At 41.8% G+C, this 72,089-nt stretch overlaps 1 protein-coding gene across 1 annotated transcript; it reads right to left on the bottom strand.

The window, feature by feature from the left end:
• Positions 1–24,454: 24,454 nt before the first annotated feature.
• LOC138158301 (kinetochore protein Nuf2-like) lies at positions 24,455–69,488 on the bottom strand. The gene is made up of 14 exons (XM_069084492.1): positions 69,331–69,488; positions 68,664–68,788; positions 67,839–67,913; positions 65,078–65,154; positions 63,693–63,754; positions 62,316–62,413; positions 55,505–55,578; positions 51,123–51,216; positions 49,643–49,705; positions 46,681–46,818; positions 34,271–34,411; positions 28,998–29,173; positions 27,698–27,833; positions 24,455–24,815 (listed from the first exon to the last, which is right to left on the bottom strand). The coding sequence occupies exons 2-14, from the start codon at positions 68,781–68,783 to the stop codon at positions 24,690–24,692; spliced, it is 1,380 nt and encodes a 459-aa protein (XP_068940593.1). The 5' UTR covers positions 68,784–68,788; positions 69,331–69,488; the 3' UTR covers positions 24,455–24,689.
• Positions 69,489–72,089: the final 2,601 nt, after the last annotated feature.

Here is a 72,089-nt window from a genome sequence, read left to right as displayed (position 1 = left end):
AAGACGGATTGTATCAGATGGAATGAAAAACGATAAAAAGAACATAAAACCAAACAAGAAAAGGAAAAAGATCAGGTAGTTTACTTCAATCTGGATATAAACTTAGCTCTTGCTAGTTCTTTCTCTGGATGTACACATTACTCTCCATCATGAGTCTTTTGGGATTGACTTGTATCACTGCATTGCTGAGAAGAGTCCAGTCTATCAAAGCTGGTCATCACACATACATTGTGTCTGTAATTGTGTACAAATTTCTCCTGGTTCTACTCTTCTCACTCAGCATCAGTTTGTATAAGCCTCTCCAGGTAAATGTAAAGTCCATCTGCTCCTCGTTTCTTATAGCACAATAGCATTCCATAACATGCATATACCACAACTTGTTTAGCCATTACCCAATTGATGGGCACCCCCTTAATTTCCAATTCTTTGCACCACAACAAAAAGAGCTGCTATAAATATTTTTGTACGTGTGGGTCTTCTTCCCACTTCTATGATCTCTTTGGGATATAACCCTAGGAGTGGTATTGATGGGTCAAAGGGTATGAAATTATTTATAGACCTTAGGGCATAATTCCAGATTGCTCTCCAGATCAGTTGGATCAGTTCAAAACTCCACCAGCAATGCATTAATGTTCCAATTAGCCCACATCCTCTCCAGCATCTGTCATTTTCCTGTTTTGTCATCTTAGCCAATCTGACTGGTGAGATGTGGTACCTCAGGGTTGTTATGATTTGCATTTCTCTAATCAATAGGGATTTAGAGCATTTCTTCATGTGCTCATAGATATATTTAATTTCTTTCTCTGAAAACTGCCTGTTCATATCCTTTGACCATTTATCAATTGGGGAATGACTTGTATTCTTATAGATTTGACTCAATTCTCTGTATATTTTAGAAATGAATCCTTTATCAGAGACAAAGGTTGTAAAAATTCTTTCCCAATTTCCCACCTCCCTCCTAATCTTGGTTACATGGGCTTTGTTTGTACAGAAGCTTTTCAGTTTAATGTAATCAAAATTATCCATTTTGCATGTTATAATGTTCTCTAATTCTTGTTTAGTCATAAAGTCTTTCCCTCTCCACAAATCTTACAGGTAAACTATTGCTTGTTTTCTGAGACTGCTTATAGTATCAACATTTATACATAGATCATGCACCTATTTAGACTTGATTTTGGTATATGGTGTTAGATAATGGTCTATGCCCAGTTTCTGCCATACTATATTCCTGTTTTCCCAGTAGTTTTTGTCAAATAGTGAGTTCTTATCCCAAAACCTGGGGTCTTCGGGTTTATCAAAAAATAGATTACTATAGTCGTTGACTTCTGAATCTTGTGTGCCTAAACTATTCCATTGGTCCACTCCTCTATTCCTCAGCCAGTACCAAGTAGTTTTGATGACTACTGCTTTATAATACAGATTGAAATCTGGTATAGCTAGTCCACCTTCCCTAGCATTTCTTTTCATTAATTCCCTTGATATTCTGGACCTTTTATTCTTCCAAATGAATTTTGTTACTATTTTTTTCCTAGCTCTATAAAGTAGTTTTTTTTGGTAAATTAATTGGTATGGCACTAAATGTATACTTTAATTTAGGTAAAATTGTCATTTTTATTATATTAGTTCGACCCACTCATGAGCAATTGACATTTTTCCAATTAGTTAGGCCTGACTTTATTTGTGCGGAAAGTGTTTTGTAGTTGTGGTCATATAGGTCCTGGGTTTGTTTTGGCAGGTAGATTCCCAAATATTTTATAATGTCTACAGTAACTTTAAATGGGATTTCTCTTTCTATCTCTTGCTGTTGAATTTCATTGGAAATATATAGGAATGCCGAGGATTTATGTGGGTTTATTTTATATCCTGCAACTTTGCCAAATTTATTTATTGTCTCAAGTAGTTTTTTACTTGATTCTCTGGGATTCTCTAAGTATATCATCATATCATCTGCAAAGGGTGATAGCTTGGTCTCTTCTTTGCCTAATTTGATTCCTTTGATTTCTTTTTCTTCCCTAATTGCTACTGCTAACATTTCTAGTACCAAATTGAATAAGATAGGTGATAGTGGACACCCTTGTTTCACCCCTGATCTTATGGGAAATGCTTCTAGCTTATCCCCATTACATATAATATTTGCTGATGGTTTTAAATAGATACTACCTATTATTTTAAGGAAGACTCCATTTATTCCTATACTTTCTAGTGTTTTTAATAGGCATGGATGTTGTATTTTGTCAAAAGCTTTTTCTGCATCTGTTGAGATAATCATGTGGTTTCGGCTAGTTTTACTGTTGATATGATCAATTATACTGATGGTTTTCCTAATATTAAGCTATCCTTGCATTCCTGGAATAAATCCTACCTGATCAAAGTGTATTATTCTTGACATAAGTTGCTGCAGTCTTTTTGCTAATATTTTATTTAAAATTTTTGCATCGATATTCATGAGGGTGATTGGTCTATAAATTCTTTTCTCTGTTTTATGTCTTCCTGATTTAGGTATCAGTACCATATTTTTGTCATAAAAAGAATTTGGTAGGACTCCTTCTTCACTAATTTTCCCAAATAGTTTGTAGAGTATTGGAATCAATTGTTCTTTAAATGTTTGATAGAATTCACTAGTAAGTCCATCTGGCCCTGGAGATTTTTTCCAAGGGAGTTGACTGTTGGCTTGTTCAATTTCTTTTTCTGAGATGGGGTTATTTAAGTAATTTATTTCCTCTTCAGTTAATCTGGGCAACTTGTATTTTTATAAATATCCATCCATTTCCCTAAGATTGTCAAATTTATGTGCATACAATTGGGAAAAATAATTCCTAATTATTGTTTTGATTTCCTCCTCATTGGAGGTAGATTCATCACTTTCATTTTTGATACTCATAATTTGGTTTTTTTCTTTCTTTTTTTATCATATTGACTAAGGGTCTCTAATTTTATTGTTGTTTTTTTTTTCATAAAACCAGCTCAGTTTTATTTATTAATGCAATAGTTTTCTTAATTTCAATTTTATTAATCTCTCCTTTGGTTCTCACTATTTCTAATTTAGTATTTAATTGGGGGTTTTGAATTTGTTCTTTTTCTAGGTTTTTCAATTGCATGTCCAATTCATTGACCTCCCTTTTCTCTAATTTAATCATGTGTGCACTCAGGGATATAAAACTTACCCTAAGAACTGCCTTTAATGCACCCAAAAAATTTTGGTATGTTGTCTCATTATGATCATTCTCTTGAATGAAATTACTGATTGTTTCTATAATTTCTTGTTTGACCCAGTAATTCTTTAGGATTAAATTGTTTAATTTGCAATTGGTTTTTAGTCTGTCTTTCCATGGCCCTTTATTAAATACAATTTTTATTGCATCGTGATCTGAGAAGGATGCATTTAATATTTCTGCCTTACTGCATAGAATTGTGAGGTTTTTATGCCCTAGAACATGGACAGTTTTTGAGTATGTGCCATGAACCGCTGAGAAGAAAGTATATTCCTTTTTATCCCCATTCAGTTTTCTCCAGAGATCTATCAAACTTGTCCTCTCTAAAATTCTGTTCACCTCCTCCACTTCTTTCTTGTTTATTTTGAGTATGGATTTATCAAGTTCAGAAAGGGGGAGATTAAGGTCTCCCACTAGTATAGTTTTGCTATCTATTTCTTCCTCTAATTCCTTTACCTTCTCCTCTAGGAATTTGGATGCTACACCACTTGGTGCATATATGTTAAGTAATGATATTGCTTCATTCTCGATGGTGCCTTTTAACAGGATATAGTTTCCTCCCTTATCTCTTTTAATTAGATAAATTTTTGCTTTTGCTTTATCTGAGATAAGGATTGCTACCCCTGCTTTTTATTACTTTAACTGAGGCATGATGTATTTTACTGCAGCCTTTTACCTTTATCCTGTTTCAGATGTGTTTCTTGTAAACAGCATATTGTAGGATTATGATTTCTAATCCATTCTGCTATCCGTCTCCATTTTATGGGAGAGTTCATTCCATTCACATTTACACTTATGATTGCTATCTGTTTCTTTCCCTCCATCCTATTCCCTCCCCTGTTAATGCTCATATTTTCCCCCTTCTCCCTTTCCTCCTTAATAGTTTTCCTTTTGACCACCACCTCCCTCAGTATTCCCATATCAGCCCCCCTCCCTTTTCCTCCCCTTCCCCCTTACTTCTTCCTTCCCTACTAAGCACCCCCCCTTTGTAGCCCTTTCCCCCTCCTACTGCCTGTAGGATATTTTTATACTTAACGAAGTATGTTATTTCTTCTTCGCACCAAGAGTGACAGGAACAGATCTCATGCAAAGCTCCTCTCCCTCCTCTCTTTCCCTCTAAAATGATACTTTTTGCATTTCTTCTCCATAGAGTCCTATGCTTAACTAGTTGTCATTCCCTCCTTGCACCAGAACCAATGAGAGGAAAGCTCATATGATTCTAATCTCCCTCCCTTCTTTTCCTCTGCTATATTGTTTTTATGCATCTTTGTGTGGCCTAATTTACCCTTTTCCACTTCATTCATTCCTCTTCTTCCATTGCAGTCCCTTTGTAGCCCTTAATAAGATTTTTTAAAAATCATTTTGTGTATTGTATACTTATACCCTCTACTTGTCTATAAACAGTTTGCTCTCATTAAATAACAGGGTGTGTGTGTGTGTGTGTGTGTGTGTTTACCTTGTTTACCTTTCTATGTCACTCTTGCATCTCGTAATTGGATGTTGAATTTTCCATTGAGCTCTGGTTTTTTCATCAGGAAGGTCTTGAACTCTGTTATCGTTGAATGACCATCTCTTTGCCTGGAAGAATATGCTCAGTCTCACTGGGTATGTGATCCTTGGTTGTAACCCGAGCTCTTTTGCCTTCCAGAAAATTGTATTCCACTGCCTTTGATCTATCAGTGTAGAGGCTGCCAAATCCTGTGCGATCCTCACTGTGGACCCTCGATATTTGAATTGTTTCTTTCTTGCACAGCTCTGCCTCACTTCCAAGGCAAGACATCACACACCCCCCCTAGCCATGTCATTGGTCCTCTTTGATAAGAAAGGACCAGCAACAACAATGTGTGGCTGAAGAAGCTCATGAACTCACAAATTCAGTGTTCCTCTCTCTCTGTTAAATGCAAAAGTTCTGATGGGGTGTTTAGGATCTATGTTTGTAACATCAATTTGTAATAAACATCAGTCTGTAAAACCAGTTTGTAAAATCACAACCCCCTCCCCCGGCTTCAGAGCATTGACTCTGCCCAGCAACAACTCATGGATTGTTTATCTCAGCTTGTAACAATGACAGGCTGCACCTGTGAATCGTTCACTAAAGTATCTATAAACATTCCAGCTAAGGCAGCTATTAGCTCCCCCTTATATAGCATCCTGCTGCCCCCATGAATCCAGAGTCCTACTATGGCAAAAAGCCCAGGGGTCAAGTGACTGAGGGGTGACATGACCAGGCAAAGGAAACAAAGCAGACAGAAGATCCCAACATTAGACTCCTATTTTGGGGACAAAAAGGAGCAAAGCATGGAACAGGAGAAAGACAGTGAAGTCAGAACTCCCGCACCAAAAGCTTCAAAGGAAAATAGGAGCTGGTTACAGGCCATAGAGGACCATAAGAAGCAGATAAGAGAAGTGGAGGAAAAACTGGGAAGACAAATGAGAAAATTGCAAGAAAATTGCCAAATTAGAGTCAACAGCCTGACTGAGGAAAATAACACCTTAAAAAATAGACTAACTCAAATGGCAAAAGAGGCTCAAAAAGTCAATAAGGAGAAGAACTCCTTAAAAAGCTGAATTTGCCAGATGGAAAAAGAATCTCAAAAGCTCACTGAGGGGAATCATTGCTTCAGATTTAGATTGGAGCAAATGGAAGCTAATGACTTTATGAGAAATCAAGATGCTGTTAAACAGATCCAAACAAATGAAAGAATAGAAGGCAATGTGAAATATCTCATGGGAAACACCACTGACCTGGAAAATAGGTCCAGGCGAGAAAATTTAAAAATTATTGGACTGCCTGAAAGCCATGACCAAAGTAAGAACCTAGAAATCATCCTCCAGGAAGTTCTCAAAGAAAACTGCCCTGATGTTTTAGTACCAGAGGGCAAAATAGAGGTTGAAAGAATCCATTGATCACCTCCTGAAAAAGATCCCAAAAAGAAAACTCCTAGGAATATTATAGCCAGGTTATGGAATTCCCAGATTAAGGAGAGAATATTACAAGCAGCCAGGAAGAGACAATTTGAATATTGTGGAAACACAATCAGGATAACCTAGGATCTGGCAGCTTCTACACTGAGGGATCGAAGGGTTTGGAATATGATATTCCGGAGGTCAAGGGAGCTGGGATTAAAACCAAGAGTCACCTACCCAGCAAAACTGAGTATCATGTTTCAGGGGAAAATATGGTCATTCAGTGGAATAGAGGACTTTCAAGCATTCTTGCTGAAAAAACCAGAGTTGAATAGAAAATTTGACATTCAGATATAAGAAGCAGGAGAAGCATGAGAAGGTAAACAGGGAAAAGGAATCATAAGGAACTTATCAAAGTTGAACTATTAACATTCCTACATGGAAAAACAATAATTGTAAATTATGAAACTCTTCTCAGTAGTTGAAGGGAATATATATATATATATATATGTATATATATGAGGGTATATGGGCATATGAATACATATGTGAATGTGTGTATATATGTTTACAGGTATACATAGATAGAGGGCAAGGACCAATTTAACAGGAAGGGATGATAGTTAAAAGGTGAAATTAAGAGGTGAGAGAGGAATATAATGAGAGGAGGTGGGGAGAGATAGAACGGGGTAAACTATCTCATATAGAAGAGGCAAGGGAAAACGGTTACAATGGAGGGGAAGAATAGGAAGACAAAAGGGAATGGGTCAACCTTATTCCCATTGAATTTGGCTTGGGGAAGGAATGAAATACACACTAAATAGGGTATCTCACCCTCCAGGAGAGTAGGGAGAGGGAAGGGGATGAGAGGGGGGATGATGGAAGGGAAGGCAGGCTGGGGTGGGGAGTTGGAAGCACCCACTTTTGAAAAGGGACGGGATCACAGTAGAGAATCGAACAAGAGGGAGGTGGGATAGGAGGGAGGGAAATATAGTCAGTCTTTTACAATATATCTACTATGTTATTGTTTTGCATTAGCCACACATGTACAACCTATACTGAACTGCTTATCTTCCCAGTAAGGGTGGGTGACAAGGGAGGAAGGGAATGTATCTGGAATTCAAAGTTTTAAAATCAAATATTCAAATATATATATACTATTATTAATACTATTTTACATGTAATTGGGAAATAAGATATACAGGCATAGAGATCCACTGGAAAAGTCTAAAGGGGTATGGGAGAAAGCAGATGGGAAGAGGGGGTATCCTGTATTTTGGGGTGGTGGGTAGGGGAAAAATGGGGAGAAAATTTGTAACTCAAAATCTAGCGGAAATGAATGACGTAAATCAGAAGTTAATAAAGCATTTGAAAAAAAAATCTCACACCTGCTAAATTACATGGCCATTTCTTAACCCTCACCATTCTTGACTTCTCTGCAGACTCTGACACTGCCAATCACCCCTTTCTCTTGTTACTCTCCTCTCTAGGCTTTAGTGACATTACTCTCCCCTGGTTCTCCTTCCACCATTTCCAAAACAAAACTCATTCATTCTCTTTCCTCTAACCCTCTCATCTTCTATTTTCCTGATGCTATTCATGGCATCCTCCCAACAGTCCAGGCTCACAAAAGAGGTGCAACACTCCCTGGCTCCCATATTTACACTTCCCACACCATGTTCAATCTGTCCCGAAGTGCTACAGTTGCACGTGCGTGACCTCTCTTGCATAAATACCCTTCTCTCCCAACACCGTTACTGTCTTGGTTTGGGCCCCAGTCACCTCATACCTGAGATATTTAAGAGCCTGCTGGTTGGTCCAGATGCCTCATCTCCCCCCAGTCCAGTCAATCCTCCACCCCATTACCAAGTGCATCTTCCTTAAGCTCTCACCTGACCATGTCACGACCTACTGAACAACCTCCAGTAGCTCCCCAGCCAAAGGATCCAATATAAAATCCTCCCTAGGGCTGCTAAAGCACTTCATCACCTCGCCTTCTTCTACCCTTCACCCCATCCCCTCCCATATGTGCTATAAGTCAGGGGCATGGGCCTCCCTTCTGTTCTATGCACAGGATGTTCCACCTCCTGACTCCACGGGCTTGTCTAGCTTTCCCTTTTGCCTAGGATTCTCCTCCTGGCTTCCCAGAAGCCCCAGCTAGAGCCCCCCTTCCACAATAAGCCTCCCCAGTCTTCCCCACTTTATGGCCTTCCCTTTCTTGATCAGTTCCCATTCCTCCTGTCCGTAGTGTCTCTGCACACCAGACTGAGCTCTGTGACAGCCAGAGATGTCTCTTGGTCCCCAGTGCTTAGCACAGGGCCTGGCATGTAGCAGCAGGTACTTAAGGTTGATTGACTTGAAGGTCTAAGAAAGGGCTTATATTGGGTATCCCCACCCCCTTTTTCACACTTTCTGGAGAATTCCATGCCCCAAAATTCCAAACAATGACTTCTTAGAGGATCACAGATTGATCACTGGAAAGGAGCTAAAAGTCCATGGGGTCCAACTCCCTCATTTTATAGATGGGGAAACTGAGGCTCCATAGTTCAGTGACTGGCCCAGAAAGCCACTGCTAAAAACATCTAGAACAGAATTCCAAGGCAGGTCTTCCTGCCCCCAAAGCTAGCACTTGTTTCATCACAACATGCAGCAGCCTCTTGTAACCACTGCCCTAATGTTCCTCGCTTACCTGAGCTCCTCAGGCCTTCTTGTGTCAGCATCCATGGTTCTTCCCTTTGCTCAAAATAAGAGATCACATCTTCTCCAGGAACCAGGAGTCCTGGACATGGGGAATCAGGGAGGAGGATGGAGAGAAAGTCGGAATTAGTTCTCTTTAGGGAAAAGGCTGTTCTATGTTGAGAATCACTCCATTATGTTCACACATTAATGCCTATAATGCAAGTGACCCAAAATAGTTTGTGCATCCTATCATACAACCTATTTTGAGAAGGGACTAGGCTCTCTGCTCCCCTGCCTCCTAATCCTGTCCTGTTCTATTCTGGCAGAAATTCCCAACCCCAGAACTGGGTAAAAAGGGTTATGATGTCAAATCAGCCTCAAGCCCAGGCAACGTGGATCTTGACGAATCCTCTTTCTCCCTGTCCCCCTGTTGGCTACTCACTCTCTATGAGTACTTTGAGAGTGCTTACCTTTTTGGGTGACAGTCTCCTGATGGCAAACTCAAGAAACCCTAGATGGTTCAAATTCTGATTCTTTGCCAGTTTGTTATTCCTGATAATGGCAGGGGCATGTAAGCAAGGAATATGGGGTTGTTAATTGCCATAGTATTTATTTTGGGAAGAGGTGGGGGAGAAGACCATGGAACCAATTTGGAATCAGAAAATTTGGTCTTGGTGTCCCTTCTCTATAGAAGGATGGACTCATTCCATAGTTTCCATTACCTAGAAATTAGAGGCATCTGGTAGTTTCGGTAAAGAGAGCCCAGGGCCTAGAGTCAGGATTGCCTGAATTTAAATTCAGCTTCCAACAGTCTGGGTGCCCCTGGACAACACATTTAACCTCTGTTTGCCTCAGTTTCCTCAACTTTCAAATGGGAATAATAATATCACCCAACTTGGAAGGTTATGGTGAGAATAAAGTGCCTTCATATTCTAAATTTCTTTTCTTGGCACTCGGCCTAGCACCTGGCAAACAGCGGATGAATATAAATGCTTCTTCCCTTCCCTTCCTTTCCCATGATCTGTGCTGGAAGGAAGACCAAGGACAAACCTGCTACACTGGGCACCACGAGGGGCTCTAACTTACAAACTGATGCTTGTGAAAAAGCTGACTATCCCAAATACTCGGCCCATGCTTGGGAGGAAGGGGCTGCCAGGAAAAGTCATATGAGCAGCTTCAGAGACTTGGCAGCAGAATCCACGTGCATCTGAGATGAGTGCCACAGCTGAGGAGCTTCCACACTAACTGGACCTCTAGCCTGAAACTGCCTAGAAGGGGTAAGAGAAAGCTTCAGGAGCAACAAAGGAAAGCCTCAGCTTCCTATCACACAATGCAAAGACTTTCTGCAGGAAAACCAGGCAGCAGGAGGAGTCTGTCTCTTGGACACAGGAAACCAGCACTTTTCTCTCTCTCATAACTGATAAGTGCTTCAGACCCTGCACACCAGGGAATGAAGACATTCCCTTTGGCTGCAGACTCAGAGTTACCAAGGGAAGTGTCCTTACCCAGGGAGAGCAGGTTCCGGGCATTCTCCAGCATGACCTCTTTGTACAACTCCTTCTGAGGATGGTCCAAGAGTCCCCACTCCTCCTGGGGGAAGTCCACAGCCACGTCCTTGAATGCCACCAACCCCTAAATCATTAGAGGTCATAGGATATAGAATTGAAGGACACTTCAGAGTTAAACAGTCCATCCTTCATCAATTTACAGGAAGAAAATGAAGCCCAGAGAAGGTATCTGTCAAAGGTCATACCCTTTATGAGTGTCAGTCAGCTCTTGTAATCATAGTCATTAAGAGCCCAACTGAATTTTGAGAAATGCACTTTATATGATTAGCTGGAATAAAGTTGAGAAATGTTTTATTATGGAATGTGTATTTCTATGGAATCAGAGAGAAAGTATGTATTCTGTCCCTGAGGTAGGTGGATCTGTGGAGAAGAAAGAGGGAAATCGGGGTGGCCAGGTAGCACAGTGAGTAAGAGCACCAGCCCCAGAGTTGGGATGACCTGGGATCGAATCTGGGCTCAGACACTTAGCACCCACCCAGAAACACCTGGCCGTGTAACCTTGAGCAAGTTACTTAACACCAATTGCTTTAAAAAAAAAAAGAGGGAAATGAAATTTCTTCCTTATCATAATTGACATGTCATATATTCTAAAAGAAATTCTGTGAAGAGTGTGTGAGTATTGGGGGGAAGGAAAAAGAGTTTTATGTGATCCCTTAAAAGAGAACAAAGTTAAATATCTAGTTTACTTCCTGAGAGTCTGAAATAGTCTTATCTAGATGAATCCATGAAGAGGGCTCTAAAGAGATATTCAAATATCTGGACTGCACCGAGTGGTATGAGATGGTTTTCAACCAATTGAAGAAGAGTTGTCTGTTGTTACACTGAGGGCTTGAGGTCACTCTGGGGATAGTGTGTCATAGCCAAAATAGAGAAAAAGTGGTCAGACAGGAAGGAGGAAAACCAGGAGAGAGTGGTGTCCTAAAAACCTCGAGAGAAGAGAGTGATCAACACTGTCAAAGGCAGGAGAGAAGTCAAGTACAATGAGGATGGAGAAGGTGACCTCTATGGTCTCAGAAAAAGAAGGGAATATTAGGGGTAGGTAAGGAAGAGGGGGGAGAGACTGAAAAGGTGGAGAAAGGAAGGAGGCCTTACTATGGGGTGGGAGGGAGTACCACTGGTGAAGATTCTCATGGGTGAAGGGAGATGAGGACTTCACACTGAGCCCTGGGTGGGGGGAAGGGGAAGGAGGAAGGTTAGTGCCTGAAAAGTCTGCTTATGCTGGGGTGGGAAGGAACTGACACCCTTGGGGGCAGCTAACACTGGGAGAGCTAGGAGAGCATGGACACAGGGGCAAGATTTCCAGGAAAATGTGGAAGAAAAATGCAAGCTCAGCAAGAGAGGGCAGAGATCAGGAGATGTTCCCTACCCTGGAGCAGTGTTCCTTCTGCTACCTGTAGGGATACACATTATTCTGAAAGTTAGGCACAGTGGAAAAAGTGAATCCATGGGTAAAGCCATAGGTTCCCAAAGTGGGTGAGGCCACCCCTGGGGGTGCTGGAATGGTCCATGGGGGTGATAGTAGTCTCAGGTGCAATTGGGAGGCATTGAATAAAAATAAGGGGGCAGTAGAAGCATAAAGAAAGAAGAGAATTTTGAAAAACTGTTCATATAGGATTCATCTTTTGTGTAACAAGAGTTAAAGTCATAGTGATTACATTATTTTCCAAATAAACACAAAATGCATGTTTATATCTGATCAGTGGTCAAGTCTGCTGATAGGTCTTAACAAGCAAGTGCTGGCAGGCGAATGTATCCTGCATTGTGGGGAAGTCCAGCATGCATAAGCAGGAATACTAGTGTGTAATGACTTGTTTACAATATGATACCACATGGTTACATGACTTGTAATCAAAATTTCAATGTGGGAAAAACCCAAAAATTTACAATGAACTATTAAATTTAAGATGTCATTTAAAAAATTATAATTTTTTGAAAAGATGCCAATTAAAAAAAAGAAAGTTAAAGGGTTCAAGAAAGTAGATTTCGGAGGGCGGCACTGAGTAATTTTTTTTAAAGGAAGAAGTAGGCCAATTAATTTTGGGAACCTCTGCAAGCCCTACAAGGCAGTGGCAGAAAGCACTCAGAGGACAGAACTTAGAATGGATACCTTGGCTCACCCAACATAGGGGCTTCAGCTGAAAAGAAGACTATGAACAGGAAGACCCTCACTTGACAGACTTCCTGGCTGAGGATGGTGGCACCCGAGGTGGAGGAAGCACCTTTGTGCCCAAACTAGTCAGCCGGGCTGATGACACGGTTGACCTGGAATGTTTCCAACACTTGGCATAGTCATGACAACAACACATACAGGGCTCTTCCAGTTGCCACTCCATCCTGCCCACTGCTCCACGAGCTGCTTGGGAGCTCAATATTGACTGGAGTTGTCTTCCTGAGTCGCCACCCTACCCTGCTTTTCTAGGGAACCTGCACTATGATGTGACAGAAGATTCCATCAAGGAGTTCTTTAGAGGGTTGAGTGTCAGTGCAGTACATTTGCCTTGGTAACCCAGCAATCCAGAAGGGGTGAAAGGTTGGGTTATGCTGAGTTTGCGGACTTGGACTCACTGCTCAGTGCTGTGAGCCTGAATGAAGCATCTATAGGCAACAGGAGAATGCGAGTGGATATTGCTGATCAAGCTCAGAATGAAGACCGTGACGATTGTTCCTTTGGTCATGATCAGGATTGAATTTGGGATTCTGACAAAACCAACAGACTGGAGGGCTCGCCCTGCCAGAGACAGCTTGGATGACTGCCCTCCTTGAAGGGGAAATGACAGCTTTGGAGACAAGTATCATGACTGTTATGATTCAGACAGGTACCCGTGATGGTCCCTGGTGGAACATGAACTGACACAGAGGCCAGGATCAGTATGATGACAGGGGCAGAATGGATAATTTGGAGGCTTTGACAGCATGAAGTATACAGAGAAAAGAGAGACCAGATGATTCTAGGGACCACAACTCAGAGAATAAGGGTCTATGTAAAACAGAAAGAGAAGATAGACAATGAAGTGAGTGAGAGAAATCCTTGTTGGAAAAGGGCAGACAAATTGATGACATTAAAAAACTAATGAACAGGACTATCTGAAGGAGAAGAGAAGGAGGAGAATCTCTATGAAATAATGAGAGGAAAAGGGGGAAGGGGATGTAGAATGAGATGAAAGCAGTAGAGATGAGCAAATTGCAGAGAAACAAGACTTAAAAGACATGCATCGTCTAAATGGGACAACAAAGGAAAATGCATATTTCTTTGAACCCCATAGAACTTCCACAAAAATTAACCACTGGGGCACAGAGATACTGCAAACAAATGTAAAAAGGCAGAAATAATCAATACATCCTTTCATTCTATAATGAAATAAGAATGGAAACTGGTTCAGGGAACACAAACAAAAAGACACAAACCTGAATGGAGATTAACAATGACATTAAATAATGACTGAGTCAAAGAACAAATCACAGAAATGGTAACTTTCAAAAGAAAATTAAGGATGAGTCAACAGACCAACATACCAATTACCAAACACACCAACATACCAAAATTTCTGGGATTCAGCTAAAGCAGTCCTCAGGGGAAAATATATCCTTACAATCATACATTAAGAATATAGAAAGGGGCAGCTAGATGGTGTAGTGAATAGAGCATTGGCCCTGGAGTCGTGAGGACCTGAGTTCAAATCTGGCCTCAGACACTTGGCACACTTACTGGCTGTGTGGCCTTGGGCAAGTCACTTAACCCCAATTGCCCTGCCTTCCCCCCTCCAAAAAGACAAAAAAAAGAATATAGAAAAAAGATTTATAAACTGAATGTGTACTTTAAAAATAAAAAAAACTAAAATAAGCGCAAAAAAGAAAATATTAAAAATTAGAGGGGAAAAACTGGAAACAAAAAACGCATAGAAATGACAGATACAATTAAAAATTGGTTCTCTGAAAGGACTAATAAAATTGATAAAAACCCTTAGCTAATCTGAATAAAAGAGAGCAGAAAATTAAATCAATAAAATAGTAAATGAAAAAGGTAAAACAACAGCAAAACCAGAAGAAAAAAAGGATAATCAGAATATAGCATGCAGCTCTATGCAATGAAAGTAAAAACACAACAGAACTAAAGGCATTCCTCCAAATATATGAAATACTCAAAACTATTACAAGATAGGAGAATTCCAAAAAATTTGTAAAAGATAATCAGTAGCCATACTTTTGTATGGGTCAGAAGACCACTCACCCAAAACGACTCAGAGACTTCTCAAAACAGAAGAAAAACTTTATTACTATCTTTCTTGAGAAAGGGCACCCCCAAATCCAACAAGAAAGTCAGAAGGGAGGAGAGCGCTACAGAAGGCAAAAGCAAGATTATAAAGCCCTGACATGGGAATTCCACACCTTCTCCACTGTCCTACCTTACCATTGGTTGGTAAGGCAAGCTCACAGTCTTCTTATTAATGCCAACCAATCGGCACAAAGCCCTCTCCATTCATTAACCTAATTATTACTAATGAGGCTCTAATTTTGTTAGATAACATACATGACCACAGTAATAACCTCAGAATACTGAACCCCCTTCAGTCCAACCCAGATGTGTCCTTATCTGGGCCTGAGTGTCCCAAGGCTTCTATTTGCTTTCAGATTGGTCAAATCCAACCTGCTCCTGCCGGCTCCTTTATTCTACATTATTTCATTTTTAGTGTTATCTAGGAGTTCTGTGGGAACTGGGAACCCAACTTCTTCCCAAGGCTACTGTCTTGTGTGTATACACACACACACACACACACACACACACACACATATGGGGAAACGATACTGAACTTAGTTACAAAATATAAGGAATATAAGGAAGTACTAAAAATGTACATAGGATGTTCAGAATGGGGAAACGTCACTGCAAGTTATCCCTCCCACTTTGGACAGGACAATGTGAGTTCCAGGAGCCTCTTGTCTCACAGGAAATCGGGAACTGCCTCGGGCTCAGTGCCCGTGGGAGATGAGGAGGTGCTGAGGGCCACAGTCCTGTTGCTGGCTCACAAGGATGTCTCTCACGATATCACTCGCTTAATGAGCAGCAGCTGACATGGCTGGTTCGGCGCCCCCTCCATTGGTTCACCTTCCCCAGGCATGAGGAATTTATGCCTGAATTGTGCTCTCTTTAAAAGTGTATGAAGAGCCAGCTTTCTTCCTCCTGAATGCCTCCTGTGCGCCCCGCCATCTTAGAATAAACTGTAAGTCATTTCTCTCCCTTGCCTCTGGTCTCTTCCGTCTCTCCTGAGAACACAACCTAGGACTGGGCCCTAGGTTAGCAGAGTTAGCAGCCGTTTACAATACTTCACAAATAACTCCCCAAATAAGAAAGTATTTTACCAGAATACTTTTAGGAATGAGAAAAATATAGATCTAATACCAAAACCAGGGAAAGTCAAAACATAGAAAGTAAACTATTATAAGTCAATATAATTAATGACATTGCTTCAAAAATTTTAAATGAAATCCTATCAAACCGACTTCGATGAATTATCCAAGATATCATTTATCATGATCAAGTAGGATGTATACCGAGGTGCTGGTTGATTTGCTGAGTGGTTGTTATAATTTGCTCTTGAAGAGGACCAAAATCACATCACTGTGCTACGATAGAAGTTCAGAATGCTCTACCGCAGGTCAGGCACAAGTAGCCCATGGGAACACTTGGGGTGGATTCTCCAAATTGGCACATCTTGCCTTTCTTTTGAGTTGTTTCAATCATGCTTTGCTCATGGAGTACAGCACCTTCTCTGGTGAGGACACATCAAGCTGGGTCATCCTGTGCCAGTGTCTCCCATGTCACACAGTCAATTTCAAAGTTCTTAAGAGAGACCTTGAGAATGTCCTTGTATTACTTCTTCTGACCTCCATGTGAACACATCCCTTGTACAAGTTCTTCATAACAGTCTTTTAGGCAAACCATACATTTGGCATTTGAACAATTCTAGATGCACCCTGATATAGCTGATGAGGACCCAGGTGTGGGACACTTACTGTGGGGCCTGGGGTGGTAAGACAAGACCATCTTAATTGTTAAAGATAGGATAAGGTCATTTCAGCAATCCAAATCTTGCAGGAAATGCTGAGGTAATTTATTATGAGAGTATTGTATTATATGTATTATATATATGTATATAATGTATTATGAGAGTATTGAGAACAGAGTTTTTCTTTAACTAATGAGCTTAAGCAGAAAGAAAAATAGGGAGAGATGGAGGGAAGGAGGGAGGGAGGGAGGGAGGGAGGGAAGGAGCTTTTTCCCATATGAGCTTTTTCTTTCAGAAACAGATTTTTTGGTTTATCACATAGAAACAGAATATAGATCATGAATAAAATCAATGAGTAAAATCTGATCTAAAATACAGGATCAAGAATTCTCTTGAATTCTCTTCAAATTACAAAGAGGATATTTTACAGGGCTGAATAAAATCAGAACACAATTCATTTGGAAAAACCAAAGCTCTACAATATCAAGAAAAAATGATTAAAGAAGTAAGGACAGAGGTGGAACAGCACCTACAGACAGAGAGAGGGGCAGCTAGGCAGTGCAGTGAATAGAACACCGGCCCTGGAGTCAGGAGGACCTGAGTTCAAATGTGGCCTCAGACACAACACAAAAACTAGCCGTGTGACCTTGGGCAAGTCACTTAACCCCAAATGCCCTCCAAAAAAAGGCAAAAAAAAATAATATAGAGATAAATCAATAGGAAGGGAAATGGATAAATTAGAAACCAAAAAATCACAGAAATGACAAAACTAAAAGGTGGTTCTTTGACAAGACTAATAAAAATAATAAACCCTTAGCTAATTTGATTAAAAGGAGAGCAGAAAAAGTCAATGAGAAAGGAAAAATCATGGTAAAACCAGAAGAAATAAAAACAATAATCAGAATACATTATGTACAGTTTTATGTTAACAAAACTGAGAAGACAAAGAAAATAGAAGAATTCCTACAAAATTCAAAATGCTCAAACTGTCAGAGGATCAGAAAGAGATCTTGAATAACCTGATCTCTGAAAAGAAAACAGACTTTAGGTGTAAAAGTATCAAAGAAAAAAACCCTCCAGGTTCTCACAGTTTCACAGAAGAATTCTATCAAATCTGGAAAGAACGACAGGTCCCCATATTTCACAAATAATTCCCAAATTGAGAAAGTATCCTATGAACACCAGTATAAACCAGGAAAAGGCAAACACAGAAAGCCAACTCCAAGCCAAGATCCCAAGTGAACATGCCCCCAACTTTTAAACCAAATACTTCGGGAGACATCTGTGGAATGGCAGGACCCTGTCCTTCTGTCCATCCACCACTCATGGTGAGTGCTGCCCTCTGAGGGCATTGTAAACCTCTGGCAGAAGCCTGTGCTGCCTTATTCAAAGAGTTACTACTAAGGACTCTGACACTTCTTGCAAGAGGAACAAATGAGATCAAAGGTCTAAGGTGCATGAGACTGCACACAGTAGGTTCATGTAACCAGCCCCAAACCCCTTCCCAGTCTCCCCCTCCTTCTCTCTGACCCAGGGACACTGGCCTCCTGGCTGATCCTTGGCCAAGACCCCCATCTCCTGGCTCTGTCTCTTTCCAGTAGCCATCTCTCATGCTTGGAATGTCTCCATCCTCCCCTAAGCCTCCTGGCTTCTTTCAAGGCTTAGCTGGTGTCCCACCTTCTGAAAACATTATTCTCTTGATCCCCCAAACATTTAGAACTTCCCTCTTGGAGGACCCTTCTATACCCTATACAGCCTATCTGGGCACAGCTACCTACATTTGTGTCTCCCCCATTAGGCTGGAAGCTCCTTGAGGGCAGGCCCTGGTTCTTCCTTCCTTTGTATCCAGGGAAGTTTTGAACGATGCTTGGCACAGAGTAGGGCCTTTCTAAATGCTTATTGCCTGGACCTAAGAACTGGCAAAGGAAAAGGGTTCAGAGAGACCTGGGAAGGTTTGTGTGCACTGAGGCAGGAGGGCATGAACACAATTTCTGCTCCTGATGACCACACAGAAAAGCCTGGGGCTCTGCTCCAGGTCTGTCCAGACAAGAATCAGGGTGAAGGGTTTACTGGACCTTGAGCTGCTACAAGGGAGGGTTTGGACACAAGAAACAGAGGAGGGTGAGAGCTGCATGTAAGGTGTGGAGGGGAGGGTAGGCAGGCACAAAGAGAGCAGAGACATGGTCCCTATGGAATGGAGACCAAGGAGTGAAGGGGACGTCCTGGTCAGTCAGATGTAATGAGGGGACCTTAAAGCCAAACAAGGAAGGGCAGCAATTGGGGGAGGGGGTCAGTCCTCCAGAGCCCAGGGTGCCAATGAATCAGTTTGAAACACAGAAGCAGAGAGCAGGGCAAGGTGTTTCCTTCTGTGTTCCTTTCATAAAGGAATGACCTCCAAGGAAGGCATTGCCAGCTTCACAGAGGGTCCTATGGAAATGGCCTCGATGGCTGAGGTTGGTCAAGTCTGTGGAGGGAGGCACTCACCTGAGGTGGGGGACTGTGGCTCCCAGGGGCCATTCCCTTTGACTCCAGGCTCCCTGCTTGGGCCAGGCCTTGGTCCTCTGCAGACTGAGCTGGGGAGGGAGAAGGACCAAGGGGGTAAATGTCCTTCCCTCCTCTTCCTAGGCAGGAGTCTGGCCTACAGGGATTTACAGGTCAGGTCAGAAAGGCCCTGGTCCTGTCCTCAGGTCAGACACTCCAACATACAGAGGGAGAAGACAGCAGGGAGGGTCAGGCTTGAAAATGAGGATGCTCTGAACAGAGAGACCCTTTCCCTCCCTCTCTTCTGCTCCCTCCCCTCCTATCCCCCCACAGAGCCCCAGGGGGCAGAGGGAGCTTGGGATCCCAGAGGGGATGAGACAAGTCTGAGCCTCGGCGACCCCCGAGCCAGAGCCCCTCCTCCACCTCGACTTCTGCCATCCCAGCACCCCCCTCCCCGACTCACACACTCATTACCCAGACAACAGACTGCTTGATCCAAGAGGGAGGGAAGGCGGGAAGGGTTAGGATGGGGAGCGATACGGGAATGACCAGGGGAAGCCCGGGACGGGGAGACAAAATTCAGCCCACTATGGGAAATCAGAGGGGGCAGAGCTGAGCCTCGAAAAGCCTGGACTGGGTCCTGGGGTCTAAATAGGAGCCCGGGGGACTCCTGGGACCTCCCCACGGGGGGGGGGGGGGGGTCGCCTAGGCTTGGACGCCCTAAAGGCAAACGAGTAGGGGATCCAACACTGATGCCGAAGCTGCCCGAGTCGGTCTGGATAAGGGGAGCGGGCAGGAGCATCCCAGCGGGTCCTCAGGGTGGGGGCTGGGTCTGCAGGTGGGGGAGGAATTCTTGGGGGAAGGGGCAAGGGCAAAGTCAGAAGTTTAGGGAGGTGTGAAGCAATGGTAAACTGGGTGGAGGGGGCGGACATTTGGCAAGTGACTGCGGGTCCTGAGAGGAGTTGGGGGCAGGGGGCTCATCCAGTGGCCAGGTCCGGGGGGCAGGAGTGCTCCTGACCTACCAGACACTCATCAGGAGGTCAGAAGAGGACAAGACTCACGGACTCCGGCAGAGGCCGGGACGAGGGTTGGGGGACGGGGGCGTGGGGGGAGTGCCTGGACCTGCCGGGACCCGCACCCAAGGAGCAGGCTTCTGGGAGTCAGTGACGTAAAGTCCCCCGACTTCCAGCTAGCCCACTCTGGGAGGGGCCTCCTAGCTCCGAGAGCCCCGCCCCTGAGGCCTCCAGGAAGGCCTTGGTGGCCCTTCCAAGACCACTCCCAGGCCTCCAAATCCCACACTATGCCACACCCCCTCGCCTCCCCCCTCAGAGCAAAGTGCCGAGATTCCGCTAGCTAGATGAACCGAAAGGGGCGGGAATGTGGGGGTTCTCAAGGCCATTGATCACGGTCAGTGCAGGCTGATGGGAGGGAGATTGTCATCTACGTTCAAGTGTGTTCTCCCATTGGATCACTGGGCTACTGGGCCCTCGGATAAGACCTTAATGCGAAATAGTCTCGGAATTCGGCAGGAAGGTGATTGGGTCAGAACGGCCCGTTCTACTCTGAATGCAGTCTAGGGTCAGATGGACGAAGTGACTTTCCTGGAGAGAATGCAGGAACTCACTCGGCCAGATTGCTGTCATTTGACTGGCGATTTTGTTCCATGTTTTAAATCTGCAACTTTCTGTTAGGCTTCTCCAAGGCAATTTCCAGACAGAGAAAGTAAAGCTATCTATCGTCCTTTGAAGGCTCTAAATCATGATTGGAGAAACACAAATTAGCCCAAATTTGAACAGCTCTGAGCTATCACGATGACCCCAGCTCCACAATCGCCTTTCTCCCTCTCTCCAGCCCAGGGGCAGCATGCCCGAGCAGAACACCTCTCCTTCTGACACAGTAGCCAGCTGCAGTTTGAAGCAGCTGTGCGGGTCATAAAGATGTTCACGACTCACTGACCTATCCCACGCGTCCTAGACCTAAGTCATATGTATCCCCCCTTATACCTTGTCTAGCAAGACATTGATGAGGGCAGCCTGGGTATTTCTTATCCCTGACCATTAGTCAACTTCGGGGGTTTCAGACCTAAACCCACGCCTCCCTGTAGCCCCCCCCCCCACCTTGGGATATTTCCCAGTGAACTATGGGTAAAATACTTGCATTGTAGATATTAAAAGTGCGTGTTCCTTTAAGAACTGACCCCTCCGTAACCACTCCCTAATCCCACCCTGACTCACCTAGTTAACAGATTTGGCACCTGTTTTACTATAGCTTATCCCACATAAACTTGAACCATAGCCCTCTAAGGTTGCAGGTTCCCTAAGAACTCTCACCTGCTGTATAGCATAACAATTAACTTTTGTAGCCTTGACTTAGAGAATGCTCGAGTCTGCAGATTCATTCCGGGGAAACTTGCCCTGGGTCTTGGGATCCCTGTATCCCTGGGGGTTTCTCCCTCAACATTTCTGGCCCCTCATCCACCTCACACTTATCAGATTGGCTAACATGACAAACCAGGAAATTGATAAATGTTGGAGATGAGGGAAAACTGGAACACATTGTTGGTGGAGTTGTGAACTGATCCAAAAAGAGGAAAGAACAAAAATATTTATAGCACCCCTATTTGTGGTGGCCAAGAACTGGGAATTGAGGGGATGCCCATCCATTGGGGAATGGCTGAACAAGTTGTGGTATATGCATGTAATGGAATACTAATGTGCTATAAGAAACAAGGAGCAGGCAGACTTCAGAAAAGCCTGGAAAGATTTATATGAACTGATGCTGAGTGAAGCAAGCAGAACCTGGGGAACACTGTACACAGTAACAGCAACATCGTTCAGTGACTGACTCTGATAGGCTTAGGTCTGTCTTCTCAGCAGTGCAATAATCTAAGACAACTCCAAGACTCATGAAGAAAAATGCTATACACTATATATAGGAAAAAACTATGGAGTCTGAATGCAGATCAAAGCAGACTATTTTCTTCTTTTTTTCTTTCTCATGGTTTTTCCCTTTTGTTCTGATTCATCTTTCAGAACATGACTAATGTGGAAAGGATTAATGTGATTATACATGTATAGCCTATAGCAGATTGCAAGCTGTCTTGGGAAGTGGGGAGTGGAGGGAGAAATTTATTAGAACTTAAAATCTTATAAAATAATATATTAAAAACTAAAAATAAATTTAAAATGAAAAAAATGATCATGCTTCTAATTTTTCTCATTGGGATTTTGGGGAAAGCACTGTGTATTGATCTGAAAAGTAATCTCCAGTGTTCTGCTGTTTTCAGTCATATCTGACTCTGTGTGACCCGATTTGGGCTTTCTGTGCCAGAGATGCTGGAGTGGATTGACATTTCCTTCTTCAGCCCATTTTACAGATGGGGAAACTGAGGCAAACAGGGTTCAGTGACTTGCCCAGAGTCACACAACTAGGAAGTGTCTGAAGCCAGATTTGAACTCAGATGAGTTCCTGACTTCAGGTCCCTCTCGTCACCTACTTGATTTCTAAAGGGTGATGCAATTGTATCCTTAAAAAATTAACTCCTCTTCTGGATGCTGTATTATGAATTAAGCTGTAAGAGTATGGCTACAATGTTTAAAAAATTGTTACATCTTTAATTGGGTATATTTTACCTTAAAATGAAAAATAAGAATGTACTCTTTGAGAACAGTACAAAGGACCCTGTAAATTCTCTTTTTTCTATAAAATTCTTTGAGGACTTAGCAAGTATGAGTCTTGGGACTTTCTCTTTGGGCAAGGTCATTAAATCTTATCAGCCCGGGAAAGAAGCTGCTGAAAGATGGGGGTCCAGTTCTAAAGTGATGAAGTGGTTTAGTGAGTAACTGAGACCTCTCAATTAAAGTGGGGAGGCCAGAAGCCCAGGTGAAAGGGAATGAGTAAGCCTGGAACCATGGGGTGGGAGGCTGTAGGGTTAGAGTTGGACTACAGGGCCCCCAACCCCTCTACCCAGCAGTAGAGCAGAGCGTCTGGGGGTCGAGAGATCCAGCCGAACCCACTTCTCTCAAGGATTACCAGCCCTCCTTCTCCCCTTCCCCTGCCCAAGAGGCTTCCCTGAGTGGGGCTCAGGAAGCAGGAGGTACCTCTAACCAATGCTAGTGCTTCCGTAATGCACCCAGTGCCAGTAAAAGGTCCCTTGAGGTCTCCTTGTGACCAGGCTGGCTGCTGGCCACTCCCACCAGACACATCTTTCCTGCTAACCCTCTAAGTTGTTTTGGGCTGGAAGATCTTTTCACCTCAACCCTGTCTATAGAATTTGTTATAAGGCAATATTTTAAACTTGTTCATAGGGAAATTTGGGAGAACTCAGGTGAGTCCCTGCCTTTACTCCACCATCTTGGTTCTGCACCTCAAAAAGTATATTGCAATAAAAGTAACAGAGTTGACTTAATTGGAATCCATGGCAGGCCTTTTATCTGTAAATGGAATTTAGCATAAAATTTCCCTCAGTGCTACGAAAATTTGGGAGTACACAAACATCCTATTAAGCTTTAATCAGATGCACAAACTCTACTCTGCTAGGTACAAATTTCAATTTTCCTTGCTTTGTCATAAAAAAGATTAGCTACTTGAAATGTCAGTTGGACGTGAAATTAAATATTGGCTCTACCCAAAGCAGTCAACTGACTAGAAACCAAAAAAATCACTGGAAGCTGTTTTCTATATCTTCACTGTGGTATTTCCCTCCTCAAAATTCCACTTAAGTCTGGATTAAATAAACTTGGAATAGACATAAAGCCAAAAGAGTAGTTTTCAAATCAATTCCAACATCATGTACCATATAACATCTAGATATCCCATCAGTTGCTAGGTTAAGACCATAAATCAAGGAGCATTTCCCTTATTCTCGTGGGTCAAAGTTCCAAATACGAAACTTGGCTATTTCCTGCATGTTTCACAAGCATGGAGTGAAGAGCTGATACCCACTGGTATCTTTGGCAACAAAGGAAAACTAAATTGATGGTCAGATTTGGGGATACTCTATCCTTTAGGGAGAACAGAGCTCATCTGCCCAGCAGGCATGTAGGGGCACATGCTACAGAAGATCTTTATGGGACCCAGCAGAAGAATGTCAGGCATGAGCACATGGACTGGAAGCCAGCCTTCTGCAAGTCAGTAAAACCTCTCTGAATATCCATTTTCTCAACTGTAAAATAGTGATGATAACAGCACTAACCTCCCAGAGTTCATGTGAGGATCAAATGACATCATGGATGGAAGGGGGCTGATCCATAACCTTGAAGCCCAATATTGATAAATGCAGTTAGAAAAGCATCAAACCGGGGCATCTAGGTGGTGCAGTGAGTAAAGCGACCGCCCCGGAGTCAGGAGGAACCGAGTTCGGTTCTGGCCTTAGACACTTAACACCCCCACAAAAAAACTAGCCGTGTAACCTTGGGCAAGTTACTTAACCCCAAATGCCCCCCAAAAGGCAAAAAAAAAAAATCATCAAACCACAAAGCAGCTTTCCAAAAGTGTTTGTAAAAGCAACTAATCCAAAGCAAATAAAATCGCCTCTAAAGCCCTCTGCTTTTCTGGATCTCCTCACTCCTCCTGACAAGAGACCAGAGCCCAGACACATGACTCCAGAGGAAAATTACTTTATTGACAAGAGATTTCTTTAAAAGGAGTTTTAAAGCATGTTATCATTTTAGAAGATCATTCTGTGTCAAAGCACATTTTAATTTCCATCCAAAGAGCCCTCGTCTACTATCCTAACACTCAGATGGTCTCACTGGGTTATTCTGTCTCTCAAAACTATAAGCCTTCACCTGCTTGTTTAAGTTCTAAAGCGATAAAATGAAGTGATTTGGCACAGTCTAAATGACAAACTCCCTCTTTAGCTCGGCAGCTTTGTTAGTAATTCTAGCTTTGCCCTCCTCTGCTGCCTTTTCCATGGCTTCATGGTATTTCTCCACAGCACTTTTCAAGGTGAGGAAGATTTCCTAGAAGGAAAAATGAAAGCCCATGAGTTTTATTTTGAATAAACTACAGCTTACCTCAATATTTCATAAAATCAATGGTCTCAGTATATATAGGCTCTATTGACCCAGATCACAATGTTGTCTCTTGGTGAGTTGTTCTGGCGCCTGGGGAGCCAGATCCCCCCAGTTTAGCTCTGTTCCACCTCCATCTGGAGTTTGGAAAGCAAAGATCATATCAGCAATCTTCCATCACTCCAGGGCAAAGAGCCCGAGCTCTAGAGCACAGCCTGGGGGTCTAACCTCCCACATGACACTTACAGCCTGTATAATGGGTACTTCCCATTTCTGGGTCTCAGTTTCCTCATCCGTCAAACAAGGGGCTTTAGGCTATGTGATTGGTGAGGCTGCTTCTACTCTACACATATGATTTTACAATCTCTAGTAAATCCTTGAATTTCAGAGTTGCCATTGGCAAACTCCCTTTGCTGGTGACCTTATCCCAATTCAGTCCATGCAGTCCCTTCTCTTTCCATCCTGTTGTTAAGCTGTTCTCCATTCTCAATCTCTTCTTCTTATAATCCACATTCTTGCTTCATGGAAACTGGGATATCTCTGGAAGTCTGGCCGCCACTGGCTGCTCCTCCTCTGATGCCAGGAGGAAGACGTCCTCACATATGCTGTGATAATGATCCTATGCTGTCCACTGGTGACACCCAAAATCCCTGTGCTGGCCTCTGCTTTCTTTCCCTGACCACCATGTGGTCATCTCAAACATCTCAACTTCTCTTATCTCCCATCTTTATGTCCCTTTTCCCATCCAGATCCAACCAGCTCCCTTATCCTGCTAAGCTGATGGCCAGAACATCTTTCTTTCCACTCCCACAACCATCTGCCCAGTGTCCATGTTCATCCCCATCATCCAGACAACCTTAACAGCCTGGTGCCTGATTTCAGGCTCTTCTCTTTCCCATTTGTCTTCTACACACAAAAAATAAATATTCCTAAAGGAAAGTTCTGCCCATGTCAATCTTCTGCTGAAAAACCTTTAAGTCAATCCCTTTGGCTACAGAACAAAGCTCAAAGGCCTTCCACAATCAAGAATTCCTGTATGCTACCCCAGACAATTTAGAAGGTTACTAATCTCATCAATCTAACGAATTTTGCCCCAGCGTAGCTCTGCACCTTCAGTCAGCCTCACATCTCTTCTGGTGTCCTATGGTGAATGAATCAATGAAAACCTTTATGAAATGCTTAATATGCCAAGCTTGGTGCTAAGGGTTGAAAATACACGCATAAAAAAAGTTAGCTCTTGGTCCAAAGGAGTTTATGGTCCGACGGTGGAGACATTGTATCTGGTGAAGTGATGGCCAGGAAACTGAGTTCTATCTGGGAAGTCATGAAGATGGTAAGGTCCCAGGTGGAGCTCACATCAGGATGATTTGAGTTAAAATTCAGCCACAGAAAAAGTGACTCTGGGCAAACCAAGTAACTTCTGTCTGCCTCAGGTTCTCCCGCTGCACGACAACAGTGCCTACCTCCCAGGGCTGCTGTGAGGAGTGCCTGGCACACAGCAGGGGCTCAGTAAGCATGGATATCCTTTCCACTTCCCCCCCATTAACACATCTCCAGGTATATTAATGGATTCCATTATAGTTCAAAGAGCAGGCATTTACATTCACACTTGCCTTCTTCTCCCCATGCCTGGTGTGCATTCCCTCTTTACCTGGGCCAAAGAGAATCTCTCAGCTCAAGTTTCAGGATGCCTGACTGCTCCTGCCTCCTAGGTATATTGTGTACTTGTGAGCTTGTATGTAATTTCCCAGGAAGAATTTAATCTCCTTGAGGGCAGGAACTGTTTCAGTATGAGGGTAAGCACTGAAGTCTTGTGCTTTTTGTCTGTCTCTTGCACCTGGCCCGATTCCGAGTACGTAGCTATAAGGGTTATGGGATTTAAAGATCTTCCATGCCCCGTTGGACTTACTGATGTAACAGGAAGGGGCAGAGCAAGAGGAAGCAGAAGCCAAGCTATTGTTCCTGAGGTGGCTAGCAGTGGCGGCTAGCAGTGGCGGCAAGGGCAGCAGCAGCAGCAGAGGCAACGGAAGAGTGAAACCCTTTTTGAGTTTGCCTCTGCTGCTGCTGTTGCCGCCACAGCAGAGGCAGCGGAAGCGTGAAACCCTTTTTGAATCAGCCAGAATTTCTGCTAAGGACTCCTGCTGAGGACTGCCAGGGGCCGGAGCTGCTGGGAGCGCGCTTCCCGGACGCTGGGTGGTTGCTGTGAGTGGGGAGAGGAGGACCTTTGCCTGAGGTAGCCTGTTCTGTTTTAAAGGCTTGAGAATGTGGGTGCTTTCTACTTTATCTACCTGTGCCAATGTCATAACTACTCTGATGGCTTTGACTTTCTGGTTCTGGGACTCAGTCTTTTGGTATTTTAACAAATGTTCCAGCTTATTCCCCCATATAGAAAACCTGATATATTTTGTGACTGATAACTTCATCAGCATATCTGTAATTTTCATAGGCATTATGAATATTGCATAGCTGATACAGTAGCAGATGCTTAAAAAATGCTTGTGGACTGACTGCCTATCGCTACAACACATTTTAACACTAATATCACCTAGCACCTCTCAGATCCTTTTTTATTAGAACATTAATTTGGAGTATTTTTTAAAAGACAACAGCCTCAATCAAGCCTTAATTTCTTAGAAATGAAAGTGGTTTTAATAACAGTTAAAAGCAACTGTGAGAACCAAGTGTTTTAAAGAGATTCTGTCTGCTGGTCATGTTTATGATGTGATGAATGGACATTTGCAGAGGATACTGCCATGAACACACCGAGGTTCTCTGAGCAGTCACTCCCTTTACTTGGCAATTACAGTGCAAAAGGGCAAAGCTCTCCTCACCTGAAACTTCAGCTGCTCACTTTCCGAGACATCTTTGAGCTGCTGTATTTCACGTCTGATTTTTTGGGCATCACAATTAATTGCTGTCACCTGTTCACATATGGCTCCTCTCTTCTCTTGAAGTTTATTACACTCCCTAGAAGAAAAACCAAGACGGTGGAATCTGATGGCTGCTCTTTGAACAAATGTCCAAACAGAAAAAGACAAACTTTAAATGGAAATGCAAGATACTTGAAAGTGAGCACTTCTCCTTATTCCTATCAAGTAAAAAACTTGCTTGACAAAACTTACAATTGTACTCAATATAAAAACAAATTGTTAAAAAGTTCAAAGCTGAGTGTTAGAATAATTTCATATCAGTAAATGTTAATGTCTAAAAGCAAATACTTAAAACTCCGGATATACTTCATATAGTCAAAACTCCAGTACAATTAAAGTCACTATCCTAAAACATTTCTAAATCTGGTCAATGGGCCTTTACAACAGGACTTTTTTTTTTTCCAAAAAAAAAAAAAAAAAAACTAATTTTGTTCGCAAAAGACTAAGATTTTTTTAATTTCTAAAACAACTGTTTGCATCAGCTCAGGGGAATCTTTTATCTCTTCATTTGTATGTTAGAATGTAAAGGGTGACTTTTGGAGATCCCAAGTTATCTCCTCGACAGTTATACTATAAGTATTTCTTCAAAATATTACAAATCACCTGCTCTTACTTGCCAGGGCCAAAAACATGTTATTAGAATTAATAGGAAAAGATTTCTTTCGATGAAATGTTAATTTTAATATTAAAATAGTAAATAAACGATTGATTCTCAGCAGAACAAAAGTGTAGAATTTTTCATATTATAAATACAAATACTATAATCTGGCAGAGAAGTTAGAACATACTTTGTGCAACACTAATACAACTAACTGCACAGGATGTTTTCATTACTATGACCAAGACAAAGACAGTCAAGGCTCTCGCCCCTAGAATATGTCAACATTGAGTTAACAGCCTTCTAGAAATTTGAGAGTATTAAGGGTCTAGTTTGTCCAATATAAGAAATAATTTGGATAGCTCATAAAATTAATAGGATTGAAATAAACCACAAACAAAAGGCCCTCTTTTTAAAAATTACATAAAAGAAATGGAGTGGCCTTTTTTCCTAAAGTTGAGGGGTATTAATAACTCCATAATTACTTAAGTTTATGTTCTCGACTAATTATGAAAGCAATGATTTTTTCAAAAGATCCCAAATGATAGAATACTGATCAATTTCCATTCTCAGAAAGCAGCTGAGAATAATTTAAATCCATACTCGAATACTAAGCGTTTATACTGCTTGACATCCTCATGCTTCTTATTTATCTTCAGCTGGGTCTTGGCAAGCTTCTCTTTCTCAACAATGACTAGTCTTTTCAATGAGGTTTCCTCCGTCTTCAGTTTCTTTAATTCTGTCTGAGCACTTTCAATCTGGTCCTCCAGGGACTGGTTCTGTGTAAGAGAAAGTATTAAGGATCAGCCAAACCAACGAGTGCTTAACAAAGTCAAGTTTTCTGTTTCTTTGTGTACCCTGGAACAACTGAATGCAGTTTAACACAAGATTAAATTAACCTTGAGAGGTGAGACTTGAGAGCTACAGGGTTTTCAAAAGGCAAGGAACATGACAAAAGTAGTATCTGAAGGAACATTCATCCAGGAGATACATGGAGTAGACCTGAGCAGGTGAGAGAACCAGCGAGGAAGTTGGTGGAATAACAGATGAAATGAACTGGGTTAGGGTTGGAGATTGAAATGTTAGCATCAGCAATTTTACATCCAGATTTGATTTGGTCTAAAATCTGTCCTAAAGGAAATCAGAATGCAGTGTGAGTATGTTCTCCTAACAGGATAACTATAGTAAATCAGAATCTAATATAAAAGACACCTGCTATTTGGCATTTACAACTGTATTAGCCGTGTGACATATTTACCACAATTTACTACTCTGTAAGGGGATAATCTAGCCCCCACCTCCAGAGCAGTTGGGAGGGTCACAGGGTTGTCAAATGCTTAACCCCGAGCCTGGCAGAGGGCAAAAACTGAATTGTAAACTGTTTTTGTGATTTCTTTAATTAGACGTGATTGCTTCATGCTTGATAATTTTGTATGGCTTTTTAGATTCGATCAGTATATATAGCCAATGGTGATGAGACAAACGATTTCCTGTGTAAGGTAATAGGGAAATGCATTTAACTGAATTGAGAACACCTGACTGATAATGGGTTTGTTTCAAGTTTCAAATATATAATATTGTTTATGGTATTGTTATGTTTCTAAATTTTCTTATATTGTGAAATCTGGTAAACTGTTGTGTCTGATACTGTTAGATCACATGAATTATACTGTACAGAAGAAAAAATAAAAATGGGTCATTTTTATCAGCCTTGCTGACCATGTGCTGTGATATTCGGAAGGAAGTACTACGATGTGAGAAATTATAAAGTTTTAGGTTTACTTATATTTAAGTGAAAGTTTCATCTAAAATTATTTGACTATCACTTAAAACACTTCTTGATGGGGGGGCAACTAGGAATCTATTTGTAGTGATTAGGAATTAATCTTATTTATAACAATTTGGGATTTATGATACTTAAAGGTATTTTATACCAACTTAGTTTTGATCAATTCCAATTTTAAAGATTTACTTTAAAGCGTTAAATAAGAGGTTTCCAACTAATTTACTTCACGAAAGTCTAGTGATGGGGCAGCTAGGTGGTGAAGTGAATAGAGCACTGGCCCTGGAGTCAGGAGGACCTGAGTTCAAATACAGCCTCAGACACCTGACACACTTATTAATGTGACCTTGGGCAAGTCACTTAACCCCAATTGCCCTGCCTTTCCCCCTCCAAAAAAGCAAAAAAAAAAAAGTCTAGTGATTATCTTTTTACATCAGGATAAATTTTAAACTGTTTCTGAGAAAGAGAAATAATTTTACAAATAAAAATTTTTTTGTGTGGTTTTTAAAAGGACTTCTAAATTTTATTTGTCAGCTAATTTGTTGCAATTAAGATGGTACTGATAACAACTGTGTCCAAGCCTACTGTGATTAGTCAGACTTTACCATTTGAAGGTAAACTTTTTTTGGACCCTGAATATTCTTTTTGAATTCTGTGTTAATGAAAAGAACAGTAGCACAATTAATTATCTGAAACAAAAAATAGCTCATGATCAACCTTGTAAATGCCTGAAAGAGACATCTCCTTAAAGAGATACCCACTTACACTAGGGATTATTCATTTTAAAGTGTCTAGAAATTGAAAATGTTTTCATATAAATAACTTATTTACAGTTGTAGTTAATATGGCAACTTCTGAGATAATTCATTAGAGTCTACCTTATAAAAAGTCTTCTGTCATCAGTTCCTTAGCACAATCTCATGCTCCTAAAAATTGGTTCCTAATTTTTGGATTGTATCTGAGTTTCTTAGATATAACAAAATGACAATGGGCTAACTTAAAAATGTATATTCTCTAGTCTAAAAGGTTCCCAATTTGATTTTCTAATATTAAGGTTTGAGCTAACTCTCATTAATCAATCCGGCTATTGGAAAAGCAAATTTAAAATTGTGTTAAGACCAATTCTGTAAAAAAAATTCTGGCAGAGAAAAAGCTCTACAACTCTCTGAACTGGAGAAGCCAGTCAGCTGGAAACTGCTCAGACGCCATGCTCAGATAGGAGGGTTGCATCGGATGGTATCCAGATAGCTGTAGGAGACTTCTGAGCCTTAAATGGACAATTTTGTTATTTTTTTGCCATTTGGTTTTTCCCTGTGTGCCTTTTTTCCTACCCTCTTTGATTATATCAATGCAATCATCTCTTTTCCTTCCCCCTCCCCTCACATTGTTTCCCCTCAGCTCCACTGTGAGAAATAATTCACTGGGACCCCTACTCTATTCCAATCAGTTTCATATACTACATAACCCACCCAGGGATAGCTAGGTTCTTAATGTAACATCCACTACTTGTTTACCAAGTCATAAAGCTCACTTGCACAACCATGAGAATGAGGACAAGGCCATATCCATCCTCTTCAAGCCCAGCATGGGTGAGAGATAGGCTTTTGATGCTTCTCTTGCCCAACATAAGCAAGTGACCATCTTATGACGGCTCAGTCAGTGGAGAAACTCCTGCTTCACCCCATCTGTGACCACCCCCCAAAGATGTTATTTTTGGCCCTCAAGGGCTGGATTTTGCCAGGCCCCTTTTGCATATGTGGGTATCAAATGAGGCACTAGAAGAAGGGGACATCTCAGATTATGAGGAAGGTCTGGGGTCCACTTCATTAGAGCTGTCCATGGACCCTTTAATAAAGTGCCATTGGCTCAGGGCTCTGCCTCAGTCTCTTTTCTGGTAGGTTGGACAGTTTTGATTCCCACAGTTAGAAACCCCTGATGAAGTGTTTGTCATATTATCAGAGACTGTGTCTCTCAAGAGAATCAAAAGGGGGAATGCGAGAAATGGTTATTTCTCTCTAATATTACTAACCATTTACTATCAGGGAGATCCAAGATTTTTTCCTTTCTTATTTCCTCATTCTCTACCAGGTCAAGAAGGGCTGATAACGAGAATGGATTAAATAGACTCCTCAACCTTGTTCGGACCCCACTCAGGCTTGGGGGGAGAGGGTGTAGATCCTCAGTCTAGATTGCCCTGGGCTACAGGTGGTCTGGGAGTAAAAGTGACATAATTAAAGTCACATCCCCCTCACTAGGTTCACCTCATTATAATATTCACTCATCTCATTAACTGTTAACCAATCAGAGTTGATTCCCGAACGCCTAGAGCTAACACCCACTCTTCCAAGGGCATATAAGTGTCAATAGGCTGTCATGATCTGACTTTGGTCCATGAGATGACCAGATGATTAATGCTTTCCATTAATTACTTGCCAGCCATAATTAATAAAATGACCAATTACCGGGGTGGCCAGGTAGCACAGCGAGTAAGAGCACCGGCTCCAGCGTTGAGAAGACCTGGAGATTGAATGCCGGGTTCAGACACTTAGCACCCACCCAGAAACACCTGGCCGTGTAACCTTGAGCAAGTTACTTAACCCCAATTGCTTAGGGGTGGCCAGGTGGCTCAGCAAGTAAGAACACCGGCTCCAGTGTCGGGATGACCTGGATCAAATCCCGGGCTCAGATACTCAGCACCACACCCAGAAATAACTGGCCGTGTAACCTTGAGTAAGTTACTTAACCCCAATTGCTTTAAAAAAAAAAAATGACCAATTACCCAAGAATTGTCTCACAGACTTTTTATATGTCACAATAGGAGTCATTTCTAACTAGCTTCCTGGAAATGACTGGCTACCAATGCACCCTATGGCTGTACATCTCTTCTCTTCAACGCTCATGACATGGTTGGCCCAATATCTTCTCCAGGCATTTAACTTGGTGCTATTTTATGGTTCGTTCAAACATTAATCATTACAAATATACTTGAGGATGTTTCTCATACACTACATAGCTCTCTTCATTACTCTTTGTTGTTGTTGGTGAGTCGTTACAACTGAAATGGGAAGATTTTAACAAACGGGACTTTTTGCTGCTGTTCAGTCATGTCATGTCCAATTCTTGCTTTCCTGGCAAAGATACTGGAGTGGTTTGCTATTGTCTTCTCCAGATAATTTTACAGATGAGGAAACTGAAACAAACAGGGTAAACTGCCTTGCCCAAGATCACACAGGCAGTGAGTCCAGACTGACTTTGCCACCTAGCAAGGGGACTCCAGGACTGTGGTATTCCATGAGTCATAATCACATAGCAATTTCTCAAGAATCGTTAAAATGATGGGATTTTGTTTCACAGAGATGATGGCAATGGAGGGGGAGATATGGGGCAGTATGTGTCACTGATCTCACTGTACAGATGTGATCCAGTCTATTTTCTTCTTCCCTTTCAATTCTGATCCTCACAGGAACTCAGTAGTACTTGTACAAGAAAGACACCTTGGCACGCAAATTCTGTGGACTGTCCCTCCAACTGAATAACAATCGTTTAAACAGTAGGCTCTTAAACATGACTCTTAAAAAAAAGTTCTGAACTTGAAACAAGCATTTTCATTTACATAGCAAAATACAGAAACAGGATCTTTGAGGAAATCACGGCTCTCCATTTCATATCATTCATTTGCTGCCACATTTGGTCCCTGCTTTCCCAGGCTCTGATGTTCTAGGTCCATTTTGGAAGTAACACAATTTTGAGAGTTTCGAGGGAGGATATCTCAGGGTATTCAGTATCTGGGGTAGATGCTGAACAAATGGGGAAAAAAAACATAGACGTCTCTACTACCATGGAGATTATTAAGAAAATCTTAATAACTATCAACTTAAATGCCTCCTGTCTCACCTTTATGAGAACAACATCCATATGTAGCGCATTTAGAATGAAAGCAGAAGATGATTTGGGGGATCCTACTTAAAAGCCTGGCAGAAAATGCGAGAGCTTGAATGCAGCTGGCAGAGTCTTTGTGCACTAGGGCTTACCTCCAGGCAGGAAGCAGGGAAGGATGGCTGAGGTGCAGTTGTTAGCACCAGACAATACAAACCTCTTTCAAGATGCTTGTTACTTTGTCTGAGCTCTCTGCCAGTTCTTGCATTTTCTTCTGATATAACTGTAGCTCCATCTGGAACGAAGGCATACCCTCAATGGCATCTCGATAGGCTTCATATTTCTCCATCACTTCAAGCTAAAAAGAAAAAATACTTGCTAGAAATCAGAGCTCAATCATCTTCTTTAGATAAACCGTTTGTTTGCTCTTCACTAATCTCTGCACTTAACAGAACTGTGTGTGGAACAATTCTGTTATACTTAACGGCCAAAATGTCCTTGGACCTCTTGAATACAAATGCACTCATGATATTTCCAAGTAAATCAATGCTAGTGATGACACAAATGTTTTATTTCTGGAATTAATGCTGAGACTATTCTTTTAATCGGAGAACTGCAACACCCATGTTAAATCTCTCTATTGATTTCCACCGCATGGCTCTTTTTAAAAATATATATATATGGCAATGGAGAGTAAAAACAGCCTTAATAAGTGAATTCCCAGATAACCTTCCACCCTGATTTTGGCAATAGATTTAATCTTTATGCCAATAAAATTTAACTAGAGAAGTTAAAATGCAGAACAATTGACTGACTTGGTTTCCTCTGCTTCTTCCAATGGGGCAAACCGGTAAGAAAGAGGGAATGATTACATGGTGGGCCTGGATAATCACCCCTGAATGAGTCAGCAGGTGGGACTGCATGGCTTCCATGATTTTTTCCAGTACTCAATCTATGATTCGGTGAAAGATGCCCATAAGCTATTTTTGAGACCAAGACAACAGAAAATATTCAAAAAGATATAAGTCAGAGAGAGACTTCTGGGAGTGAGAAAAAACGGCAGAACAAGCAGTAAATCACAACTCTCTCATTTTCTGCCTCCAAACAACCATAAAACAGCCCAGAACAGCAGAACGAGCAAAAAGACAGGGTGGAACAATCGTGGAAGACTGGCAGGAAAAGTCTGTCACGTTCAGGTAAAAGGGCAGAGCAGTCCAGGACAGGAAGCTCCCAGCCAGCCAGCCAGCCCATCCTGAGCCCCCTGTTACAGGGGGTGTAACAGGCCAATGCCAACACCAGAAACCCCATGTTCGTGCTTCAGGGCAGCCCTGGGAAAACAGGTGAATGTTGACCCTACCAATGCCTAAGCAAATGGGCAGCTGCCAATGGTCAGGCCCCCAACACGTGCTTCACTGTATCTCTGAGGAAAAACCCCACTGGCCTTAGCACACAACCCAACACCAGCCCTAGGACAGTGGATCAACATCAGGCACGCTGCCAGACCCCTATGGCCTCTGGCAGTGACAGTCACCCACCATCCCACTGCCTCAGCACAGCACCAGACACAAGGGTCTGTCATAGGCCTCAGGGCAATATCACTGCAGCACCAGGTAAACAAACAGCCAGGGCCTACAGCCCCTAGCACAAGAAGCCTGAGATGGTGCCCTTCCACCCTGGGAGCAGAGCTCAAATTTAAAAGAAAGTGAAAGAGATGAGCAAAAAACAACAAAGAAGAATCTGACCACAGAAAGTTGTTATGGTGACAGGGAAGATGTCAAAATACTTATGGGCAAAACCCAAAAGAAAAACAGGAAGTGATCTCAAGCCTAGAAAGAAAAGAGCTTAAAAATCACATAAGAGGGGGTGGCCAAGTGGCACAATGAGTAAAAGCACTGGCTGTCGGGATGACCTGGGTATTGAATCCGGGCTCAGATACTCAGCACCACACCCAGAAATAACTGGCCGTGTAACCTTGAGCAAGTTACTTAACCCTGATTGCTTTAAAAAAAAAAGTCAACAGCTTGGAAAAAGAAAAATGCTTAAAAAGTAGAATTGGCCAAATGGAAAAGAAAATACAAAAGGTAATAAACAACTACTTAAAAGTTAGAACTGGGCAAGTGGAAGCTAATGACTCTATGAGATACCAAGAAATCAAACAATTTGAAAGAATGAAAAAACAGAAGAAAATGTAAAATACCTCATGGGAAAAACAACTGACCTGGAAAATAGATCCAGCAGAGACAATGTCAGAAGCACTGGACTACCTGAAAGCCATAATCAGAAGGAGGACCTGAACGGCATCTTTCAAGAAATTATCAAGGAAAACTACCCTGATGTCCTGGAACCAGAGGGCATAGAAAGAAATCCCAAAATAAAAACTCCAAGGAACACATTAACCAAATTCCAGAACCATCAGGTCAAGGAAAAAATACTGCCAGTAGCAAGAAAGAAACAATTCAAATATCACGGAGCCACAATCAGAATCACATAGGACAATCAGAATCACATAGGACTTAGCTGCTACACCATTAAAAGATGAGAGGTCATGGAACATGATATTCCTGAAGGCAAAGGAGCTGGGACTACAACCAAGAAATGACTGACCTGGTGAAATTAAGCATGATACTGTAATGTGAATGCAAATTTGGAAGATCTTCCCTGCCCCTAGGCTGAGGTGCACCTGAAGCCTGGGGTGGGAGGCTTGTTTTTCAGTAGATACTTTTTGATTGGCCAGTGGGTCAATGGGGTTGTTACATTCTCTGAGCCAGGAGAGGGCTATATAAGCTGATGTGAGGGGGCTCACTTTGAGAAGTGTTCTGTGACTTGATCTGGATTCTGGGAAGCCGTTGTCCAGAGTCCCCCCGGCTTTGAAAAACCCAGATGTTGAAACCCAGATGTTGACTGGGTATGGATGTAATGGCTGGACAGTTTGGAAAGCTGTCTACTTGATCTGTTTTTGTCTTGATAATTCTGTCTGTGTACTTTGAAGTTCGGGGTGCTGACCTTTTCCCCTGAACAAGGTAAACGATATATGTCTGACTGATTAAAGTAAGCTTGTTAACCCATTTTGAGTTGCTTTCCTTTAACAAAGCAGATCCAAGAACCTGTGGTGGCAGCAAACCCTGAGGACGCTTGGGGTGCTTGCTGCTACAGATACATCAAGGGAAAAAATGGTTATTCAGTGAAATAGAAGGGTTTCAAGATTTCTTAAGAAGACCACCATAAAACCAAAAATTTGATCTCTGATATCAAGTCCCAAGAGAAGCATAAATAGGTAAAAAAGGAAAAGAAAACATAAGGGATTCAATAGAGCTAAATTTTACCTACATGGGAAGATGATACTTGGAATTCTTAAAAATTATATCACTGATGGTGCAGCTAGGAGGAATATACCTAGAGGATACAGGTATAAGGTAAATTTGAGGGAATGACAAAAAATAAATGAAAATAATTTTTCATTAATTACCTTTGTGAGGAATAACTTGCAGTGAAGTTTCCCCATTCTGAACATCATATATACATTCTTCCTTATATTTTGTAACTAAGTTCAGTATTGTCTTCCTATATAAATATATATATGTAAGTCATTGTGTGTTTCAAGGTAGTGTAAGAGCTACTGAGTATTAATACAACTGATTGGATTAACTATTGAGACCAAATTAGAAGTGTTTTTAGTTTGGGGAAAGGCACGGTAGTGTGAGAGGTAGCAAAGGGTTAAGTTTCTATAGAACTGCAAGAATTGCTGAAACAAGACTACTGATAAAAAGTACCAGACAGTAGCCTTGGTTAAAAGTTTGAGTAACCAGAGAACTCCTAGATAATACTAAAAATGAAATAATGTTGGCAGCAGCAGGTGGATTTGACCAATCAGAAAGCAGACAGCTGCCTTGGGACACTCAGGCCCAGATAAGGACACATCTAGGTTGGACTGAAGGGGGTTCAGTATTCTGAGGTTGGACCTCATGTATTATGTATGTTATCTAACAAGATTAGATCCTCATTAGTAATGATTAGGTTAATGTTTGGGAGAGGCAGGTAACCCTTGCTCATTTAACCCGGCTTCTTCTCCTGTAAGGCAGCCTCCTCTCTCTGGGCATAGTTCCAGCGATTGGACCACCCGCTTCTTGCGAGATTCTAATAAACCTTTCTACTTCATTTTGAGAGGTCTCTAAGTGATCAGTTTTGGGGATTAGGGTCTCTGTATCCCACACACCTTGATATTCTTCCAGATGAATTTTGTTGTTATTTTTTCTAGTTCTTATCAAATGAATTTTTGGCAGTTTGATTGGTATGCCACCAAAGAAGTGAATCAGTTTAGGCAGAATTGCCATTTATTTAGTTTCCAATTAACTCTGTAATCTATCTTTCCACTGCCCTTTGCTGAATGTAGTTTTTATTGCTCTCTATCTCTTGTTTGGTCATGAGTTCTTTCATTCCCCATAGATCTGATAGGTAAACTCTTCTCATTTGCTGATGGTGTCACCTTTTATATCTAAATCAGGGACTCGTTTTGACTTTATCTTGCTATATGGTGTGAGATATTGTTCTATACCTAGTTTCCATCCCATTATTTTCCAGTTTTCCCAACAGTTTTTGTCAGATAGAGTTCTTATCCCAAAGATTTTTGGGGTTTATCGAACACTGATGGTCACTGACTACTGTGTCTCATGTACCTAGTCTATTCCACTGATCCACCACTCTATTTCTTAGCCAGTATCAGATAATTCTGATGATTACTACTTTATAATATAGTTTGAGATCTGGTATTGCTCAGCCACTTTCCTTTGTAACTTTCTTTTTCATTAAAATAATTAAGGGATGAGAAAGAGGAATACACTGAGAGAGTTAGAATGGAGTAAATTATTTCACATGAAAAGATGCAAAAGACTTATTAGTACAGCAGAGGATAGGTGACGGGCATCACTTGACTCTTACTCCCATCAATATTGGCTCAAAGAGGGAATCATAGACACAATCAGTTGAATATAGAACCCAACGGGGGAATACTGGGGGGAACTGATAGAAGGGAGGGCACAGTATTATAAAATGTAAATAGATAATTTTGATTATATTAAAATAAAAAGCTTTTGGTACAAACAAAACCATTGCAACCAAGATTAGAAGGAAAGTGGGAAACTGGAAAACAATCTTTACAAGTGCTTCTGATAAAGACCTCATTTGTCAAATATATAGAGAATTAATTATAAGAATACAAACCATTTCCCAACTGATAAATGGTCAAAGGGTATAAACAGGCAATTTTCAGATGAAAAAATCAAAGCTATCTATGCCCATTTGAAGAAGTACTCTAAATCACTTTTGATTAGAGAAATGCAAATTAAAACAATTCTGAGGTACCATCTCACACTTATATTGGCTAATATGAGAAAAAAAGGAAAATAATAAAGGTTGGAGAAAATATGGGAAAATTGGGACACTAATACACTGTTGGTGGAGTTGTGATCTGATCCAACCAGCAATTTGGAACTATGCCCAAAGGGCTACCAAATTGTGGATACACTTTGATCCAACAATACCACTGCTAGGTCAATATCCCAAAGGTCACAAAAAAGGAAAAAAGACCTACATGTGCAAAAATATTTATAGCAACCCTTTTCATGGTGACAAATTGTTGGAAATTGAAGAGATGACCAGCAATTGGGGAATGGCTGAACAAGCTGTGGTATATGATTGTAATGGAATACTCTTGTGCAATAATAAATAATGAACAGGCAAATTTCAGAAAAACCTGGAATGACTTGTACAAACGGATACAAAATGAAATGAGAACCAGGAAAATAGTATCAGCAACACTATGTGATGATCAACTAAGAATGACTCAGTTCTTCTCAGTAACACAATGATCTAAGTACAAAGGACTCACAAAGGAAAATGTTCTCCACATTCACATAAAGAACTGATGGACTCTTGAATGCAGATCAAAGCATATTTTTTCACTTTATTCATTTTTGTGCTTTTTTTCCTTTTGATCTGTTTTTTCTTTTACAACTGTGCCTATGTAAAAATGTTTTACATGACAGCACATGCATAGCCTATATCAAATTGCCTACCACTGTTGGAAAAGGGAAAGGAAGTAGGAAGGGAGAAAAATTTGGAACTCAAAATCCTGTAAAAATAAATGCTAAAGGATTCTGGGAAAATGGCAGGGTAAGTCAGAAAATCCCAAGCTCTACAGATTTTCCCATACAAGCAAGACAAAATAGCACCTCGGGGTGAACCTAGAGGGATAAAAATAAACAAGAGTTGGGACAGAACTGTGATCCTTCTGGGACAACTGGGAGAAGATCCAAAGAAAAATCCCAGGAGTGAGGTTGGTTCCCAGTGAAATGTAGCTCCACTGAAACATCAAGCAGTGAACCCTGGGGCTAACTGGGTTGGGAGGGTCCCAGCCCCAGGAATTTTTATCTCCAGGGCAGTGAGGGGAGTCAGGCATCTGAGCAGAGGAAGACTGTGAGAACCTTTAATGATATGGGACCCCACACCCAGCTGTGCTGCTAAGACTCGGCCCTGGCCAAGAAGGAACCAACACACACCTGATGAGTACAGAAGCAGTGGGGCACGGACATCACTAACTACGGGTACTTATAGGGGGACAGACTTCTTGGTGTCAGTTCCAGGAAATAGGTGAGAACAGAGGATCTAAGGTCAGAGGTACCACCCACACATCCCAGGACTAGAGATGATTACAATAAGCTCCTACAAATTAAAAAATAAAAATGAGCAGGCAAAGGAGGAAGAACGCAACTACACAAAGTTACTATGAGAATAGAAAAAATGGGGGTTCATCACAGAGGAAGATACTCTCTTACCTGCCCAAAAAGAATTCATAGAACTTTAAAAAGACTTTAAAAATCAAATGAGAGAGAATGAAGAAAAACTAAGAAAAAAAATAAGAACAATCCAAAAAGAACAAGATTAGGAAAAGAAAGTCAAAAGGAGATTCAGAATCTTAAAGAAGAAAATGACTCCCTGGGGAAGCCAGTGAAGTTACAAGAGACAAAGAAATAATAAAACAAAATATAAAGCATGAAAAAATAGAAGAGTGGAGTCAAGATGGCAGGACAGAAGCAGGAAAACTCCGTGTGCTATACCCATAACTACCTCAAATACTATAAAAAATGACTCTAAACAAACTTTAGGGCTACAGAACCCACAAAGTGACAGAGAGAAACAAATCTCCTCCTGAAGGCAGCCCGGCAGACAGACAGGAAGGGTCCATCACAGCGCACTGGGAGCACAGCCCAGCCCGGCATGAGTCTGTGGTTTTAGCCCAAGGACACCCCAACTAGCTGAGGCTAGAGGGACTGGAGAGAGTGCAGCACTAGCAGCTGTGGTGGTTTCCAGAATTATTAAACCATAAATGCCAAAGACAAAGTGAAAAGTCAGTGTGGCCTTTGGAACCAGGGGATCCAGAACTGCGGTCCAACCTCTGCCCCCAGAGGGAGAAGCAGCTGAAGCATGGTAGCCGCCGCTGCCACATGGCTACTTCACAGCTCCTGGCCTGCAGATTATAGGGGGACCAAGTGACCATTCTAAGGGGTAATCACTCTTGCTTTAACCTACTGGTATCCAGATCGCTGTCTAGGGTGGCGGTCCGAGGGTGTGTGACCAGGTGTCAGAGCTGGTGGAGGCTTCAGAGAGGGCAGCCACTCCGGTGGCTGCTAAAACCCAGCGATTTAGGACAAAGCTCTCCTCTCTGGAAGCAGAGTTCTACTGTGCCAAAAAGCTCAAAAGTCAAGTAATTGAGTGGCAACATGAGCAAGCACAGGAAGCAAAGAAACAAAACAACTTTAGATTCCTATTTTGGGGACAAAAAAGGATCAAAGCATGGAACAGGAGGAAAACAATGAAGTCAGAACTCCTGTACCAAAAGCTTCCAAGAAAAATATAAACTGGTTACAGGCCACAGAGGAGCTTAAGAAGGATTTTGAAAACCATAAGAGAAGTGGAGGAAAAACTGGGAAGAGAAATGAGAACAATGCAAGAAAATCACGAAAAGAGAATCAACAACCTGAGTGAAGAAAATAACACCTTTAAAAATAGACTAACTCAAATGGCAAAAGAGGCTCAAAAAGCCAATGAGGAGAAAAATACCTTAAAAAGTCGAATTTGCCAGATGGAAAAAGAATCTCAAAAGCTCACTGAGGAGAATCATTCTTCAGAATTAGATGCCCTTCAGAATTAGATTGGGGCAAATGAAAACTAGTGACTGTATGAGAAATCAAGATACTATTAAACAGATTCAAACAAATGAAAAAACAGAAGGCAATGTGAAATATCTCATTGGAAAACCCACTGACCTGGAAAACAGATCCAGGAGAGATCATCTAAAAATTATTGGACTACTTGAAAGCCGTGATAAAAAATAGAACCTAGAAATCATCCTTCAAGAAATTCTCAAGGAAAATTACCCTAATGTTTTAGAACCAGAGGGCAAAATAGAGGTTGAAAGAATCCACCAATCATCTCCTGAAAAAGATCCCCAAAAGAAAACTCCTAGGAATATTATAGCCAGGTTCTGGAGTGCCGTGATCAAGGAGAGAATATTACAAGCACCCAGGAAGTAACAATTTAAATATTGTGGAAACACAATCAGGATAACACAGGATCTGGCAGCTTCTACACTGAGGGATCAAAGGGCTTGGAATATGATATTCCAGAGGTCAAAGGAACTGGGATTAAAACCAAGAGTCACCTACCCAGCAAAACAGAGCATCATGTTTCAGGGGAAAATACAGTCATTCAATGGAATAGAGGACTTTCAAGTATTCTTGATGAAAAAGCCAGAGTTGAATAGAAAATCTGACCTTCAGATACAAGAAGCAAGAGAAGCATGAGAAGGTTGGCCCTTCGACACTAGAAGCGGAATTTGAGATCCACCTCTCAAACGGCAGACCCAAAGCTCAGAAAAATGAAATGACTTCTCAAAGTCACACTAAAAAGCAACAGAGCCTATGGTGAGATCAAGGGTCAGTACAAGGCAGAGAATAGAAGAAAAATAAGAAAAGTGAAAGAAAGGAGAGGTGTGACAGGCCTCAGTTTTCCCAGTGGCATTGTATTCTAATTCTGATGTTTTAAGAAAAATTGTTTGTGATAACTCCTCCTTTCCCCTCCGTCTTTGGGGTGGAGAATGGAAGAAATTCGATTAAGGGAAATGATTAGGTTACAATGTGGGAGAAATACCAAAAACCTGACCAGCAATTCAATTGTATTTTCATTGCCTTGAGTGATACACAAGATTACAATGAACAAAAGCCCTCAACTGGGCAAATCTCAAATCAATGTAGGGGTGTCCTAAGGCACATGCCTTTCTCTTTAGTGGCCAGGAGGGCATATAGATAACTATGGTTAGGTAAGAAAATTATAGATAACTAAATTCAATCAATCAATAAACATTATTAAGCACCAAAAAAAAAAAAAAAGAAATCACAAGGAACTTAATCAAAGTTGAACTATTTACATTCCTACATGGAAAAATGATAATTGTAACTGATGAAGCTTTTCTCAGTATGAGAATAGTTGAAGGGAATAGAAATGAGTACATATATATATATATATATATATATATAGACATATATGTCTATATAGAAGGGTTATATGGGCGTATGAATACATATGCGAGTATGTGTATATATGTATACAGGTATACATAGACAGAGGGCACAGGACCAATTTAATAAGAAGCGATGATACTTAAAAGGTGAAATTAAGAGGTGAGAGAGGAATATAATGAGAGGAGATGGGGAGAGACAAAATGGGGTAAATTATCTCATATAGAAGGGGCAAGGGATTACAATGGAGGGGAAGAATAGGAAGGCAAAAGGGAATGAGTCAACCTTATTCTCATTGAATTTGGCTTAGAGAGGGAATGACATACACACTAAATAGGGTATCTTACTCTACAGGAGAATAGATGAGAAGGGGGATGATGGAAGGGAGGGCAGGCTGAGTGGGGGAGGGAAATTGGAAGCACCCCCTTTTGAAAAGGGACAGGATCAAAGTAGAGAATAGAACAAGTGGGGGGTGGGATAGAATGGAAGGAAATATAGTCAGTCTTTCACAATATGTCCACTATGGAAATGTTTTGCATTAGCTACACATGTACAACCTATACTGAATTGCTTATCTTCCCAGTGAGGGTGGGTGACAAGGGATGAAGGGAAAGAATCTGGAATTCAAAGTTTTAAAATCAAATGTTTAAATAAATAGATATTATTATCATTATTACTATTATTTTACATGTAACTGGGAAATGAGATATACAGGCACTGAGGCACAGAGATCCACCATGCCCTACTGGAAAGTTGGATGGGGGAAGACATGGGAGAGAGCAGATTGGGGGAGGGAATATTCAGTGGGATTGCTGTTTGGGGGTAGTGGGTAGGAAAAATGGAGAGAAAATTTGCAACTCAAAATCTTGTGGAAATGAATCATGTAAAATAAAAAATAAAAAAGAGAGAAAAAAAGAAAAAAAAACAAAAACTGTTTTCACATGCAACTGGGAAATAAGATACACAGGCAATGGGGTATAGAAATCTATCTTGCCCTACAAGAAAATAAGGGGGAAAAGGATGGGGAGGGGTGATAGAAGAGAGGGCAGCCCGGGGGAAGGGGTAGTCAGAATGCGTGCCCCATCTCAGGGTGGGGGGGAGGGGAGAGATGGGGAGAAAATTTGGAACTCAAAATCTTGTGGAAATGAATGTTGACAACTAAAAATTAATTAATTAATTAAAAATTAAGGTAAAAAAAGAGTGCAGGTCTTATAACACTATATTTCAAAGAGCAAAAGAACTGCGGTTGTGACTGAAAATATTATACTCAGCAAAATTAATTTTTTATTTATAAAATAAGTATAAAGTATATATAATATTAATATATATGTAATTATTATATATATAACATATATATAAGTATAAAACTGAATGAAAAAAGGCAGATATTCAATGAATTGCCAGACTTTCAGGATTTTCTTGCAAAAAAAACCCAAACTTAATAGAAAACCTGACATACAAGAGCCAAGAGAAATATAAGGCACATATCAAAGACTAGACTTTTACTTTTTATGTGAGGAAGTACAAAACGTATGTCTATGACTGTTATTAGTAATTAGGTAGTTCAAAAGAAAGATGTGATTCTACAAAGTAAAGCCATTTAGGAAAAAGGAAAAAAAAGTAATTTTCTTATACAAAATGAGGTGCAAGAAGGACTGACAGAGGAATTAGACGGGGGAGGAGAGCTGGTAGTTCTGGAACCCTACCCTCATCAGGAATGGGTTAAAGGGGGAACCATACATATAGACACACATGCAAGTGGTGTAAAAGTCTTCTAAATTCGGAAAGAAATAAAAGGCTAAGGGGATAAGGAGGGGAGAGAAGATAAAGGAGGGATTATTAGAAGGAAGCCTATTCACATAAGATCTGGGTTAAACAAGAGAATATATACATTTAGAAGGGAATAAAAGTCTTATAAGAGGGTGAGGGAGGTGGTTGTATAGAAGGGTGTCTAGAGTAACAGGAATGGGATAAAGAGGAAATAACACGTATATCTGGGGGGCTTATAAAAGTCTTGTAAATTCAGACAGAAACAAGAGGATAAAGGAGGAATGTTTGGAGGGGAATAGGTTAAATAATAGGAGGGCAAGGTGGCGGGCACAAGTAAAATCAGGAGGGATAGGAAATAAGAAATACACACAAACATAAAATAAAGATCAGGAGTAAAATTTATTAGGAACAAAAAGCAGGGGTAGTAATCATGATCTCAGACAAAATTAAGCTAAAATACCTCTAATCAAAAGAGAAAAATAGGGAAACTATACTATACTATATGTCAGCCATATTGATATTGTTTTAGACTACTTAAAATAATATTGCTGTGGGGTAGGAAATGATGAGTTGGTGGACATAGAAAAATATGGAAAGAACTGGACTTATTAGGAAAGGTGTTATCCACCCTCAGAGAAACAGAGAACAAACAATGAAGAGTGTGGTCTTATATATGAATGTATGTGTCCATATATGAGTATGATTATAGATATCTAAATGAATGTATGTATGAGCATACGTACATATATAAATACATATTTGTGTATATGTGATCTATCTGTATATATATATGTACATATATAGAGAGAAAGTGCATGTGTGTGTGTTTAATTGCAGCCTTCTGGAGGGAGGGGGAATAGGGAGGGAAAAAGAACAAAGTAAAAAGTGCACAGCACAGAACAAAAGAAAACTCAAGAAAAAATAAGATGGGCAGCTCTGAACACAATGTACAATATTTATTATATAGGCTTTCTTGAAATGGAAATTAATTGCTATATATTTTGATTCCTCTCTTACATTCTGCTGTGAAAATAGCAATGCATCTTTCTTCTTTTCTTATTTTGTATTTAAGTTTGTTTCTTTTCCTTTTCATATTGTATATTTAAATATTTTAAGTTTAAATTAATTTTAAAATGATTTGGAAAAAAAGTATTGCACGAAAAACCAAGTAGCATAAAAAGAATTAATGCTAAAAGTTGTCTTGATATATAATTAGGAGAAAAATACTATTAAAAATAAGAAAACTTTCTCTAAATCATAAAAACAACCCTCCAGAATTACTCACCTTTGAACTTCTGAGTTTCTGCACTGTCTCTTTCATTTTCTCTTTATCATTCTTTAATTTCTCGGGAGAGTCCACGATTTTCGTTTTTAAACTCTCCTGTTCTTCTTTCAAAGTAACTAGTGACAATTTTAATTCATTCTGTTGAGAAAGAATATTAAATCTTCATGTTAGACAATCTATTTGGGAGAGCAGGGGTCTTTCCCTCCAATAATATAGCTCAAGATGGATAAATGAAATCAATGGATAGTCATTGTGGTTACCCAAAACCCAAACTGCTTTTAGCCATGAAGCATAAAAACCAGTGGATTGGGTCTGAGGCTGCAAATCAGAGTTCTGGTCACAATCTGCCATGTACTCAATGTGGACCCTTGGGCACTTCCCGTAAGAGTTAATCACAATGTATAAAGTAGTAATTATCAAAACAATCTTGTACTGGTCAAAGAATAGATTAGGTACACATTATATTAAATGACCACAGTAATCTCATATATGATAAATCCAAAGATCCAGATTTTGGGAACAGAAACTACTTATTTGACAAAATAAAGTTTTGAAAAACTGGACACAACAGCATGACAGACACCCAGTATAGACCAACATGTCACACTGTATACCAAAATAAGGTCAAAATGGATACATGATTCACACATGAAGGGTGATAGCATAAGCAAATTAGGGGACCATAAAATAGTTTACCTGTCACATCTATGGATAAGGGAAGGATTTAGGACGAACGAAAATATAGAAGGCATTACAAAATGTAAAGCAAGATAATTTTTATTATATAAAAATAGAAAGTTTTTGCAGAAAACCAATGCAACCACAATTATAGGAAGTAGAAAACTGGAGAAAGACTTTACAATATCTCTGAAAAAGGACTAATTTCTCAAATATATAGAGAACTGAGACAAATTTATAAAAATAAAAACCATTCCCCAACTGATAAATGGACAATATAAACAAGCAGTTTTCAGACAAAAAAAATCAATGCCATGTAATCATATAAAAAATGTTCCAAATCATTGATTAGAGAACTACAAATTGAAACTACTCTGAGGTGCCACCTCACACCTATCAGATTTATTAATATGCCAAAAAAGGAGAGGAGGTGGTAAAAACTGAGCATTAATGCATTGTTGATGAAGTTGTGAACTGACCAACCATTCTGTAGAAGAATTTGGAACTATGCCCAAAGGGCCATAAAGCTGTGCATACTCTGATGCAGCAACACGACTTCTAGGTCTTTATCCCAAAAAATAAAGAGGGGGGAGAAGGGGGAAGAAAGGGCTTATTTGTACAAAAATACTTATAGCAGCTTTTTTTGTGTGGCTAAGAATTGGAAATTGAAGAGATGCCTATCAATTAGGGAATGTCTGAACAAGTTGTGGTATATGATTGTGATGAAATACTACTGAGCTGTAAGAAATAATGAGCTGGCTGATTTTAGAAAAACATGGAAAGACTTATGTGAAATAAAAGCAAAGTGAGCAGAACCAAGAGAACGCTGTATATGTAACAGTAACATTGTACAATGAAGAACTGTGAATGACTTAGCTCTTCTCAGCAATACAGTGATCCAAGACAATCCCAAAGGACTCATGATAAAGCAGACTATCTGCCTCCAGAGAAAGAGCTGACATTGTCTGAATACAGCCTGAAGCTTGAGTCTTCTTGGACAAAATGACTAATGTGGAAGTGTTTTACACGACTGCACATGCATAATCTGTATCAGACTGCTTATCATCTCAGAGAAATAGGAGGGGAGGGAAGTGGGGGGGATAGAATTTGGAACTCAAAATTAAAAAAAAATAAATTTTAAAAAACACACACAATGACCACAGCAATGTAAATGGAAAGAGCAATCACCACAAAACAAAAGGAGAATGTTGCAGAATTACAATATATTTAAGTGTGGCCCCAAAAAGAAAATATGACAAGATGATATCTTCCTCAATCCCACTGCAGGGGTGGGAGCTCCGCAGGTACGGACCACTGAATATATTTTTAGACTGTTTGATGTAGTGATTGGTTTTCCTGATTTTTTTCCTTTTTCCTCCTCTTTTTATTTTTATTTTTTTTTAAATTAAGTTCTGTGGAATGCACTCTGGGAAACAGAAGGGAGTGGTATACTAGGAGAATTTTAGGTGATATAAAAGCACAAAGTTATCCATAACAATTCAGTTTAAATCTTTTCCCTCGTTATCCTAGGTGGCCTGGTTTTATTTGGGTAAAAGCTCTGATTTAATGTGGCCAGAATTTTGACTTCTGTGCTCTCCTCTGCTGCTCTCAGTTTCTCACTAGGCTCTACCTGTGTGGACTTGCCCATCACACCCCAAAGAGCTCTTCATCTTGGACTCCTGCCCCAGAGCTGCTTCCTCCCACTGCAGGACTCGGTCCAGAATTTCCATTCAAGGACAGAATCCAGAGCAGGTGGCTCTTCTCCATTACATCCCTGGCTGGTACTTTCTTAGTCAATCCCTCTCCCCACTTCAGAACACCCTTTCATGCATTGTAATCTCCTGGAGGGCAGGGACTGTTTGTCTTTTTGCTTGTATTTGTATGCCCAGGGCTTAGCAGTGTCTGGCACACAGGAAGAACTTAATATATGCTTGCAGAGTGACTTTCATCTTATAGATGAATAGGCTGAGGCCCAGAGACAAATGATTTACCCAAGGCCCCACAGAGGCAGCATAAAGAGTAGAACTCAGAACTCCTAAGTTCTAGTCCAATACTCTTCACAATACCATGACTCTTGTCACTTTATGGACAAGAGATTTTGTTTTAATGTTTCAACTAGGACAAGAAATCCTTTTGGACATGACTGTATTCCTCAGATAAGGAAATGTTTGCTGTCCAATGAAAGCTCCATTGTACCCTGACTGTTTAGGCCATCTTCCTCCATCTGACTTCCCAGGCTCACAGTTGTAAGTCTAATTAAATGGAAATTAATAAAGATGTTTACCAGATGTTTAGTGGTCTTAGAAAGGTCTAACTTCTTCTGGGAAATTCCGTCTTGTACTGTTACCTAGGTCAGAAAACAGTAATTAAGAATTCTTTAATAACCCAGAAAATATTTTTAAACAAAATCTGTCATTGGTTTAAACAGAACTTAAGTGTGCTTTTTTCACACTCCTACTTATAACCAGCACAAATATTCATTCTTATAAAGACAGGACATAGCTTTAATAACACTCAAATAGCACCAGCATATGAATGGTGAAATCATTGTAAACACAGTGACTATGCATTTATCAACTGACCCAAGGATGATCAGACTGTGTGATACGGGCTCATTTTAACTAAATTCCTATGCCATACCAATGTACCAGAACCCTAATACACAAATTTAGGATGGGAAGCAGACCTGGCATTAGAACCTTTACTGGTCACGTGAACAGGGCATTCCCTATCTCCTATCAGGTAAATCATTTTAGGAAATCAGATGATAGAAGAAATGAAAAGTTGCTTGGTGAGCATAGCATCAGAACAAAGGAAGGTACATATTTCTGAAAATGTTCCATAAAGTCACAAAAGAATATTATAATAAAAATATTGCATATTTTATGATGTTTTTATATCTAAAAATAAACACTATACATAATAAAATGCCCTTTTACTTCATGAATATTTTTGGTTAAAGAATCACTAGCAGCTTCTAGAATCAGAATACCCTCAATCCTAAGAGGGCTAAGGAAAAACTGGTAAATTCTTCCTCTTTGGCTCCTGGTCTAAACTCCATCTGTGAAGGTCACCACTGCTCTGTTAGGACAGCAGAGCACAGCCACAGAATGCTGAACTTGAAGGAGACCTTACAGACCATCCCAGGGTTCTTAACTTCAAGTCTATTAACTTGTTTTCTAAAAACATTTTGCTATTCATTCAATTTGATTCCCTCTGTAATTCTATATTTTTATTTAACACATTAAAAAAAATTCTTCTGACAGCTTTTTAGGCTTCCACAGAATGCCAAAGGGGCCCACAACACAAAAAAAAAAAATGTTAAGAATTTTAACCTACTCACTTGGCAGGAATTACATTTTCTACCCATTTTACATTATGAGGAAACTGAGGTTCAGAATGTGGAAGTCATGTGCCCCAAATCACTAACTCCATGCCAAGATACTATATTTCAACATCATACTTGATGTCATCTGCCTAAGGTTGTCTGAGAAATGCCCCTGATGATCTGGGAGGTGCCCTGAACTGCATTTTGGAGATAGCCTTCTTCTTCTTCCTAATCCCCAGGGTAGAGTATTTCTGTCTGGCTAATCTCCTCTTTTAAGTGCAGGGGTCCCAGAGTCAGAGCCCCCAGCCACATGTCCCAGGACCGTGATGTCTAAGCTCGATGTGAGCAGGTGAAAGTGAACCCAACACATCCCATGAGCTCCATCAGCCCAAAGCTTAGAAACTCCCAAAGGGTCTGAAGATCAAAGGGCTCATACTGTTTTCTGATGAAACCCATTCAGTGTTTGCTGAAGTTCGTGGATATCTTCTAACAGCTGCTTGAACTCAGCCTGCTCTTCAGCTGGGATGGAGCTAGGAAGAAGGAAAGAGAAGTCAGACCATGAGAGCACCCACTTCTGCCTTTCAGTGCCTGAGGAATGACCATCCCTCCACATAACGATCATTTTAAGTCTATAAAAAAATTGAAGAAAACTCGATCTGTGACTTCCCTGGGAAGGAGGAGGCGAGATGAGAAGCTTCCTCTATCCAGGCAGATCAGGCCTTTACAAACAATGGTTTAGAGATACGCACTGCCTGGGCACTAGACCAGGGTCCCCAGAGCATCAGAGATGAGAATCAGGAAGGTAGGGCTCATCAATCGATGAAGCCATGGGGCATCTCACTGTGGAACAATCATATTCCCTGATATCTAGCATCAACAATTTCTTTAGCCATTCCTTAATCAACAGGTTATTGTTTCTTTGCCTTCACAAAAGGTATTATATATAAATATATATCATATACAAAGTGTGTATAGGACCTACTTTGTGTCTCTGACTTCCCTGGGGTACAAGCCAGCAGTGGGATTTCTGGGCCAGAGCAGGGACTCCCTACATCAACCTCCAGAATTAAACATAAAAGCCTCCTTTATAACCTGGTTCACTCCCACCTTTCCAGTCTTCTCACATTTTCTTGGCCATCTTCTGTCCTCTGTGATCCAGGGACACAGGCCTCTGGGCTGTTCTTGCACAAGCCCCTTGGTCTCCCAACTGTGTATTTCCCTGGCTCTCCCCGGCCTGGCCTCCTCTCTCAAGCGGCTTTCCTTCTCCTTCATGCTCTGGTCTTCTGTTGACTGCCTCCACCTTATCCTTCATCTGCCTTATGTGTGTCTCTTCCATTCGACTATGAGCTCCTAGAGAGCGGGAACCATTCTATTTCTTATTTTTTGCCTTTCTCTGGATCCCCAATGCCTAGCGGTGCTTAGCACACCGCAGGAACTTAATAAATGCTTGCTGATTCACAACAGTCCTGTGACCTCTAAAATTTCATTTTTTTAATTATGAATTTAAGTTAAATGACTTTTGGGGCATTGTTCCAAATGGCTTCCCAGAACGCCAAGACCAATTCATAGCCCCATCAACAATGAATGTTTCCATTTCCCTCTAGCTTTTCCAACATTTGTCATTTCCCCCTTTTTGTTCTTGCCATCCTTGTCAATCTGACGGTTGAAATAAAACCCTCAGAACTGATTTCATTTTCATTTCCCTATTTAATGATTAGTGATCTGGAGCATTATTCCCCTTTATGGTGGTTGATAGATTGGATTTCTTCCTTTGAAAACTGTCTCTTCGTGTCCCTTGACCATTTATCAATAAGAGAAAGGACATTATTCTTATAAATTCCTTAGAGATCTTGGAAATGAGTCTCAGTTAACTCTTCTTAATAGCACTTGTTTACAGATCTTTTTACATTTTTGGAATCAAAGTTGCTCATCTTAGCTTCTCTGAGCCTTTTCCTATCAATGACCACATTTGCTTTCATGTTTCAAACATCTGAAACACCATTTTTTTCTTACCTGGAATGTATTTCCCAAACATTAATTCATTTGGAGCTCTTTTCCCAGTTCTCTTACAATTTATAATAAATCACTTTGGGGGTATTTAGAACAAGACAGTCAACAGAGTCATAAAAAAGGCACAAAAATCCACCAAATAATGCCTTAAAAAGTAAAATTGGCCAAATGGAAAAGGAGATACAAAGTTCCAAGAAAATCATTCCTCAAAAATTAGAACTGGGCAAGTGGAAGCTAAAAACTATGAGCTGTCAAACTTATAAGAATACAGGTTATTCCCCAACTGGTAAATGGTCAAAGGATATGAACAGGCAATTTTCAAATGAAGAAATCAAAGCTATTTTTAGTTATATGAAAAAATGCTCCAAATCATTATTGATTAGAGAAATGAAAATTAAAACAGCTCTGAGGTGCCATCTCACACCTGTCAAATACAACAGAAAAGGAGAATGATAAATGTTGGAGAGAAAGTGGAAAATGGGAACACTAATCTACTGTTTGTAGGGTTCTGAATTGATCCAACCATTCTGGAGAGCAATTTGGAACTATGCCCAAAGGGCTATAAAACCATGTATACCCTTTGACCCAGCAATACTACTACTAGGTCTGTATACCTAAGATATATTTCAAAAAAGAAAAAAAAAAAGGGAAAGGTCCTACCTGTAAAAAAGTATTCATAGGAGCTATTTTTTTTTTTTGTGGCAAAGAACTGGAAGTTGAAGAAATGAGTAACAACTGGGGAATGGCTGGCTCTAAGAAATGATGAGCAAGGAAATATCAAAAAAACCTAGGAAGACTTATATGAATAGATGCTGAATGAAATGAAAACTAGGTGAACATCGTACACAGTAACAGTAATACTGTGGGATGATCAAATGTAAATGACCTAGCTATGCTCAGCAATACAAAGATCCAAGACAACACTGAAGGACTTATTTTGAAAAATGCTATCCATCTCCAGAGAAAGAACTAACGGAGTCTGAGCGCAGATTGAAGTAAACTTTTATTTACTTTATTATTTTTGGGGGTTTCTTAGTCTCTGTTTTCTTTTGCAATGTGGCTAATATGGAAATGTTTTACATGACACACATGCATACTCTCTATCAACTGATTGCTTTCTCAAGAAAAGGTGAGAGAGAGAGAGAGAGAGCAAATATGGAACTCAACATCTTAAAAATCAAATGCTAAAATGCTTTGTTTATAGGTAGGAAAAAACTTTAATAATAATAAAAAAGAGGGGATGGGAAAAGCTTACTGCAGAGGGTGAGATTTTAGTTGGGACTTAAAAGAAGCCAGGAGGCAGAGGAGGAAGGACAGCATTTCAGGTACGGAGGATGACCAGAGAAAATGCCCAAAGCCTAGAAATGGAGTGCCGTCTAGGTGGAATAACAAGGAAGCCAGCGACAGAAGGATTAAGAGTATTAAGACAGAAGGATTCAAGAACAGTGGAGAGCCCTGCATAAGGAGACTGTAAGGGGAAATGGTGGAATTGACACTAGGTTTTACAGGGCTTCGAATGCCAAAGAAGATTTTGTACTTGATGCTGGAGGTAACAGGGAGGCACCAGAGTTTACTGAGTCAGTGAGGTGGGAAAGAGAGAGAAGTGATATGGTCGGATCTGCACTTTAGTGTCCAGATGGAGGGTGGATTAGAGGAGAGACCTAACACTGGCAGACCCACCAGCAGGTCACTGCCAACAGTCCAGCTCCAAGGTGATAAGGGCCTACACAGGTAGGATGGGGGTCACGATGCCAGAGAAGGGAAGGACACACATTCGAGAAATGTTGCAAAGGTAAAATCTCTAGGCCTTGACAACAGCTTGGATATAGGCAGGGTGAGAGAGTGAGAAGTTGAAAACGCCATCTAGATTGTGAAGACTCCCTCTCAACCCCACCGAATGGTTGAAGGGGTTGTGGGGAAAACAGACAAACTGTCAGTGGAGTTAACAAATTCATGTGGTAATTCTGGAAAGCTGTTAGAAACTGCCCCAAAAGTCAATAAGCTACAGCCCAAAGAGATCAAAGAAAAGGGAAAAGGACCTGTGTCCAAAAATACTGACAGGAGTAGCGATGAACTGGAAGTAAGGGACTATGACAAGATATTAGTATGTGGCAAGAAAAAATGAAAGGAACAGTTTTAGAAAAACCTGGAAAGGCCTTTTATTTAACTGATGAAGGAAGAGAGCAGACCCAGGAAAACAATTTACATAGTAACAACTACCTTGAAAGACTCAAGAACTCTAATGTAACGACTTAACAATGATTCCAAAGGACCTACCTACCTCCTAACAAGTGAAGAACTCAAGGCACAGAACGTAACATGTTCTGAGACGCAGCAAATGTGTGGATTTGTTTTAATTGACCACTTTTACTTCTTACGAAGTCTATGTTTTTATTTGTGTGTGTGTGTGTATTTGAGGTTGGGTACAGGACATTTGAGGGGGAAAAGGCAACATGGTCATAGTATTGCCAAAGAAAGGATTACTAAAGTGATAGATTAAGAAAAAAACATAATTGGGATCAACTGGTCAGAAGAAAAGAGTCTAGACTTAAGAGAAATCCTTCCAGAAATACTTCAGGAAGGCAAGGTGACAGCTCTTGGACTAAGTAACGTGACACACAGTAACACCTAGAAAAGTCGTCAAAGGAGGGATTATAGTAAAAGTCAAAAGAAAAGCTTTTTCTAAAAACAACAACCCAGCTGAGTTGCTCTAGTCAACAGTAAGCAGCAGCTTGAGAATGCAATGCTGGACACCAAACATTGCCAGTTCAGAACTGGGATAACCTTACAATGCAAGCTCCTACTCACTCAAGCTTCTCCAGCTTCATCAATGCTTCCTGTTGCGCCATGTGCAGCTGCTGCATCTTGTCCATGGAGGATTTCTGCAAAAGCAATTCCCTGCGTTTCTATTAACCCATTTCCATATAATCTGTTACATAAAAATCCCCAAATGTGTCATTTGATCCATTCTCTAGCACCCATCAGAAATTGTATCTAAGACAAGATTGGGATCTAGCAATAAGAGATTCTTGGTCACATATAGGTCATCTCAGGAGAGAAACAAATACTGGATAGAAGACTATAAAGGTGAGTGAGTCCTTCCCTCTTAGATCTGAACCTACATTTACAAAGCTATTGGGGGATATAAAGGATTTGTGCTTGCTTTTTCAGATTGCATGCATCATTCACTTTGGCATTAATTTATTCAACGGATATTCAATAAGCATTAAGAACAACCAAGACCAATGCACGATATAATACATAAGGAAAATAAAAGTTCAGAGTTCCTGATTTCTCTGCTTATAAACCAATAAGTGAATATTTCTGTTTAAAGAGATAGGAACATGACTTCCAGAGCTCATTTCTGGCCTCCTTTGTGACAAAACTTTTTTAATCTGAAAAAAATTAAATGAAAGACTAAGAATAACAAATGGGGTTTGCTTTGCCCAATAACCACAGTTCTGGGGTTTGGCTGCTTCTATTAAAAAAAAAAAGTTTCGTTTCTGCATTATCTAGATTTCCCTCTGTACCTCCTCACTCTGGCCCTTATAATGAGAATGTTTAAAAAAAAAAAAGGTGAAAGAAAAAATTCAAGAAAACTAACCAATGCACTGAAGAAGTCTAACATCCTATCCAACAATCTCTACCTGTGGACCCTGACTTCTGCCAAGGGAATTCACTTGAGAGGAACCAACTCTTGGGGGGGAAGGGAGGGGCCAAGAGTCTTCTTCATACTTGCACAATACTTGAACTGTTTCTTTCTGGCTGCTTATAGTTTCTCCTTGACCTGGGAACTCTGAAATTTGGCTATGATATTCCTAGAAGTTTTCTTTTGGGGATCTTTTTCATAAGGCAATTGGTGAATTCCTTCAATTTCTATTTTACCCTCTGGTTCTAGAATATCAGGGCAATTTTCCTTGAGAATTTTTTTTTTTTTGCCTTTTGGAGGGCACTTGGGGTTAAGTAACTTGCCCAAGGTTACACAGCTAGTTTTTTTGTGTGGGTGTTAAGTGTCTGAGGCCGGAACCGAACTCAGGTCCTCCTGACTCCAGGGCCGGCACTTTACTCACTGTGCCACCTGGCTGCCCGAGAATTTCTTGAAAGATGATGTCTAGGTTCTTTTTTTGATCATGGCTTTCAGGTAGTCCAATAATTTTTAAATTATCTCTCCTGGATCTATTTTCCAGGTCAGTGGTTTTTTCAATGAGATATTTCACACTACCTTCTATTTTTTCATTTGTTTAAATCTGTTTTATAGTATCTTGATTTTTCATAAAGTCATTAGCTTCCATTTGCTCCAATCTAATTTTACTTTTTCGAGGGAAGTTGGGATTAAGTGACCTGCCCAAAGTCACATGGCTAGTAAGTGTGTCAAGTGTCTGAAACTGAATTTGAACTCAGGTCCTCCTGACTCCAAGGCCAGTGCTCTATTCACTGTGCCACCTAGCCACCCCTCCAATCTAGTTTTGAAAGAATTATCCTCTTCAGTGAGTTTTTTAAATTCCTTTTCCATCTGGCCAATGTGAGATTTTAAGGCATTCTTCTCCTCATTGGCCTTTTGGGCCTCTTTGGCCATTTGCGTTAGTCTATTTTTTAAGGTGCTATTTTCTTCAGTATTTTGGGGGGTCTCCTTTAGCAAGATGTTGACTCATTTTTCAAGATTTACTGGCATCATTCTCATTTTTCTTCCCAATTTTTCCTCTATTTCTCTTACTTAATTTTCAAAGTCCTTCTTGAGCTCCTCCATGGCCTGTGATCAGCTCAGTTTTCTTGGAGGCTTTGGACACAGGTGTTTTGACTGTTGTCTTCTTCTGCTTGTTTTGATCATCTTTATCACCAAAAAACGACTCTACAGTTTTGTCTTCCTCTGTTTGCTCATCTTGCCAGCCCATTACTTGACTTTGAGCTCTTTGCCACAGTGACTCTGCTTCCAGAGTGGAGTGGTGTGTGCTAAATTTCTGGGGTTTTGTGCAGCTGTTGTCAGAGCTTCTAGGAACCTGCTTCAGAACTGTGAGGAGGACTGCCTCTCTACAGCCTCAACAAGTTCTGCCATGCTAGCACTCCTCACCCCAGGACCACCACCCAAGACTGCAACCCAGATCCAAGCAGGGCAAAGCAAGAGAATCCTGCCTCAGTGCCAGCAAAGAGATTCCTGCATTTGCCTTCTGGACAGTCACTTGGTCCCTCCACAATCTGTGGGTCTGGAGGTCAGGGGGCAGTTGCCCAGGCAGCAGCTGCAGACACTGCCATCTCCTCCACCCCAGGGACAGAGTCTGGACAGGGCTCTTCTCTCACCCAGGATCAACAGAGCTCCCCAACAGACCTCTGACTTTCTCTTTGGCATTTATGGGTTTATGTAATGGGAATGGGAATTTGAAGATTTTCCCCGCATGTTAATAGACTTAGGGGGGAGTTTGAAGCTTCCCTGCTTTAAAAGTAAACTCTGCCCCCTGTTATAGGAATGTAAATTTTTAAGATCTTCCCTGCCCCTGGGTTTAAGTGCACCTGGAGCCTGTGGTCTGAGGCTTGTTTCTCAGGAGATACTTTGTGATTGGGCAGTGGGTCAAGAGGGTTGTTATATTCTCTGAGCCCTGAGAAGGCTATGGGAGGCTTTGCTTTGGGGCTCACTTTGAGAAGTGTTGTGTGATTTGACCAGATGAGACTCTGGGCAGCCGTTGAGAGCCCCCCAGCTTTGAAAAACCCAGATGTTGATGCTTCCCTCTCTGGTGACTGTGATTTGGTATGGATGTAATGGTTAGACAGCTTGGAGGCCTGTCTGCTTGATATGTTTTTCTGTTTTCTTGTAACTTCTGTTTGTATACTCTGAAGTTCAGGGTGCTGACTTCACCCTGAACAAGGTAAATGATATGTTTGATTGATTAAAGCAAGATTGTTAACCCATTTTGAGTTGCTTTCCTTTAGAAAAGCAGATCTAAGAACCTGTGTTGGCAGACACCCTGGAGATGTGGGGGTGCTTGCTGCTATACCCCCTAGAGCCCACAGGAAGCTCCCCTGCTGTGAAGATAATCTCTGCCCTCTTACAGGCTGAATGTGGTCACATGGAGCCTGTGGTGGAAGGAGTTTGCTGAGGAGAAGCAGAGCCCATAAAGAAGCTGGTAGAGAGCGAGTCTGACAGTTGGCAACAGCTGCAGGCAGCTGGGGACAAAGAAGCTTTGGCAAGGAGTCAGATAGGCTCGTGAGTAAATATTGATCATGTACTGGTTTGTGGGAAGGGTGAAGGATGCTGTGGCTCTCAGAGTTATTATGGCCTCTGAATATCTTTGGTACTTCGGCTCACTGGTTTTGGGATTTGGTTTTCTGGGTGTCTAAACAAATCCTTCAGCTTTATCCTGTGACTGGAGAGTCTGGCATATTTTGCAATTGAATGTCATATGACAGTTACAGTCACAGTCTCTATCATGACCATAGGCACTGTAAATATAGCATTGGCGCTACAGTTTAGGAGCCTGGAAAATGCCACAGCTGCCAGTGACTGACTCCCCTGATGTCTGCTCTGGCTATTTGTGCCAGCACACGGAATCGCTCTCCACTCTGAGCTCCGTTCAACAGACCCTTCCTAGTGGGACTGCCTTCAGTGGGAGATTTGTTTCACTTTGTGGGTTCTATAGCACTAAAATTTGTTTGGAGTCATTTTGTACAGGTATCGCAGGTGGCTGGAGCAGAGACTTAAGACTCTGCTTTCACTCTGGCATCTTCGCTCAGTCCCCATAGTCCCTACTTTGTTATCCTTCTTTTTGGAGCGGGGAGGGCAGGGCAGTTGGGGTTAAATGACTTGCCCAAGGTCCCATGGCTAGTAAGTGTTAAGTGTCTGAGGCTGGATTTGAACTCAGGTCCTCCTGACTCCAGGGCCGGTGCTATCGTCACTGGGCCACTTAGTCACCCCTACTCTGTTATTCTTAAAGGAACAACAGACACATGTCTTAGGTCCTCTGCAGCAGGCGGGGTCTACAAGTGTAGAACACGAGGCGTGATGCTACACTTAGTTGACTACTTTCCTGAATTTTTCTAAGCAGGATTTTTTTTTTTAAAGCAATTGGGGTTAAGTAACTTGCTCAAGGTTACACGGCCAGTTATTATTTCTGGGTGTGGTGCTGAGTATCTGAGCCCAGATTTGATCCAGGTCATCCCGACACTGAAGCCGGTGCTCTTACTCGCTGAGCCACCTGGCTGCCCCTAAGCAGGATTTCTTTTTTTAAAGCAATTGGGGTTAAGTAACTTGCTCAAGGTTACACGGCCAGTTATTTCTGGGTGTGGTGCTGAGTATCTGAGCCCAGATTTGATCCAGGTCATCCCGACAATGAAGCCGGTGCTCTTACTGCTCTTACAGCCACCTGGCCGCCCCTAAGCAGGATTTCTTTACCTTGTCTATTTTATTATCTTCTTTTGCCTAATGTGAAATTTATTCTTTCAGATAGCATCTTGATACTTATTTTTTCTTCAGTCTCTTTATGGTCCTCATGGAATTAAAGTTTCTAACATAATGAGTTTGATCTATGCCTTCAAACCAATGTCTATGTTATCACTTTTGCCTCACTCTTTAGAGGTATCGCTTCATAAGGGAGATAATGAGGATGATAGCTTTGTCCCATGGTAGAAATTACGTGTGTCCCAAACACTGGGACTCAGTTCTACCTTCCAAGCTCCCTACTATCACCTTCTTGCTGCTCTGGGCTCTTTCCACAGGGCTCTGTTTTTCATCAAGCCTTGGTCTAATTTCCTTGACCCTATAATAGTTATTCAGAAGTGACTACAATTTTTTTTGATCTTGTAGTACTTGTCTTTCTAATTTTAGTATTATAGGCTTAATTTTTTTTCCTCTTGAAATCTCTGTGTGGTTTTAAAAAATACATATACATGCCTAAAGTCTTAGATTTGGGACATAACCATCTACCTGACCCTACTACTTCTGACCTTTACTCTTCATCCTATACGAGCAGGCTAATCATCAGCCTTTACCCCACATCAGGCCTTCCATTAACAGCTGATCTGTAGCACATTCAGATTCACAGAATGCTTCCTAGACATTATCTTGAGATCCTCAGCCCTCCTACATAAGGCCTTCCTGATACTCTTAAATGTTAGTGCTTTCTGGTCATTTCCAAACCATGACACACCTCCAATCTGGTTATTCCCCCAATATTCTTCTCACTGGAACTCAGATCTGCCCCTGTGAAATGAGGTTGCGAAAGGTAAACTGCTGCCTAAAACCAAGGCATACCTCCCTCTGTTTCCAAATCATGCCACAAATACATTTTCCTCTTCTCTCTCCATTTTAGAAATGCTTAATAAATGCTTTATAATTCATTAGTTCACGTTCCCCAAAGTACAAAATGACTTTTATACTCATGCCCCCAAATAAAATGTTCTTAGAGGAAAAGAACGGTTTCATTTTCTGTCTCTATATTCCTGATGCACTAGCACGAGGCCTGCTGTCACATAGCAGGTGTTTACCAAATGCCTGATGGAACAGCCCTGACGTAGGTCCTACAGATAACACAACAGCCATGTTACAGATAAGGAAATCAATTCCAAGGGCTCGCCTTGCAAAGGGTGCCACTACAGTGGAGGAAAGGTCGAATCCAGACCATCTTTCCTACTCCTAAATGTCAACAGGCCTTTCTCATCATTCTGCTTCTGGAATACACCAAGTTTATCATGCTCTAAGCCACTCCCAAGTCCTTTACTCTCCAGGCTAAAGACCTCCAAATTATTTCACGGTTTCTTGTATCCTAACAGTGTCTCCCATCTTCTCACCAAGCTGATTACCCTCTTCTGGTGATATGATGAATCCCTGTAATTCTTGGCTCCAAGATGGGAGTTAGTGTACACAGAGCAAGCCCAGACATTTTTAAGTTAATGTCTGCTTTTTGAGTTTTTTTTAATAGAACCCTAAATGGGGAGGGTTATTTCCAATATTCTGCCATGTGGCTACTTACAATGCTTGTGAAATAATGTTTCCAATTCCTAATCAACCATGAGACTTTCCACACCCTGATTCCTGCTGACCTTCCCAGCCCTATTTGCAAACCACTGACCAAAGAGATTCTTCTTCACTGTTTCTCTAACTTACCCTAAGACTGGAACAAGTAACTCTCTTGCTATCTAGAATATGGATGGCTCTCTTGGAGAGATTTACAAAGTGTCTTGTAGGGCTCAGAGGTTAAAAGATCTGCCCAAAGTGACACATTCAATCTCAAGAAGAGAGCCAAGACTTGAGCCCCGGGATTCTGGGGCTGCCCAATGATCCCAATGGGACTGGACATCTTCTCATCTCCACTCCATCTTTCAGAATACAGGGTGCACCTCTTCCAGCCTCTAGGTTTCCCCCTTGTATTTCTCACAGCCCTTTGGCTCCTGCATCTTCTATGCTCCATTTTATATTTTTTGGTAATTGTCTTATCTGCTCAAATTGATTCTAAATTATTTTGGGGAACAGACTATCGCAGCCAATTGGTTATTCCTAAGTATGGAGTTTAAAAATATTAAATTATCAAATGGAATCTCTTGCTGCTTATTGTTTAAAAGGGCATCTACAATTCAGAAAATGTTTCTGGAAGAATGCTCCCATATTAAGCCAAAAAATGAGGTTTCATCTTACATATTCCCATAAATGTTTCATGTATGTTTCTCGACATGATGCTCTGAAGTGAAGGAAGTTGATGATGGCACTTAAAAACCGACATGTACGTTTTCCTTCTGAAATATAATGCAAGATAATGTTAATAATAAATCTAGTTCTTACAGACCTCAAGACAGATCTAAAACTGGGAATTATTTCCCAGCTGTTAGAATACCCATTCAGCTTTTAAAAGAAAAAATAATGCAGTTTTCATTAGTCAATAACTAACCTAATTCCAAAAAATAGCTCAGATTTAACTGCTTTCATTTTTTTCACTAAAATTTTAGAACCAACTTGTCTGTGTAGAGCTATACATACAAAGTTAGAAGGGTGATGGTGGGGTAAGAAAAGAGGAGTGGCATCTTTAAATTAGCCTACAGTAGTTTAAGTGGAATGGATGAAGTCAACCTTAAAATCACATTATTTTTTTAAATTATAATTTTCTATTAAATTAATAACTATAAAAGTGTTATAAAATAGAAACAGTATTACTATAAATTCACATATGAAGGAAATGTCTTTTGTCTAAATGTTTGTGTCCATTCCCAACACCATCTTTTAAGATAGTGGTTAGGGGCTCCATTCCTTCAAATCAATGAGCACTTCATTTAATAAGCACTTTCTCTGTGGTAGGCCCCTCCTCCTGCCAACTCCTTTCTCCACTGTCTTCCACATGACTCTTAGTCTATACCCCAGAGCGGAGACCATGTCCCAGAGGACCTTCCACCCAACAGCATGCCCTCCTCATTGGCGACAGCCTCTCCAATAATACGATTTCAGGAAAGCTGGGCTTCACTTCACCTTGCCCTCTCCTTTACAGCTCTGCCCCGCTACCAATGGAGTCTTCCCTCTAGAATCATTTCTGCCCATTTCCCCAAGAGGTGTGTATCCATCTTCACCCCCACCTTCACCTCCTGCCCCATTCACCATCTGTGGGCCCCAAACAAAGGACCCCTCTGCCCTCTATGCATGAGGTTTTACCAATCATAATGTAAGCTTGCTGAGGGCAAGAACAGTCTTTGTCTTTGCAATTTAGGCTCACAGAGCTCAGCACAGAGCAGTCCCTCATTCGTTGTCTTACTTTTATCTTTCTGACAAGAATCAGATTTTTTCTTTATTAAACTAAGGAAATATTGGTCTTGGGAACACAACAGGCGCTTATTACTCCTATTAATATAGTGGGGTGTTCTTCTGCAGAAGGGGTCAGTTAGGGTGCCACAAAATAATAATGGGCATAATTTATTATTCCCTGGAAATGTGAATTCCTTAATAGTGAGTTTCCTATGGTAATTCTGTATATGCAAGTAAACAATATGTCAAAGACGCATGTGCCTATGAACAAACATTTCAACTTACTTGGGTACAGAATATCAGCAAACTCAAAATCATTCACCCAACAGATGCGAAGAAAAGACTCCCTGAGGATTGGGATAAAACAAATGTATGTGTTCATTCAATTTGGTCGTAAGAAGCAAATGCAGACAAATGCTAATACAAGCTATTGCTGAGCTGTGCTTTGCCTCCCTCTCCCCAGGCCTTGGGATGGTACCGCCAAGCCTAGACACTGCAGACGCTGTTCTGGGTGTGTGTGTATTGCAGTGCTCCTTCCCCCAGGTGGCCTTATTCATACAGCTCCATGTTTCTACACAGTCTTTGTATTTTCACTGAGGAAGTGGAAGCAATAATGCCCTAGGTTTACATGTTTCCTGACAATGTCTGGCTAAAACCACAGGCCTAGGGCAACTTTTCTGAGTCCCTGTTTCTTATCCGGGTGGCCCAGTGGATAGAGCAGTGTGCCTGAAGTCAAAAAGATCCAAGTTCAAACTCAGCCTCAGACACTCGCTCACTGGGTGCCTCCTCCCAGTGCCTCCCAGGGTTGCTGTCATCATAAAATGACATAACATTTTAGAAGCACGCTACTATTATTAAAGAGGACTAATCCTTTAGTATTAATTCACGGGCTTCTAGAAGAATAAAGTGAGATAATGTGCGTAAAGGACTTTGAAAATTTTCCATATTATTGGTGGAGATCAATCAGTATGTTGGTCCAAGAGAAGTACTAGAAGACTGGTCACCACGCGCAGAGGATCTTGGTCCTGAGCCCAGAATCTAAGGGTAGCACTTACCTGTGACCTGTGACCTGAAGCTGGAAGGCCTCGGTCTGAGTCCTCAGCTCTCTCCCTACAACTCTGTGTAACTTGAGATAAGTTACTTCATAATCTTAAGTCATTCCTTATTTTAATCTGCCATTCGAAGTCATGTTAAATCCACATGATATCTACTGGTGGGCATTTGGTGACACCCTTCCCGCCAGACAACCAGCTTTCAGGAGGATGACTGATCTACTGCTACCAAAAGTGCTGACCTCATAATTTTACCTTCTGGTTGTGTTTACTACACAAGTATTTAAAAACATCCAAGCTATCGGTTAGGTTTCCACAACGGTGGGCGAGGTGGGAAGCAAGGATGCCATTAGCATCACCAGCCCACAAGAATTAATTCTGAAACCTGACAACTTAAGTTGAAAGCATCCTTAAAACATGGAACAACTGTCTCCCCCTTACAATGGAAGCTATTTAATCAAACTACTTTTTACTCAAACATATTGTAAGTCCATGAATCTAAAAGTACAAGTGGAAAAAGAAAAACAAAACCTTTCCTATGGGTTTTAATTTTTAATAGATTAAATTGAAGCAACAGGTAATGAAAAGTTAAAAAAAAAACACAACAATTTTACTTACATATAAATAAACAAGTTACATAGCGGTAAGAAGCCTTCCATTATCTGTGGGTATGTGACTTCAACATTCACTGGCATCTAAACACAGAAATGCAGGAAATGTCAGGTGTTTGACAAGGGCGGACAGATTCACAACTTATTTTCAACTCTCAAGAGCCTTGATTACTGATCCCACAACTGCTGTGTGAACAAATGTAGAGCACTGTGGTTGGCAGGCAACGGCCAGTTACAGGGGAGGAAACAGGTCGGAGGGGACCTAGGAAGGCCCCTTCTCACCCCTCCAGGGAACTAGAGAATAAAGATTTCTCTTTTTCATATGTTGGGGACGTGGCATTTGGCAGCTGAATATGTCCCTCTGGACACAAAAAATTTTGAGTCTTTATCAGCAATTAGTCACTATTGCAAACATATTTTCCCAGGAGAAAGGGACATAAGCTTATATTAGTCCAAATCAGTCAATCAATAAAACATTTACTAAGCCCCTACTGTTTTCGAGGCACCATATTAAGTAGCCTGAGTCCTTGAGGACTCACAATCAAGAGAGGGAAGGTTTGGTAAAGACTTCTTATACAGGCTGGGATTTGAGGGAAGCCAGAGATGAAGAAGGAGATAATTCCAAGCATGAGGGACAAGCAGTGAAAATGCCTATAGTAAGGAGATTAAGGGCCAGCTAGGTGGCACAGTGGATACAGCACTGACCCTTAAGTCAGGAGGACCTGAATTCAAATCCCACCTTACTAGCTGTGTAACCCTGGGCAAGTTACTTGACCCTGTCTGCCTCAGTTTCCTCATCTGTAAAACGAGCTGGAGAAGGAAACAGAAAACCACTTCAGTTATATTTTCAGTTATAAATGGGGTCACAAAGAATCAGATATGACTTAACAGGAGATGAAGGGTCCTGTTTGAAGAACAGCAAGGCCAGTGTCACTGCTCTGCAGAGAGGACAATTAGGTAAAGAAGAAACAGAAGGTAGGAGTAGCTTTGAAGGCCAAATATAATATTTCATATTCGATTCTGAAGGTGCCAGAGAATATCTGGAGTTGATTTCGGGGAGAGGGGAACCTGACCTGTAGGAAGAACACTCTGGCAGCTGAGGAGAGGCTTTCCACCCTCTGCTGGGTTTCAGCTACATGAAACAAGCTATTGCCTCCCCAACTCTCCACCCCACCCACTGCCCAGTGCCTGGTACATACTGGGTGCTCAATACATGCTTACTGAATTGAACTGATTGAATGGAAACCACCTAGTAGACTACTGCAGGAGTCCAGGCATGAAGCAATGGAGTGGTGGCAGTGCTGGGAGGGAGAAGACGGCGTCTAAGGGTCTCAACCCTAACTCTAGCCCTAAACACACACCTTGGCAACAGATTGGGTATGAGAGAGGGAACGGGGACCAGAAGGGCCAACATGCATCCTCGCTTTATATCCTAAGATACAGTAAGTCTCTTCCTTTCTAACCATACCCCTAGCAGAGGCCAGGTCATTTCTACGTAGGTATGGTCGAGCTTCCTGAGCTACCCAGGACAAAACACACTGAGCTCTGTGGAATTCCAGGCAGTCAGTCGGCATTTATTAAGTGCCTGCTATGTGTGTCAGGCACAGAGTTAGGCACCAGGAACAAAAAAAGAGGCAAAAGATAGTCCTTGCCCTCAAGGAGCGTACAGTCTAACAGGGAAGACTGAGAGCAGAGCACTTTATTTTTGTATTTTTATACCTGGTACTCAGCACAGTGCCTGGCACACAGCAGATGTTTAAAAGGTATCACTGACTTAATCTACAAACTAAAGAAAATTTTAACAGTGAGTCAATATTAACCAAAGAATCCTAAAATATATCCATAAATGCATAAATCCAACCATCTATCCATATATATATATATATATATATATATACATACATATACGTATTTTATATATACATATACAAACATCAAAAATGAGATCCTTTAACAGGGCAGAAAGCTGAGTACCCAGAGAAGCTGAGTACCCCACACAAGCAGGATGAGGCAGACTGGGGGCAATCAGAGCCTAGCTCTTCTGACGCTAAAGCCAGACACTTCCTCCAATCCATGCTGGAAGAATTCTGAAAATACAGACCTTTCCTAGACTTCCATTCCCTTTGTATGATTCTACTTGAAGTCAGAGACAATTCTGGTTTTGATCTATGTGTCTCCAGAGCCAAGTGTGGGCCCTTTCTCCAGGCAGGTGCTACCATAGAAATATCTAGTGAACTCAACCAAATTTGTGTTTTCTATGTAGCACTAATCATGGGAAAATCATTCCATTCGGAAATACGAAACACCCTCCTGTTTTCTGGTTATTTTCAAGTATACTGCTGCCTTTGTCAGACTGTTCTCCAGTTTGGGCTGACTTCTTGTAAATAAGGCAATGACACAGAAGTTTGCATTTACTGTTATCTCTAAAGACAGTTCTAAAAATAGTTTAACTGGCTTTAATAAGACATGAATATGTGTGATCTCCATGGTGGGGTTAATCTTACCTACAAAAATGCATTAATATCCACTTTAGTAAACAGAGCAGAAAAGGTTGAACTTCAATTGAATTGAAGGAGAATGTCCATGCAAAGAACCAACTATGCCCGGTGGGAAAGAGAGGAGCAGCAAGAAGATTTTTCATGTTTCATCTTGATAACAGTTATTATTAATTAATAACAATTAATAACATCCTAATAACAGTCACATTTCTGCAACCATACACAGTCTCTGCTACCCATTATCTCATCTGAACCTCCAAGCAAACCCACCATGTGAAAAGGGTCCGGCGGAATGCCATATACAATTTGTAGGGTTCGCAAAAAAATCCTGCGCAAGACTTCAGGCTGCAAGAGAAAAATATCTTCCTTAAAAATTCATCTTTTTAATATAACAGAAACCCCATCATTCTTATCACTGAAATACCTACTGCCGTATTTGGTGGTGATTGGTATATTCACTGAAAAGGGTAAGAACAATTAGATTACCCAATTCTATTTGCCCTCAGATTTACTTTCACTTTTGCCAACAGTAAAACAGGGCGCGGTGAACTCTCTAGCTAAACAAAGAGTGTTCAAGACTTTGCCCAGTGTTGGCTAAGTTCCCATAAAGGGCTCCTTTAAAAAGGTCACGTGCAGATACCCACAATTTCCTCCAGATTTGGAAAATGGGACGCCTCCAACAGGGGGTCAAACGCTGCTTAAGAGCCAGAGCCTGAGAAGGCAGTCGTTCAGGAACATTACTAGGAACCACACTATAAGGGAACATCTTGTTCCAGTGAATTTCAGCTTATTAGGCTTCAGCCCCCAGCCCTCCTGCCCATTCTCCTGGCGCTGAAAGCAGACCCCACAAGGCGCCCCACGGAGGGGAGCCAGCCGCGGACAGGCAGACCAGCCGTGTGAGGCCGCAGAGGCAGGAGATAAACGTCAGGGTGAGGTGTGTGACACCGGCTGGGCTCCCGGCGACACCCGGACCGGGCGGGGACACTCTGGGACCAGCGTGGCCACCCCCTCCCGCACTGTGGCGGTCCCTGTCATCAGGGGAGGGGCCGGGCCGGGGCTCCCCCCATCACACCGCCCCGCAGGACGCGCTCCTACCTTCGGGTTTGGGAAGATGTCGTTCTTGCTCAGGGCTTTGCCTTCGGCTCCCGGCAGGACCAAGTTCTGCAGGTTCGTCAGGATCTCAGCCGGGCTCAGTCTGGGGAAAGACATCTCCATGCGGGCTGGGGAAGGGCCAGACACGGTTAGAGAGGGGCTGGGGCTGAGCGGCCCCGGGCGCCACCGGGGGGGGGGGGGCCAGCCTCCAGGATCCGCGGCCCTCCAGGTCCTCAGGGGCGGCCCTGGGCTCCCTGCCCCCCACTGAGCGCGCAGGTGATCCCTTCAGGGCTCGCTCTGCAGGAAGGTGAGGATGCTTTCGCTTCCTTAACTTCTCCTTCCATTCGTCTCTTTTCTTCCTAGGGGGCAGCGGCCAGGTGGCACAGAGAGTGACAGCGCCCGCTCCAGTGTCTGGATGACCGGGGATCGAATCTGGGCTCAGACACTTGGCGCCCCCCCAGAAACACCTGGCCGGGTAACCTTGGGCAAGTCACTTAACCCCGATTGCCCCTCCCCCCGCCTCCCACGCGCAACCAGGCTTCGCCAAAGCCGGAGAGGCCGCCAGGCGGGAGCCCCAGGAGCCTGGGGTCGAGGATGCGAACCGGGAGGCCCACCCCCGGGCGGACAGAAGGCCGCGCTCCCTCCCGGCCTCGTCCGCCCGGGCACTCACCTCCTCAAGTCTCCCGGGGGCCGAGTCTCGCGCCCCTCCCCCGCCACCAAGCAGCTTCTCCGCGGGACCGGAGAACTTTTCAAATCTGCCGCCGCCGCCGCCGAGCGGAAGCCCTGCCCCTTTCCGCCTCTACCACTTCCGGCCTCGGCCCTCCTCACTTCCGGGAGGGAAAGCGCTCTTCCTGGGGGGCGGGCCCTGCTCTAACGGCCTCCCTTTAGAACATTGGTCGTGCCGCGCCGCGCCCCCGCCCCGGGCCCGCCCCCGCCCCGGGCCCGCCCCCCCCCCGGCCCCGCCCCCGCCCCCGCCCCCGCCCCTCTCCAGCCCAGGCCCGAGGTGCGGAAGAGCCAGAAGGATGAGAAATGTCGGGGAGAAAGCCACTTTCCACCTGATTTTCGGAGGGAAGCCTGTGCAGCAGTAGCTTGGGGCAGCCGCAGCGCCCTACCCTGCCGCCCCGACTGCTTCCTGCTCTCAGCAGGCACAGCCTTTCTTTTTCCCCAGGTGTCTCACTAAGCCAGTTGCTGCCCTGAAGTGTCTTTGGATTCTGCCTCCAGTAGCTGACATTCGGTGGGAACAGGGCAGAAGGCAGCCTAACCCTCCCTTGTCCCTGCCCCGGGCTGCGCTCCGCTGCCTTTTCTGCCCGCCCTTTCCCTCTGGCCACAGGCGGCCAAAGTGGGCGGAGTCTGAGGAGATACAGTTGTGAAGGCAGTGAGGTCTGAGATACAAAGTATCAGAAGGCGCGTGATTGCCAAGGCATGGAGCACGCAGGGAGCCTTCTCAATACCAAGAGCGACGAGTGGCTGAGCCGTCCTTCAGTACCGACCCATTGGCCTCACGAAATCACCCCTGCGCGCGTGGAGGGCGTCCTCCAGGAAAGCCTCCCTTAGCAGGAACGGGCAGGCTTTTAGGAGGGTTATTCAGTAAAGAGCTACATCTTTGTGGCGTCCCATTTAGCTGCCATAAATGTTAATTAGAAGATTCCGTGATGTTTGCTGAATACAAAAAAAGTATTGGATTTGGAAAAGAAAATCACCGTCTTAGTGTCTTTTCCAGTCCATTGTCTCCCACCTCCATCAAGATCATTAAGAATTACATGAAAAGCTAACGCCCAGAATAACCCTTTCTCTATCGCACTGATTTTACCTGCATTTGGACGGACACCCTTGAGTCCTTGTCTCTATAATGGACTGTTAAAAATGACCAGGATGGAAACTGCAAAGCTCTGACTCCATGCCTTCCAAAATGACAAAGGCCCATCTTTCCCATTCTTGTGGAAGGAACGAGAAAGGGCAGTGCAGAGAATGAGTCTAACTGAATTATGAAGGGAAGGCTCATGTTTTTCAAATGGTTTCCCCTTTGAACCTGGCCCAGCTCTAACTCTGAAGAGACTCAATATACACCCATTTCATCACATAGAATAAAAACTTGGAATTAATTGAAATGTGGAAGACTTTTAGCTTAGTTGATGAAGAAGCAGCTTCCCTCCCCTTCCACTATGATAATTTTTTTCATCCTAAATCTTTTCGTTTCCTACTCCTTTCATCCTCTGACTCCAGAACCTGATTCTCTCCTGATGACACAGCCTCCCTGTTCTCCCTTTCTAGCATCAAATGCACCTTCACTCAGGCTCCCAAACAGTGGTCAAGGTGGGAGAGTTGTAACACTCCCTATTGACCCTTCCAGGCTCTCCTTCTAGCTCCATCACTTAGTAACCTCTCTTCCTTTGATGTTCACTCGGTCCTAATCTACCACCCAATCAAAATTCTTGCAGCTGGCTCCTACCAATCTTGGGTACACTACCCTTCTTCAAGTCCAGTAGCTGGGTCAGAGTCTTTCCTCCCCACTGCCTGCCTTCATACAAGGGGATTTCAATAGGACCTCAACTTACTCATTTCCCATGACCTACTCTTCCTGTCTACCTCAGATACACGTAGAGATGGCCATGTTCTTGATCTTGCCATCACCCACAAATGGTCAACTGTACAGAACTTCCAGGAGTCCCCCAGCTCCGCTAATGAGATGTTCCCTCCCCTATATTATTACCTGAAAGGTTACAGGGCAGATAAGCAGGAGGATGTATAAATGTGTTTGAAGGTAGAGAACTTTTGGGGTCCCTTGGCCCCACTAAAGGAATATTCCCCTGCCCTGTACAGTTACCTGCAAGGTTACAGGGCAGATAAGCAAGAAGGCATGTAATCTCCTAGGCTATTACCCTAATAAATAACTAGCCTTAAGTAAGGGTAAATAGTAAAGAAGATTGAGGGTCCTTGTACATCATTGTCTGCATTCCTTTGGGGTGTGTACATTCTTTTGGGTCAAGTAGACCTTCTGTTGGGGGGGCGTATAAACTCTGTGAGCCCCTTGCATCTTTGGCTCTGTATGATGGTCCTGTAATAAACAGACTATTATTGATTACACCTCCATCTCATTATTCTCACCACTCACTAGCCCACCAACTACACTGGCCACAGTACTCCACATTCATTTTCATGAACTCTGAAATTCCCCAGTTTCAATCTATTGTCATTCCACCTATTCTTCTGCCTTGCAACCACAAACTCTATTCTTCATCCTCACCCTGACCTCCAATCACCTGACCCCTCAATTCTTCCCAGGCCAGTATCCCTGCCCTGGTTATACTCACCTTCTTTCCCTGTTCTGGCCCCTTAGTTAACGAGTTTGACTCTGCACTGTCTTTTTCTCTTGAGTACCGTACTCCCTTTGACCTGCTGCAAAGCTTGCCTGGCCAAGTCTCAGCCCTG

The sequence above is a fragment of the Petaurus breviceps genome, unplaced genomic scaffold (genome assembly GCF_028583685.1).
Source record: "Petaurus breviceps papuanus isolate PSGF00001 unplaced genomic scaffold, PetGlider_PUasm1.0 174, whole genome shotgun sequence".
Taxonomy (NCBI): Eukaryota; Metazoa; Chordata; class Mammalia; order Diprotodontia; family Petauridae; genus Petaurus; species Petaurus breviceps.
The sequence above is the reverse complement of the archived record's forward strand: the minus strand, read 5'-3'. Positions and strand labels throughout refer to the sequence as shown.

Coding starts and splice junctions, on each gene's coding strand:
- LOC138158301 (XM_069084492.1), bottom strand. CDS start 68,783: ATGGAGATGTCTTTCCCCAGACTGAGCCCGGCTGAGATCCTGACGAAC. Junction 55,579..62,315: donor TGAAACATTTATGGGAATAT/GTAAGATGAAAC, acceptor TTGCTTTTGCAG/AAATCCTCCATGGACAAGAT. Junction 49,706..51,122: donor ATGGGTTTCATCAGAAAACA/GTATGAGCCCTT, acceptor TTTCTGACCTAG/GTAACAGTACAAGACGGAAT.